At 47.6% G+C, this 71,745-nt stretch overlaps 2 protein-coding genes and 1 long non-coding RNA gene across 3 annotated transcripts; 2 read left to right on the top strand and 1 right to left on the bottom strand.

The window, feature by feature from the left end:
- Positions 1 to 25,468: 25,468 nt before the first annotated feature.
- LOC144173160 (uncharacterized) lies at positions 25,469 to 27,524 on the bottom strand. Its single transcript, XR_013323170.1, has 2 exons — positions 27,184 to 27,524; positions 25,469 to 26,935 (listed from the first exon to the last, which is right to left on the bottom strand). It is a non-coding gene; the product is annotated as an uncharacterized LOC144173160 (long non-coding RNA).
- A 9,390-nt stretch (positions 27,525 to 36,914) lies between these two features.
- Positions 36,915 to 41,266, top strand: LOC144173158 (uncharacterized). Its single transcript, XM_077701665.1, has 3 exons — positions 36,915 to 37,070; positions 38,257 to 38,465; positions 40,074 to 41,266. The coding sequence occupies exons 1-3, from the start codon at positions 37,056 to 37,058 to the stop codon at positions 40,411 to 40,413; spliced, it is 564 nt and encodes a 187-aa protein (XP_077557791.1). The 5' UTR covers positions 36,915 to 37,055; the 3' UTR covers positions 40,414 to 41,266.
- Positions 41,267 to 63,339: 22,073 nt separating this feature from the next.
- LOC144173159 (uncharacterized) lies at positions 63,340 to 69,350 on the top strand. Its single transcript, XM_077701666.1, has 2 exons — positions 63,340 to 63,799; positions 69,186 to 69,350. The coding sequence occupies exons 1-2, from the start codon at positions 63,413 to 63,415 to the stop codon at positions 69,315 to 69,317; spliced, it is 519 nt and encodes a 172-aa protein (XP_077557792.1). The 5' UTR covers positions 63,340 to 63,412; the 3' UTR covers positions 69,318 to 69,350.
- Positions 69,351 to 71,745: the final 2,395 nt, after the last annotated feature.

The raw sequence follows: 71,745 nt of genomic DNA, 5'->3' as shown, positions 1-71,745 counted from the left end.
GTCATAGCGCTGCACTCTTATTTTTATGGCGAGCCTTCCCTGACCAAAACACCTTTTCCCATGGCGTTTTACACCCATGAATACTATTTCTGAGACCCACTTTGGGTTGCCCATAGAAGCAGCCATTCCACTGAGAGAAGGACGAGTCATTTATGCGAGCCTTCCCCATCGAGATGTCAATAGACCTGCACTCATGCTATTGTCACTCCAATTGCCTTTGAACTCTCAACTGTGCATTGTGCTGTCAAAACTGCAAATGCTCAACGCAGGAACACACACGTACACTAGCGCAATCAGCGCAGTAAAGCACTGGGACAGGAAGATGCTTTGAGTCTTCCAGCATATTCATGGTCACTATTCAATATTTCCATCCGGGGATTGCAAAGACACAGCCTGAATGTTTCTAACCACTTTTCCGACCACATATTCCCCTCGCCATACCAGACTCTTTGCCAAATTACTGCCTTCAAGTCCTTCTGCTTTCTTAAGACTCAAAAATCTCTGCCCTCAAAGTTGCCGATGCATCTGCTCCCTTCTTTGCACTGTTTCCGAGAGGAAATTTCTCTCCAAAGGCGTCTAGTTGGAGTGGCCCTCACACTTTTTCAATCTGGACACATGTAATACCCTGTCCACTGAAATCCACATACATGAGTCACTAAGTCATAAATTTTCATAATGTCTTTGCACATTGATGGCAGGTATAGGTTCTAAAGAGTGGACTCCGGTGGTATGTTTTGGGGCAACACGTTACGTAAAATGGACTCGGCAAGCCTAAAAAGGCATTTTTAGGGCAACAAAAAGCCAATATAGGCACGAATATAAAAATAAGCCCTTATAGGCACAATCAACAGTTGATTAAATTTCAATTCCTGTAGTTTGTGCTTATTTGTTGAATAAACTTTACAGGGACTCCAGGAAAAAAATGGGCATTTTGCCTAAAGTTTTGATCTCTAGTTATATTTTGTATATCAGGGCATGAGCTGTGTCACAAATATTATCATGTGCCTGTGCATGACTGTTTTCTGTGCTGGAATTTGCTTTTTTTACTGATGTGCACATGGTTTTTGTATATACATGATTCTACTTTAGCAGTAATACTTTGTTGCACTTGTTCCTGTCATCCTCTTCTGTCGCTGTCAAAATTTTGCCTGCATATATGCGAATGTATCTTACCAGTAAATCCTAGTTGGAAATAGCACTTGTTCATGTCATCCTTCTTTGACTCTCATCCAAATTTTGCACTTTACACGTGTGAAGTCGCCCAAAAGTTCACATCGGTCAGTTACATGAGAGATCCAGAACACCACCCACTAAAAGTCCGCATGGCTTCACCTAATAATTAGGCTGTAAGCTTCAAGTGATACCAACACTAGCCATCCAGAGTTAACATCTATGGAGAAAAAGTGAGTAGTATAATGCACAAATGAAATTGGAAAAGATACGAGGCTGGTTGGGGGCAACTTTTTATTGCAATCGAATATCCTGAAAAAAAAAAGGAGTCAGTGTTGGGTGCAACAGGGCCTCGGAACACGTTGGCTGTAATGTTTGTTTGAGTGAAGTTTTTTCTGAGCCGACATCACAAGCACAGAGTTAGGTAACAGCACTGTATCTATATCAAAACTATCATGCATAGAGGTGTGGCTTCTATACTCAATAAAGTGCAAAGGAGAAACAAAAACTGCATGCAGTGCCCTTAGAGCAAGTAAATATCTTCATTCAGTGACTTTTAATTTGCTTCACCTAATGGGAATGCACTGTCCCCATATAACTGTTGAAGGTGGTGCAAAAAAAATTCAGCTATTATCAACACACCAACTGAAAGGAAAGTGCTGGCGATCCCTTTTACATTAGTGTGTTTGAGGTGTTTGCAGCATATTGTGGCAAATCTTAATTTTTGTTCCCAGTGCAAATTACGAAAGGCACAAATTGCGGCTCGTTGAATGTTATGTGGTGCTTTTGAATGGACTACGTATTAGGGGTGGGCGATTGATCGACCAAGTTTCCGATTAATGCTTTAGTTGAGATTAATTTTTTAATCGGTTGACGTCATGTGAGCAAACTGAAACAGGAGTGCCGCATTGAAATTGTGTGCATGTTGAAGACCATATTTGTGTTCAAATAACCCGCCTGACGTTACAACAGAAAACAATGCAAGTATGTTCAGAGATGACAGCGATTAAAACTGATAGGACGGAGAAGCATTTTATTATTATTATTGTATGGATATCATTAAAATATTATTTTTGGTCATTCTTCTTTTAAAACCAATGCTACCAATTAATTGATTAAGATTAAGGCTAGCCAGTTACTCGGATTAAAACTTTTAACCAAAACCCAGCCCTACTATGTATGCAACCTACACCTTGGCTTTATTCAAAAGGTCAGACAGTGCACATCATTACTACAATATTGTTGTGTGAGGAACAACACTACCACCACACAGGAATTAGAATACGCATGTATAAATTCCACAAACAGGCAGCCAGAATGCAAAGGAAGCTAAGTAAACCAGGGGAGGGCATCCACTTATTAAACAGCCATCGGTTCAGTTCTTGTGCAAGATGGATGAAGCCTGCCACTTCTGTGATATCAAAACAGCTTGTCCGAGTTGCTGCTGCTGCTTCCTTTTTAGATGCGACGCATCTCTTACTCTGAGGCATGTCCCTCCTGCGTCGTCGTTGTCGCGCCGTCCGTCCGCATCCCTCCTCCGTTCTTCTCTCCGACAGTTGTGCGCAACAATCTCACTCCATCTGATTATCATAAACAACGCCGCGCGCTTCGCTCCGCTCCCGTCGCGCGGCGACGCGCGGTGTGCGCAAGTACGCGCATGCGCGACTCTCCTCCGTTATCTCCTCTCCTTCCAGCGCTGTGAATATAAAGCGGGTATCGCGCTGCGGCGGTTCGCCCATCTTCCCGCGTATGAGAACACTCGCATGTGATGGAAATGCATCACACGCGTTCACAACACGTTTCACCCGATTTAGAGAATCAACCCAACGGAAACACCAATTGAACCCCCCGATGCGTCGCATCACACCAGGGTTCCCTCGCGGGTAGATGGGCGTAATTTTTTTTCGGCCATGCTATAGGCACTCGGTATGAAATGAAATCATATTTGCTACCACTAAACAAATGCGGTCTTGAGTAGGAACAAAATGCCTGAACTAAAAGCCCGCAACCCTACTAGTTGTATTTCTTATAGGAGTTTTTGTAGAGACCAGCCACACCAGCGGTGCGAGAATATGAAATTCTGCTTTTGAAGCTGTTTTATTGGAATAGCTTTTAATAGGAACAAATATTTTCAAGTTAAAGTGCTCTCCTAAAGCACCATTCTCTTCAAAATGCGTTTTTGGTTGAGTTGGTCTACGATATTGACAAAATAAATAAAAAAATATGAGCGCTACAAGAACAGCGCACGAAAAGAACGGACGACAAATACACCAGCTGCTTGCCTTTCTCGTCCGTTGTTCTTGCAGAGCTCATATTTTTTGAGCTCCTTCCTCCTGTTTGTTCAAACCTCATCTTAAGAGGTTTGAACATTCGTAAAGCAATTTCAATCTTTGCGAAAGGTGAGAACGGCCTCAGGCGTAAGCTTCGTCCAATGCCACACCATGCTCTAGAAAAGTACAAGTTCTGGTGCAATTCACAGCTACATCCTCTTTGGAAAGAACTTGATGGCTATGATATAATTCCCCCTTTTCAGAAATGAGTATGCGCACAAGTGGCGTAGATGAAATTCGCACCCGCCGCAGTGGCTCAATGGCTAAGGAGTTACGCTGCTCAGCACGAGGTCGCGGGTTCGATTCCCGAACGCGGCGGCCGCTTTTCTGATGGAGGCGAAAAGCAAAAACGTTCGTGGGTACGAGATTTCGGCCCACGTTAGAGATCCCCAGGTGGTCAAAACAATTCGGAGCCCCCCACTATGGCGCGCCTCATCGCCTGCGTTGCGTCGGCGCGTTAAACCCTACAATCGATCAATAAGATGAAATTCGCAAGGCACCTGTAAGGTCCACTTATGAGATTAGCGGCCAGGCGCCCGGGCTGCGCGTGAGAACCCGCCATTCTGTCTGGTGGCCCAGCACTGTAGATTCTACGCTGCAGTCGTCGCCAATTCGTCACGGCGCGAACGGGAGACGGATTGTCTGGCCCACCGCATACCACAGGGATAATCCCCCATTGAGAAAGCAGACGGCGTCGCCGGATTCCGGGAACCGTCTGCACGACCGTGCGGAGGTGGTGGGATTACCGGCGTCGAAGCGCGCGCCGCGCAAGACACTATTGTTAACGCGCCTCGGCCGGCACAGCATGCACTGTCGCCGTCTTTCACTATCACCCCGCGGGGTCGCACGCACCTGCTCGTCTGCGAGCGTGCCGTTGACCCAAAGATGGCAGCGCCTCATTGAATATTCCGTCGCGTGCTGAGTGACAGCTGTCTACGTTAATGTGGGCACTCTCTTACCCGTGTACGAAAGCTACAGGGGCGTTCCCGAGAGAGGGTGATCTCGAGGTTTTATAAGGCCGAACTTGGCCGTTGGAAATCGTTTTTGTCTGAGCGCCGATGGAAATTGTTGTTGGAAATCGTTGGCCGTTGGAAATCGTTCTTGTCTGAGCGCCGAAGGAGGGGGCCACCGAGTGTACATTTCGGTGTACGCCGACGACATCGCCCTGTGGGTGCTGGGGCCCAAGGGTCAGGGCCGAGCCATTGTGCAGCAATTGCAGGCGGCCATGAACGCAGTCCGTGCCAAGCTGGAGGGCGTCGGCCTACAGCTGTCGGCGACAAAGACCGACGCCATGCTGGTGCATCCGGACGCCGCCGCCCGTGGGTGGACCCGGCGCCTGACCATCGATGGCGAGGAGCTCCAGTGGAGGACCAGGGTGCGGTACCTGGGGCTCACCCTGGACCACCGACTGAACTTCCGGCAGGCGGCCAAGGAGCTCCGAGCCAGGGCGCAGCTGGGCACCACGGCAGTGCACAAGATGGTGGCCCGGGACAGCGGCTGCTCGCAGCGGACGGCCCTCCGGCTGTACAGTGCCTCGGCGGTGGGTCTCCTTATGTACGCGCTCCCACTGGTGACCCTGCGGAGACCCACCTGGCGGCAGCTGGAGGGAGACCACCGAAAGGGGGTCCGCGCTTGCCTCGGCCTGCCCCAGAGCTCGCCGTGCGAGAGGACGCTGGCCGAGGCGGGGGCGTGGACCCTAGAGATGACAGCTGACTTGCGGGCACTTGGCCAGATTGACCGGCTGAGACGCGCCGAGGGGGGCGGTCCGCTGCTGCGGCGGCTGAAGAGCCACCACCACTCGCGCATGGGGCGCATGCTGATGCTCTACGAGGAGGTGGTGGGCCCCGTGGACGCGGCACCTCGTGGCCCCGCTCCTGTTCTGGCAGCTGACGTGCGGCTGGACCTCCGGGGCTGCACAGCAAGCAGCGGACGCCCCACTGCGGGCAACTGCAGCTGGCCCGGGGTGTCGTCTGGGGCGACCTAGACGGCCACGCCCTAGTATACACAGGTGGCTCGGTGCGGCAGCAGCAGGGGTCGGCCGCAGCGGCCGCCGTGCTGGGAGAGGCCACCCGACAGGCGCGGCTGTCCTATGCCTCTTCTTCAGCCACGGCTGAGCTGGCTGGGCTGGACCTGCTGCTGGAGATGGAGCCCTTGCCCGAGCGCTGCGCCCTGCTGTGCGACTCCCGAGTGGCCCTGATGCGTCTTCAGGACGGAGACTCGCACTCCCTGTTGGTGCGTGGCATTCGGGAGAAGGCGGCACAGCTGGCGGACCGGGGCACTCAACTATGCCTGCAGTGGGTCCCCGCCCACATTGGTCTGGATGGCAACGAGCGGGCGGACGAGCTGGCCGCCTTGGCACACGCGCTGCCTCCGTCGGACATGGTGGCTCAGGCGGCAGCGGACGACGCCCGCCTGCTCATCCAGCGACACATCCGGACCAGGCATCCGGACCCGCGGCTGCGTGTCGGAGGGGGCCTGCCGCCTGTGTGGGCCTCACGCCTGCCTCGACGACTGCGCTCGGCCATCCTGGCCTCCGCGTGGGGGACGTGTGGACGACGGAGCGGAAGCACCGTCTGGGGCGGGCGACCAGCCCCGCCTGCACCCACTGCCGAGCGCCCGTGCAGTCCCTGCCGCACGTACTATACGAGTGCCCCAAGTTTGCGGCAGGGCGGGCAGAGCTGCTGGTCGTGCTTCACGGAGCGCGGCCACTGGAGGATCTGCTTTGGCCCCCGGGCAGTGCTAGGGAGCGAGACAAAGTGCTCGAGGCCCTGGGTACATACCTGCGGGCCTCGGGGCTGCACAGCGCATTCCACTACAACTCTGCCTAGCTGCCCAAATTGTGGTGGAGTGCTGCTGCTGAAGCAGCTTCTGTACTTGTGTGTGTGCGTGTGTGACCCCTTTTACATGTGTGGTTTGTCCTTTGTAGATTCATGTGTTGTCTATATCTGTAGTGTTTATCTGTAATGTTAATTTTCTCAATGTGCAACTCCTTTTTTTTTTCTCTTATTCCCCTTTTTTCCTTTTTTTTCTCTTTTGTGTTTTATATTTACCCTTATTCCCCTTTTTCCTTTTTTTCTCTTTTGTGTTTTATATTTACCCTTGTGCGTGTTACATACATTGTATAATGTCAACCTTCTCCCCTATCCTCCTATTCCTATGTATTCTTTTCTCCCTATCCTCCCCCTCCCCCCCCCTACACCAGCAGGCGTTCCGGTGTCCGCCCCCTAGGCGAGACAATTTACGCCTGTTGGTGGATCTTCCTTTTCCAAAGAACAATAAATACATACAGCGCCGAGCTGGGCAGTTCCCGGCGGGACAAGGAGTCTCGACCGTTGAAGCTAGGTTGGGATTTGTGAGCCCCCTAGGATAAAGGTTAGGATCGCGTCGGAAGTTTAGGGTGCAGCGCCGTACCGGGCAACTAGACGGATCCTGCGGCGAGACAGGGTCTCGGCCGTCATTTCTCGAGCGGTTTGTCTACGCTCCGAGAATACAAGAGTTAGACGAAGTTGAGGAGCTCGAGTGATTTGTGCGCACTCGGAGCTAGCGTCTAGCTGAAGTTCGAAGTTTTTCCTTTATTACTCATGTACCCAGTTTTCCTACTGTAAATAGCTGTATATAAACTCTTCATTTCACTTAATCAACCCCAACGCCTCGAGTTCGTCAATTAGACCGCCATCTCCAAGGACTTCAACACCATCGCCCTGCCAGCCTCCTGCCAAATCAACCGGAGCCCGGGCGATTGGGTTCCTGATCGACACCGGACTTCGGGGAAACGAACTACAGGACCATCTTTACTGCACCACATGAACTTTCTAACGGTTTGCCGAAGTGAAAGAAAAAATCCCTTTCCGTGGCCGGAATCGCACCTGAGTCACTCGCGTTATGAAGCCGGCGTCTATCCGATTTCTCCATTTCAACATGGTCGAAGTGGTTTGGAAAACTCAGACGGCAACCACAGAATCCTTCAGGAGAAAGCTTCGCGTTCAACCACATGAACTTTCTAACGGTTTGCTCTGCTTTTGGGCAGCTCCACCACCATAGAGTGTGTATTTAACGGAAGAATTTTATGACATACGATGCATGAATGGAGAAATGTTTTGTAAGATGCAGACGCCAAACACAATCCATGTACTGGCTATTTGGGTGCATTGGTTGGACACAACAGAAAAAAACTACGTAGCTGCAATGACAGATATGTAAGACGTGACCCACCCAGCACTCGCGTGTGTGGTAATTTGCTTGCTCATGCCCTCTCCTTCTCGCCAATGCAGACATTCAGTTCAAGTGCTAGGCATGAATGCTAGTACAGCAATCTTCACGGAAGAGAGTGATTTAAAATGAAGCACTCATAATCCCCAACCAAGTACTGAAAACATTTTTTTCGTTCGTCCGCAGTGTCCACAATGTCTTTGGCACCTCACTGCACCTAGCCTAGCTATGACTTCGTGCTGTGGAAAGCAAAGATTGGCTCGCTTCCGCACGTGCCTGTTCGTTTAGACCAATAAAAATTAAAGCACGCAGTTGCAAGCAAGCATCAGCAAAGACCAGGGCCGTAGCCATAAAATTTTTTCGCAAGGGGTTATGGGCTATCGGAAGGCAGGAGTTTTGCCCAAGGGAACACGAATTCTCGCTTAAAGGAGCCATGAAGAGAAAATGCAAGTTGGTTTTATTCGAAAGATTTCGTGTTTTATAGTGCCCCCAGCGCTTGTCCGGATACAAACGGTGCTTTATTCACTGAGAAATTAAACAATTTAGGTTAAAATTTTGATTTTCCCGCTCAATCGTGCGTTTTCGTGGTCCCAAGTGACATCACGGGAACCGACCGCTCTGCAGCCAAGAGTACCTTCATTCACGCATCCGCCGTACAGGGTAGAGACACGTAACGCTGGCGCCGCCATGTTCGGTTGCTCGCTCGCCGCCGAAGCAAGTCATTGTGTCAAAACCGCGCTAAAATTATCTCCGCAACGCGGTTTACTGAAGAAGTTTGAATCATATTGTCTGTTTCGCGTTGCTAGGTCTCGTGGAAAACGAAAAGAATAACGCGTTGAGCCCGTTGGCCCAATTGCGGCGGCACGGGACCGTTCAAAGGTTGTCTCCACCCTGTAGCGGTGTTGGTTTGTTCCCGCGTTTCTTTACGTTCCGTAACCTAGATGGCGCCACCATACCGTGGCAAGCGTTTGGTTTGTTTTTGCCCGCATTTAAACCTGGCTTGTTTTTGTTCTGGGAGAAAATATTCGTTCCCTGAAACAGTGCTCGCTCGACAAATGGGGTCACGTAAGACACCGTTGCTTGCGTCAATCGGCCAGTGTCGTCTGAGACAACCCCAAGCCCCATAGTGCTGTGCAGCTAAACCAAAGCATGCTGTGCGCAGTACGAACAGCAGAACGCATCAGTACTTCTATGTTTACATGTGCTTTCGTAACTTCCACTGTTTGTCCCATCATTCCTATTGCTTTGTAAAGAATGTGCCCTAAATTTAAGCGCAAATCGCTCGTTCGTCTAGTTTGTAAGCTCTACCTAATTTGCGTCTGCTTCTGCCAGCCTCCGCCAATCGCAGAGCTTAGCCCATGTGACATCACAGGTTCTGTTGCGGGAAATGAGCTGGTGGGTCGCATGACCATTCCCGTTTTTCCTAATTATGTAGCTTATTTGAGCGAAGTTTACGTTAAAAGTGGTGTCAGTATGATTCTAACGAGACAATCTTTTGAATGAACCAAACTTGTGTTTTCTCTTCATGGCTCCTTTAAGCGCTGCCCAGAAAACTTTCGGAGGAGGTTCGAACCCACAACCCCCCTCTCGCAACGTTACTGGCAGACTGTACCCAAGGTCTGATGAATCTAGCACACACGAATGCTCGAGTTCACCGCCCTGCCGCGACACTTTTTTTAGATGCGACTGCATATCATTCACTCGACTTGTCCCTCCATACGGCGTTGTTGTTGTCCGTCCACACCCCTCCCCCAATCTCCTTGCCGCTCGAGCTGCGCTCTCCGCCGCTCACCCCCTCTCCTCTCCGAGAGCGAACACTCTCGCGAGGGGCATTGGATTGGAATATTCGATTGAGTTGGCTTGGCTTGGCTTGGATTGGATTAAATTGGATTGAATTGGATTGTATTAAAGTAGATTGTGTTGGATTGTGTTGCGTCATAGCCGCACCACGTTGCGTCATAGCCGTGGTCGTTCCAGCACCGGCCAAAGAAATAAAGAATACAGGCGAGCCCGCTTATAACGAACACAACGGGAAACCGAAATCACTTCGTTATATCCGCTTTTCGCTATATCTGGACAGAAAATCTATGTATACCAATGGTAACGGGAAACGAAGATTTGTTCGTTATAGCCGCTTTTTCGTTAAAACCGGGTTCGCTATAAGTGGGCTACACTGTACATCATACGCGTTCCTCACACGTTTCACGCAATGAGAGAATCAACCCAACACGGCTCCTGCTGAAGAGGCGGACACTGAACATTTGCTGTGGACTTGCCCTTCATTGGAAGCGGCGAGAACAAGACCTCCGAGGCACAGGCCTCCACCCTGGCAGACCACCTGACCTTCATCGGTGGATTTGGGGACCCCATCATCGCTCCCTGCTTGAATTTAGTCGCGAAACGGGGGTTAATCTATACCTGTGACGCAGTATTTATGCCAACGGGCATACTATCGCAATAAAGAAAAAATGGGCCCATCTCCCCGCGAGGGGGACTCGAGTAAATGCGTCGCATAGGGGGTGGGTGTATTGCGTTAACGTTTACTGTTTGGGGGGTTGGTGCTATCACGTGTACACCACGCAGCTATCACGCCGCTAGCACGCCGCTGAGTCGCCAACGCACGCCGCTGACGACGTAGTTTGAATGAGTCAAGGATATAAGGCGCGTTCGTAGCCTTTGATTCTGTGTCGGTTTTGTGGCGCAGTGGGAAGAGCACCAAGTACCTCGCGTTCCGCCCACAGGTAGTGAATGCGTTGTATCAGCAGCTTCTTGACGTAGTTTGAACTTAGTCAAGGATATAAGGCATGTTCGTAGCCTTTCATTCTGTGTCGGCTTTGTGGCGCAGTGGGTAGAGCACCATGTACCTTGCGTTCCGCCCGCAGGGTCGTGGGATCGAAACCAGGCGCCGGTAACTGTTATTTCTTTTTATAGTGTATGGGGAGGCTGGCTGCTGCGGACGCCGACGCACGGGTGACATCGTGAGTTATACAAATCCTCGGCATTTAAAAAATTATATCGCAAAGTTCGTACAAATAACGGTGATATTAGAGAACAGGCGAGAGCTTGGAACATCCCCCTCGCGAGGGGCACGATCAAATGCAGAGCATTTCCGGGGGCGCACGACGTTAAGTAGTTTGCGTTACGTTAATGTTGTTGCACTTGTGGCAACTGCTGACGAGAGAGCGCTCGTCAGCAGTAATTTGAATGAGTCAAGGATATAAGGCGCGTTCGTAGCCTCCCATTCTGTGTCGGCTTTGTGGCGCAGTGGGTAGAGCACCATGTACATTGCGTTCCGCCCGCAGGGTCGAGGGATCGAAACCAGGCGCCGGATAGTATTTTTTTATATAGTGTAGGGGGAGGGGTGCGGACTACGACTACGGACGCCTACGGACGTCAACGCGGGTGACATCGTGAGTTACTGAAATGCTCTGCATTTAAAACAGCACGCGAGAGGCAGGAAGATGGTGAAACGTGAAACGTGCCGTGAACCCCCTGCCGCGGCTATGACGCAACGTGGAGCGGCTATGACGCAACACAATCCAACACAATCCACTTTAATCCAATACAAACCAATCCAAGCCAATCCAATCGAATCCAATCCAATGACAGACCGACGGGGAGCGATGCAGGCTACGACTACGGACGTCAACGCGGGTGACATCGTGAGTTACTGAAATGCTCTGCATTTAAAAAAAGACACCAAGTGAACCCCCAAGATGCGTCGTATCTCCACAGGGTTCCCCTCGCGGAAAGGTGGGGTAATTTTTAGATGCAGAGCATCTGATTCACTCGCCTTGTCCCTCCGGCGTCTTCGTCGTTGTCGTCGTCGTCGGCGTTGTCCACCCCTCCCCCATTCTCCTCGCCGCGCCAGCTGCGCTCTCCGCCGCTCACCCCCTCTCCTCTCCGATAGCGAACACTCTCTCGCGAGGGGCATTGGATTGGATTGCATTGGCTTGGCTTGGCTTGGATTGGATTAAAGTGGATTGTGTTGGATTGTGTTGCGTCATAGCCGCGGCACGTTGCGTCATAGCCGCGGAAGACGCGCTGGGGCCGGCGCATGTGCAGTACTCTCTCTTCCGCGGTTTCCTCTCCTTCGGGCGCGCTGCGCATAAACCGGTGTGCCGTTCTCCGGCGAAGCAACATCACGCTTGGCTCAAACACCTAGAGTCCACGCCGCTTTACAAGTACGCCAACGTCGTCATCGACTGGGACCGGCTTACGCAGCCCCCTCAACGTTATGCGCGCTATAAAACGCGGTCCCTTCGCCGCTCCGCCTATGCGTCGCATCTACACATCGGTTCCCGTGAGGGGAGGTGGGAGTTTTTGTTTTGTTTTGGTGCAGTACGATATCGGTCATCCAAACTTTTTATGGGCCTGGTACTGGTACTACATCGGAGTTATGGTGGAGTCAGTGACTGCCGAACAGGCAACATGAGCAACACGCTTACAGCAGATCCGCGACGCGTTCATCAACCAACAGCTCGACGCAACACTTGACAATCGTGTAAGCACTGTCCACAGCGGCTACGTTGACAGAAAATCGGGCATCAAACAAAACGCCAAAGCGAACCCACCGCTGCAGAAGGGCGCACTTGCGCAATATCGATAAAAAAACACCTTACCGCAGTGCATAACTTCTCGATGCTATGCGCAGTAACGTTAATGCGCAGTGCCTTCGTGATAAAAGTAAAAACAACAAAAAAGGCCCACGGCCCAGGAAGTGACGAAAATGTCTTTATCACGTGACTTTTGGCCGTGGCGTCATGACCTCGATCTGTTGATGGCCGGTAAGAGCGCCCCATAAAATTAGTGTCAGATTAGATTGGCAGCAAGTGACTTGTGCACAAGCTAAGCGTTGACCACGGTGCCGTTGACAGAGGGCATTGCGTTTTGTGACGTTTTCTCGCCGCAAAAAAAAGAAGCGCAGTGACGTTAGTGGGATTCTTCAATCAATAATATTAAAGTCACCGTGGCTAGCACAAAATTTTAGCGTAAGTCTCGTGCCCCGCACGGGGCACGAGATCTAGCCCCCTCGCGGTGCCTCCTGCCCCGCAGAAGTGACGTCAAACTAAACTAGTTACGTGACTTCCTGTGACGTCACTATTTTTTGTGCACAATTGAGGACGTTGTTTGACGGCGTGTGTGCGCCATGTGGGATTCCGGCCGTGGCTCCAACCGCAAGCCTGCGGAACGTTACGTCCTTGTCGCCTTGCGCAGCGGCTGCCTCGCGCGGCTTTTTAAATGCAGAGCATTTGTATAACTCACGATGTCACCCGTGCGTCGGCGTCCGCAGCAGCCAGCCTCCCCCTACACTATAAAAAGAAATATCAGTTACCGGCGCCTGGTTTCGATCCCACGACCCTGCGGGCGGAACGCAAGGTACATGGTGCTCTACCCACTGCGCCACAAAACCGACACAGAATGAAAGGCCACGAACGCGCCTTATATCCTTGACTCATTCAAACTACGTCAAGAAGCTGCTGATACAACGCATTCACTACCTGTGGGCGGAACGCGAGGTACTTGATGCTCTTCCCACTGCGCCACAAAACCGACACAGAATCAAAGGCTACGAACGCGCCTTATATCCTTGACTCATTCAAACTACGTCGTCAGCGGCGTGCTAGCGGCGTGATAGCTGCGTGGTGTACACGTGATAGCACCAACCCCCCAAACACTAAACGTTAACGCAATACACCCACCCCCTATGCGACGCATTTACTCGAGTCCCCCTCGCGGGGAGATGGGCCCATTTTTTCTTGTTGGGAGGACTGTTCGCAATTATTTACTGAGTATTTTTTGTGAACTTGCTGCTGCTAGTCTTGGTAAGCCTAACGCATCCTATTTTGGCAAGCTGCTTCGCCCCGCTTTTTTCCGTGCTCCTTTTGTTGCCGTTAAATATGTTGCTAGCTTCATATTGTCTTGCAGTTCGCGTGCCATCGGAGTTATGCTCCTGCATTTGTTGTCTACTTGTTCCGATCGCTACTTGCATGCCGAGCCTTGTATTTTGATTCTGGCGTAAAACGAGCGGATCAGTTTTTCAGCGCTTCGCGCCGTGGCTAAGCTGACTTTGATGACGTGATAACGCGAGCGACGTAGTGTCAGCGGCGTCAGTGTGTGCACGAATCAAGTATCGTCAGGTAGCGCAGGGCACCGTCGAACGCAATCCGTCCTCGCATGTAGCCTGTTCTGCAATTTTTCTCGCGGGGCAGGGCAAGAAACCTTTCTACCCCGCGGAAACGATCCGTGCACGCTGCATGCAGGGAGCGCACCTCCACTTTCGTTGGTGGCCTGGTGAATGGGAGAGCCCAGCGGCTGCCCGTCCATGGGCAGCATGAGGTACTTAAGCTATCGCTGAAACCAGCCGCTCACTGGCTGGCTTCCTGTGCAAGGAGGCTCAAACTCCAAATGTGCAAGTTCGGGAGAAGTCAAGCCGGTAAGATCGCCATTTGTGCCAAGCTTGACACTTGTGTTAAATAGTGCTTTCAAGTTTGGTGTGCTCAAGGTAAACAATTGACACGTGTTGTTCATCTATGTTTTTCGAATTTGTTGCTTCGAATAATACTATTTTGCTTTCATGATAGGCAAGACCTCAAATGAGCTGCGAATTCTAAGCAATCTGTAGGCAGCCATTATTGAATGCACAGGAAACAACGTTTTTTCTACCTTGGAATTTTCTATATAGGGTACGTGGAACTGCCAGCTAGCAAGTTTAATGAAAGCTTGTTATCTGCTCAATTATAGTAAAGAGGTAGCAAGGAATAGATAGGATAGCCCTCCCTCCTCACCGGCTGATCATCTGGCAGAGTCTCATAACTTTGTTCCCAATTACCGCTTGGATTTTATTTCCATACCCTTTGCCCCACTGCCTTCTGCCTTCTTCAACCCGGTTAGTCAACAAAACTTCATCCTGCATCTGTACCGATTATGTACGCTAGTTTTTTGTTTACTCTTGTGTTTGGCTTGGAAGTCAACATAACCAACAACAATACTTTCATGTCCACTCAGTTGGATGGTCAGTGATGGTGAGAGCTTCTCTCGAATGCTTACAGTGGATTCACGAATTCTGATTGACTGTGACATCAATGTACCCATCTGGAGCACCCTGTGGAATTCAACTCGACGTTAATACTTTTGTTCACAGCTGGTAATTGTCTGCTCTGTGTTTGGGGGAGGGGGGTGAACAGTAAAAGTTTCTAATCGCAAGGAGATATTTCATGTTCTATTGCTTTTGAACTCTGTGCTGTGTAAAAAACTGTTTCGGCTAATTGCTTAAGTAAATATGCAGTGTCCCATATTTTGTTTGCAACACGACGCAGACCCAGCAGAGCCCAACTGCTAGAAAGCACATTCTCGGGTGGTGGTCATTAGCTTGAAAAAAAAAAGGGGGCACTGAAACTATTTTTTAAGCTTACAAGCCTAAAAAACAGTTTATGGAGCACATATACGAGGGAATGGTTCTTGTACAGCTTGACATTACCCTCTCCCGAGAGCACAGAGAAAGAAGAATTCTTGCTCCGTGCCCGAGAGTACTTAAAGGGGCACTGACACAAAATTTTGAAGGCGAGATAACTTCGGAGATAGATTGGTGGGAACACATATACATCATCTACAAAATATCAGCGGTGAATACAGCCCAGAGCATATTTAAAATCAATTTTAAAGTGTGCGAAACGCAACCGAGCAGCCAGCAGAGGACCACGCGCAATCGACATCCCGAGGATATTGTGTAAATAAACAACATCCAAACACGTCACGAGTTTGTGTTTGCCGCTTCCGCACTCCCGGCGTTTTTCGCCGGCTCGCCCGGCTCGCCGCTCCAATCGGAGGGCCGGAGGGCGGAGCTTCTGCTCTCGAGAACGAACGACCCGATCGTTGGCGGCGGGGGCGCCGTGATTCCGTCAGCTCATCGGGCAGCTTGGCCGCGACCAAAGTTCTACAGCGATTCCAGGCACTCTGTTTCTATTACTGTTTATTACCATTGAATACGAAAACGCGCCGGAGGCACGAAAAGCCCACTGAGCTAGCCGCACGGTCGCTGTGCAGGCGGCGGCCACGGCCGCGAAGTGGCCCAGGCCGGCGCAGGTAGCTCGAGTGATAGCTTGTTATCGCTGCACGAAATCGTCCCCAGGTCCCGACCATGGTGGCTTACATGAGAAAGGAGTTAATGATGCGATGGCTGGTTGCATTAAAAATTGTCATCTGCACCGCTTACGAGAGCGGCACTCGAATATCCACCGCAGTGCTAAGCCGAACACATCTGTAGGCGGACCTGTAGCCAGACCGGCCGGCTGCTCCCAGCGCGCGTCTTGCCACCCACCGTCTCGAGCGTCGCGCGTCGTTCTTTAGCCGCGGTAGCATTTGCACTCGCAGCGCCTGCGTCACATCCACGGTCGCTTTTTAATTAAGCGCCTCACGAGATCAGTTCGTGGGGGCATTCGCAGAAACTGCCGTCGATGCGGATTAGACAGTGCTACGGCGGCTCTGCTCTGTGATATCCCTCCGACGGTCACGTGGTCAGCTTTGTTCACACAAAATCCACAAAATCCATCGTTTCGCAGCACTCGCTGAAACCGAAACTGCGACTGGCCGCATTGAAAATGCCTCTAATTAAACAACCGTCGCACGCTGAAGCAAATGAGATTTCTACAGGTTATAAGTAGGTCACTAGCTACTTATCGCAACAAAAAAAACAAGATGCAAAATTTTTGTGTCAGTGCCCCTTTAATACCTTGTGCGGGAACTGGAGCCAAGGACACCTATGTGGACGTGAATGTCTCTGTTGGTGTTTGTGAATATTGCAGTACAGCTGAAAGCTGTGTGTATCGGAAGGCTTCAACAATAAAATGACTCCAATGAACGTACTTCTGCTTTGGTGTCAATGGGCAGCATGTGAGCATTGATTAGTGCTTCGATGTTGACATTTATGTTACTCAAAAACAGGCTTGATCAGGCACTGTAGCAAGTCTTTATGAAAAAACACGGGAAAGAAACTGGACAAAAAAGCTGTGAACACATGGATGATGGACACTGTTAATCACAGCACCTTTCCTTGTATTTCAGTACTGTTATTGTCGCTGTATTTTTCCCTAAAATATAAACCAACTCTCCCAGCTTCATACTTTCAGACAGAAAGCAAACGTGGTGTTTGTCAATGACAAGTGATTCTACCAAACTTCCGTGGCTGTGAAAAAATTCAGTGAGTAGCTCTACTTTCTCTGCGCAGTCTGTGGTGCGAAGTTCCTTTTCCAAACAAAACAGAAGGGTTTCTTGGCACAATACACGGACAAAATGCCAAATAAGCAAGTGATGCCTTCTAGCACTACACTGCAGTTCTGCAGGAAAGCCAAACCACCAAGTGATCTTTTTGCTTCAATGCAAAGCATTGCAGAGAAGACAAGAAAGATTCCTTTTTTGTTGACACCAAAGCTCTGCTGGAAAGCCAAAACGTGTGGCTTCTGTCACTGCTGATTAGCTGTAAGACAGGCATGTGAATGTATTGCAGTAAGGCATTTGTTGTGTAGATGTCCTTCATACCTAGATAAATATGAACCAGGCTGGCTGTGTAACAGAAACGTCAAGTGAGGTTACACCAAAATGTTTTATGTAAAATGTTAGAGTACGGTTTGTTATAAATAGCAATTAATGTTTTAATATGATTTTGACAGTAAAGTGGCCTGTTGGAAATCGCTGGCTAAAACTAAACAAAAGCAATGTTTCATACATCTGCAATTGTGTGAAATAGTAAAAGAATGGTTTGGGCCCTAAATTCGGCTGGGAATGTGTTTGTAGAGCGCAACAATAATAAATGCATGGGAAAAAAAGGTGAGCCTAGTTAAACAAAAGCAATGTTTCATACAGCTGCAATCGTGTGATATAGCAAAAGAATGGTTTGGGCCCTAAATTCAGCAGGCATGTTCCAGCTGGGAATGTGTTTGTAGAGCACAACAATAATAAAGGCATGGGAAAAAAGGTCGAGCTTAGTTGAGTTACCCCCAAAGTATTGGTAGACAGTTAGAATGCTTACAAAAATTTATATTCACTTGCCCTGGTTTTAAGTTTATTAATACCGAGCTGAATGTACCCCACACAACACCATTGAAGAATGTTACGCCTGCATGGACACAGCAGCGTTTAATTAAGGTATAACACAGTTTTATTTGAACAGAGGTAAATAAGAGAATATTGCATAATCAATCCATTTATACGTAAATTAGAAAAAGCAGGGTTTTTAAAGTGAAGCTCGGACGCATGCTAAATGAAAGGGACGAATGGCGAGTTGATGTTGTTACTAATCACAAATTTCAACTCAACCACCTTGCTGGAAACAAACCGCTTCCATGGAGGGAGTGTGTGTAATCGCAAGATTTTTTAGAGAAAAGTTTGTGAATGCACTGTATGGCCAGTGAGTGTCTTCAATTAGGCCAGAAGGTATTTTGACACCCCAGCCGAGGACTCTGAGTCATCAGCACTCTTTTCCGCTGTTTTGATGATCAAGGGCTTTTTGTTCAGGAACCACCCTCTCTTCTCCCTTTGGCCACCATCTTTCTTAGTCACTGCATTCATGTGCTTGCTGAGGGAGCTAGCAAACATGACCACCTATAGACAGGGTTACCCCAGGATCGCACAATTGCTGGAGAAGCTAAACAATGTTTTCAAGATCCCCAACTGAGCTTGCACTTTTTTTTTGCGAAAAAAAAAACAAAGACATCTAGACAGGCCTTTGAGAGCTGTCTGAAATCATAAAAGTGAGCCCCCTTTGCCTGCTGCGCCCCGGGGACCCTTTCCCCCCCGGGTGCTATGCTCCAGCCTTGCCCGATCGCTGAAGGCTGGAGCGCCCCACGGAAATGACGTCACCTGTTTTTTGTTATTATTACTTGGATTTGGTCGTCCTTGTTGATCGCCAAAACTATAGTACTATAGTTCCACCGGGCCCTAGCGCATCACCCACTTCACGCACGTATGTTGACGTCGACGGAAATCGCCAACTGATCAGCTGAAACAAGGCGGACACACAAACACATTCTGGAACTTAGTGGTGCCCGCAGTCATGGAGGAAACTTCTTTCCTCCATGCCTGCAGTGCATCGAGCCACAATCTCGAGATTCCGCCACGATTCCGCGCCGCCGCTTCTCGTAAAACAAACGCCGAGCATGCCAACGAACTCCCAGCCACAACATCGGCTCACGCTGCTTTTCGTAAAAAGCAAAATTTTGTGACGTTCGCCCGGTCTGTTTTTTTTTATATTTTTGTTATGACGTCACGGTCTTTTGTGGCTCCACCCATTAAAAGCGGATTTTATTATTTTATTTATGACGTCACATGTCTTCGTGGCTCCGCCCATTGATTGCGCAGCAGGATCAAGTGCTTCCCTATAAAGAATATTTGCGGGCAAATGTTGACATCCTGCGAAATGTATTTCAAGTCACTACCGTCAAATCTGAACAAAATAAGATAGGATGATGAACGAAGACGCACTTAAACACAACTTTACTTGCCACTTTTTAACGTTTTTTTATGTTTTTTTAACATAACCTTTTTTTATGTTAACCTTGATGTTATGACCGACTGCAGCTTCATGAACCCAAAGTGGGAGCAAAGCAAATTTCCGGGCTGCCTTGATACTGAGGGTACCGTCGAACGTCACTTGTAGGTTAAACGGCAAGGCACTCTGGCCACAAGCATATCGGGCCAGCAGGAGCGGAACCCTGATTGGTCGATTCTAAACACGCTGATTGGTTGGTTTACAAGCGGATGTGACGTCATTTTTTGATGGGAGAAAGACGCGCTGCTTTGACCTCCGACGTTTGCGGCATGTTTATTTTTCTTCGGCATGGCGGGTTCGTCGAGTGCTGCTCCCACCGATGAAGATCGTCGGCGCTGCTCTGACTGCGACAAGGTGTTTTCGCACCGAAAAGACATGCTTAAACACGAGAGAAAGGTGCACCACAAAGAGGGGACAAGCTCAAAAAGTCACATGAAGTGTGACAAGTGCGGTCACCGCGTTGCAACTTTTGATAACCTCGTCCACCATAGAGCGATGCACGATTTGGACGCTGAGATTGTGCAACTGGTCTTCGGCAGCGCTGAAGATAAGAAAACTTGGAGTAGTTTGCTTTTATTTCGCCTGCGTTAATCCGCTTCATCTAGTATTGTGCCCAGTGATTTAAGGCCTTTGCACACTCTTTAAAAGGTGGAAAGGAAATGATCAATTGTAACTAAACATACAAGGTTTAAATTACCTTGAATAGCTGTGAGCAGCGTTTATAAGTAAGAAACTGTAAATATGAGGGAAGAGATGTTCGTATTTAATTGAATGGATATTTGTGTTAGATAGAAACGATGACTTCATTGTTTTATTTGCGACTGTGTTACAAAATTTGGTTAGGCTTCAACGTAGGCCTATCAAGTATCAAGTCCACGCTCAGCGACGTTGCAATTAATGCAGGGCGGTATCTTTTCTGCTGTTAGCTAAACTGAATCAAATTAAATGTAAATGTGAGCCGACGTATATTCGTCACCGTGTAAAATCAACCTCCGCTTGCTTCATGTCGTGACTGTTCCAAATTACTAGGCCTAACGTATTAGCATTGTAACGTTCGCAAGTGGCAGTTGCGCGCATTCACCATATTACAACAATATTGCGACGCGGAGTCGTGGTTCTGGCGAGTTGGTACATCACTGCAAGGGTTTAAAAGCGCCGCAAAGGCGGCGGACCGAAACGGAAGACGCATAGCGCACGGTGTGTCTTTGTGTTTCGGTCCGCCGTCTTGGCGGCGCTAAAAAAAAAATCTTGGTATCAAGGCAACGCGACATAATAGAGAGTTTTAGCATAGCGTTATCGTGTTTGCGGCAGTCGACTGCGCATGCGCGAGAGTTAACGTGAACGGTAACTTACCGGCACAGGCTTTACCGTCGCCAGCGAGCTTCCTGAGCAGACGAAGTGTACCGTCGCGTATTGAATACAGCAAATGCAGTGCGCTCGGCGCTTTATGCTTGGTACAGCCTATGAAAGTAATCTTACTTGATGGTGTTTATCACGTCTTCGGGTCTTCCCATGGTGAGGCTGCAGTAGTAGTAGTAGTAGAAAACTTTATTATAAAGTCAGGCTATCTAGCTCTCAGAGGGTGGTGCCCTTAGTCCAGGGCCCCATTTGCTGCTGCGATCCGTCTTGCCCGGTCGATCAGTCGGCGCTGGTCGTCCAAGGCTGAGCTGGAAAGAGCGGCTTCCCATCCGGAGGGTGAGGGGCTGCAGTGTTATGCTGCATCTGGCGGTGTGCCAGAACACTTTTCTCTTAGCAGAGCCTGCCTGCTTCAGAGAGCGCGTCTCCCAGGTGGCGGATAGGGAGGCTCCTACCAAGGAGGTGGGCTAGTATTAGCAGATTTCAATCAGCACAACATACTACATTTAAAAAACTCAGCCTGCACATTCCTGTTTGGTAAAAGATGGCAGTATCATTAGGAATAAATGTGTTGTTGTAATTATGGTATGCACTACAGTTGCATTCAAATTGCATGTCATCCCGCGCTGGTAATCTTTGGACTGAAAACTGGACTGGGTGGTTCATCTAGGTTGGCCCAAGCATGCATGTTGCAACTCAAGCCCATGCCTCTGCTTGGTAGGAGTGGTGCTTGCACCCGCGGACCAACAGGTGACGGGACAATGAAAGCTAGTGCCCTGTATTCTGCCACAGAAATCGGTGTTCTATATCATGCTTATGTGCGCGCATGCCGTCAACTTAGCCTGTTTCGGAGCTGAAAATGTTGCTCTGGACTGCCTGTATGTTTTCTTGCACCCCTCATCCAGTGCCCGTTTCCCCGGGATGGTGCATACCCAACCCTGCCTGAGCCCGTTAAGCTCCAGAGGACTTCCACCCTGGGCCACGGCCCACAATGGCCCACCCGGTGCTGCAGCCCCGTCCACTCACGCTTCGGTAGCAAGCTGCCATGGGTTCTTTTTGGATAGCCGAGGCGGGGGGGGGGGGGGATTCGGTGCTTCTACAATTGATCACGGCTAAACTAGCAGTGCTAGAAGAGGCCAACTGTGGGGACAGATACTCCTGTACAACAGAAAATGCCTGCTTTTGCTTACGCTGTCTAATCTTAAAAAAAAAGCAACACCTGGGCCATGAAGCACAGCATAGTGGAGGGCTACGGACTAATTTAGACAACCTGGGGCTATTTAATGTGCACCGTAATCCTGACACAACGGCACCATCGTATTTTGCCTATTTATTCCCCGCAATTACAGCCTGGCTGTCCTCAGTTACATGCTGCAACCCTCCTTAGCTTGTCATGCTGCCAAAGCATGCTACAAAAGAACTCGTGGCCTGCTCAGTTTGACGTTTGGGTTTCACTACCGTTGACGGATGTGAAGGCTCGCTTACAGCCTCTGTACATTTTTTTTTTCGCTTGCTAGGAGTAGACAACATTCACAAGCACTAAAAAAATTTCAGTGCCTTGGAATGTCGCCACTTTTGCCTGCAGTTGGATGTGCACTACCCCCGCCCCCTCCCCAAACATGTGCTAGGCTTTTTTGCGAGCTGAGAACAAACTCGTTTATTACCTGTCAGTATGGTCACTCATGCTGTATGTGTTTCATTTTTCTGTATTCAGCAAGTTCCTGTTGTCATGAAGATGCTCCATCCCCATTGCCTGCTGCGCCTGTTACTGGGCAAGTCACTGGTGCTCCAAGAACTTTCATTTTGAGCTGTGAATGCAACACTGAGGCAGCTGAAGACATGTTGAGAAATGTGTCGCCTGGGCTGCAGTTGGTGTTTCCCTTATTGCTAGAGATGTGCTCTAATAGGAGTGTTGCCACACTACCTTGGCAATGGGGCCTACTCTGTATTTATACGAATTCAAATAAACATGTTTTAGTTATCTGGAAAGTTGTCGCATGGAAATGCGAAGAAGGCATCGGCTCACTACTAAGTTCTTTTTTAACCATATATGCAAACATTTAGTGCGACTCTCTGCCATAAATAAGTTTTTTTTATGCCCCTGCTACACTAGGTTTTGAAATGCCATTCGGCTCAAATAACATTCGAGCCAAATAAGCACCAAAAGAGACATTTGAAATTTCAAATGCCATTTCTAGCACTCGCACGCAGTGTCTTCGATCGGAAATAAAAGATAAAATAATTCCGTACGTAAAACAAACAAAATATTTGCTTGTGGAACTTTGTTCACTGCTGATTTACTTAAAATATGAAACGAACATATTTAATACTCTCAAAACCAGTGGGTCAGACGAAAAAAAATTCACCCCACCTCCCCGAAGGGAATCGTGGGGAAATGCGAATGCACATGTCGAACACGTATTTCGGGGTCTTCGGCTCGGCGTTGGCGTTTCGCAGCGGCTTCCCGAGCACGGAGTTCGGCGTCGGCAGCTCGCTTCAAGCGCTTGCGTTCGGCATCACGCGCTCTTCGCTTCGCAGCCTTGTCTTCCGCTTCTTCTTCTCCTCCGGTTGAAGATGACGTTGAAGCCACTACAGTGACGTCACCTCCAGCGAGAGGTGTAATGCTCGAACTGGATTGTATTACACTTCTTGCTCGAGGTACCGTTGCCGGCAGACATTTCGTTTATATATACTTGCGACCGAGCGAACGGGAGAGTGGGGCGAGCGTCGAGAGGAGAAGCACCGAAGCACCGCGCCTACCCTCGCCTACACTCTCCCACACACGCGGGAGCTCCGGCGAGCTCCCGCGATGCGAGCGCCCTCACACGCCCGAGCGCGCTCCCCCTCTCCACTCACTCGCCGCTGATCCGCCCGCACCACCTGCTCCGGTTGCTAGGGGAGAGGAGGAGCGCGCGCGCTCCCAGCTGTTGTTATGGGAGAGGGGGTGAGAGCGGAGAGATAACACCTGCGGGCGCGTGGACGCCGCACGGCGCCTGACATGGCTCGACTAAGAAATGCATTCGCATTTAAAAAAAACTACGCAAGGCAGCCGCCACATTAGAGTAAAAACTGGTGCCTCTTCTAATTTTACATCGTTTTACTGCCTTAGACTGCTCCTAAATTTGATCGTTGTATTATTGTACGAAAACGGAACGGGGCGACAACAGTGCCACTACAGCACGGCGAGCAATTGGAAATCTTTCAAATACCATCGAAATTGTAGCGTAGCACGGCGGATGCTGAATGACATTCGAAGCACCCCATTTGGTTCAAATAACATTCGGACCCTAATGTAGCCGGGGTATTAAACCATGTAGCAAACATTTAGTGGCACTCTGCCATTACTAATTTTGTAAGGTGGACTTCTCCAAAGTTTCATACAAAGTGGGACTTTTAGCTCCTATTTCCGACTCTATAAACGTACTTCAGTGCAAACGCTAGGGGGTACGGCAAGTTTGATAACATGCATTTCGAGAACACAGCGACGTCGCAGGCGAAGCACGTGGTCGGTCAACATGTTTTTACAACAGAATGGTGCCTTCTATACACATACTTCCACGCAAAACTGACTAAATTTGTGTACAATTTATAAATTTTTAAGGCCACGTTAGAAATATAGTTATACGTAGCCACTAGAGTACAAAACCATACACGTAGGCCTATACGAGCTCGTCCATTGTTACCTCGGCGTTCAGTATGTAGACGTCCCGCATACGCTTCAGGGTGGCCGTTAGCTTCCTGTTCAGCAAGCGACGAGTGGAACTCGCGCTTGCCGACTGGAAGCAACGAGGCAACACCGTGAAGACGTACACGGCAGGGGCCACCTCGCGCTGCAGCTGGGTCACCAGGGCCGGCAACACAAATAGGGCGACATTTGATGTCCATCCCGCCTTGACACACAAACAAAATAGTGCGAGTGTTTCTTCTGTACACATCTTGATGCTGTCACATATCCGCTGCGGATCTGCGCCGGTCCGGTCTAGATCGTTCGCCCCCCCCCCCCCCCCCCCCAACATAGAGAACGGCGAAATCTGCCGGCCGGCAACGCAAGCGCGACACGGCTTCGGACAGCCGGGGTGCGTTGTGGCCACGGAAGCTAAATGTACATGTCTCCACAAACGGCAACAAGCGCAGCCGCAACCTGCACATGAATTTGAGTTGGCTGTCGCCAACTAAAACTCCGCGTAATGACATCACTCGAACCTGGCTGCTTGGCGTTGCACAGAGGATGAACCACAGAACAGAGAACCGTCCTCTGAACTCACGCCTCACGCTGCCAAATGACTGCCCTGGCGAGAAAAAAAAATTTAACGTCACACCCGGTTAATGTGTGTGTGTGTGACGTCATTTTAACGGACCAATCAGGGTTCCGCTCCTGCTGGCCCGATATGCTTGTCTCTGGCCCCCTTTGTTTGCCTTGAAAAAAAAAAGAAAAGCCGGTGAAACCCTCATTTCAAAAAAAAAAAAAAAAACGAGGTTTTGCCAAGATTCGAACCATTGACTTTCAAAACAAAACGCCAGCACACAAGCGTGCAACCACTCGACGACGCCAGGAGGCGACGCGGGTGCCAAGAATTTGGTACCCTAACAGAGGCTGCCAACGAATATTGACGAGTGATTTGCTTTGGTCGTGTTTGAGAAATTTCAGCCCTGGTAACGCTTGTTTCTTACGCACCCATTGTAGAAACTTTCGTATCATCATCGCAGTTGCACCGATGACATCATCACCATCGGTGCCGATGATCACGCGGGTGGCTAGTGTTGTGTCGTGGGCGACGGCGAGCGGCCTCGGCAGCGACGGGAGCGAAGGCCGGCCGCCGGGCCCACCCACAAGCCCAAGAAGAAAGAGTGCGGACTGCTCGTACCAAGACCAGAACCCAAAGAGAGCGTTTATTGTTCAACAAGACGGCACCGAGACGCATACGCACGTGACCCGTCACGTGCGTCCACAGCAACGACATCTAGTTACAATTCATACAACCAAGCGCACACAGTGAGCGGGCGCTCCACTAGAGGGCGCCACTACACCACATCATCTCCCCGTGCAAAAGAAGTTCGCACACTCTGCGAAATACATACAGCATCTTAAATGCACACTCCACATCATTCTCCCGTGCTTTGAAGAATGTCTGCATCTTCCTTTCACTTGACTCACACAACAGGCTATCAGTCGCTCACGACAGTTCTATAAGTCCCAAAAAAAAAAAAACCCGTCCAAAAAAACATTTTCGCTCACGACAGTTCTATAAAGTCCCAAAAAAAAAAACCCGTCCAAAACACTTTCAATGATGATATACGATTCAACACAGACATGCCACGTCCAACATGACGCAAAGCATGAACCGTACGTATACCCCCTACCGCACATATTCGCGAAGCCACTGCGGCTGCTTAGTCTTACGGCGCGGACGCGTAGACGTTGAACTTGCATTATTTGACGATCCAGACGCCCCCTCATTTTACCTTGTTTTGTCTACATGGTTATTTGGATCTATTTGTTCACTATTTTCTTCCTGACATTCTAATGGTTCCCGAGGGACAACGGATTCAGACCTTGCACTGGTAGAAACCTCCGACAGATCAGGGTCTGTCTGAACCCTGGGGCTTGTCCCTTCTGACAACTGTAGACTAGGGGACTGACTGTCACAAATGTCCAAGTTAGACAAAGAGTACAAAAACTCTTTATGCCTCGACGAGAGTTCAACATTTTCAAAGGAATACGGTGCCGAGCCAATCTCAATTCCTTTCGGAACGACTGTGAGTTTCGAAGCGTTCCAGATCTTTCCATCACTGAGCTTAAAGGTGAAAGGTGCAACCTGAGCTTGCACTGTCAACGGCTTACTATACTTCAGAAATCCTTGCTTACGGAATTTTACCTTCACGACATCTCCCACCTTTATGCGGGTCGGCTGCGCACCTTTCCTTCTGTCAAAGTACTGTTTAGCTTTATGCTGCTTCGTGAAGACCTGATTCCGAACATGAGGCAGGAAATTGTCCGATTCTGCTGCCCTTTTACGTATCCATGTCGTTCAACAAGCGTATTTGTGGACGCAGCGAAGAGCCGGTCCAGCTGCTCCAAAAGTTGGTCGAATTTCGAAATGGCCGGAGCCGAGGATGCGGTCACACTACAGTCGGTCGCGGAGTCGGTCACGATAGGGCTGGTTACATGAGCGTCGGTCACGTTACTGGCGGCGTCCCTCCTTGCTTCGTCCTGCTCCGCCTCAGCAAAATACCTTCGTTGCCCCTCCCTACCCAAAACACTGACGAGCGCCGACGCGCGTCGTCCGTCATTCCAGTCGCTGCCGCCAGCCGCCTCGAGATGGGCCTGAAACAATTTTTTCCAGTTATGCCACGGAATCGGAGGCGGCCCCGGCAATTCGAGGAAAACGGGCAGGTTATCGAAGAGGCCCATGCTGCCAAGCAGGAAGGAGAGAGATGCAGGAGCAGAAGCAGAAGAACGAAGTAGGGCGAGGCCTAAACGACGGTTCGACAAGCGTCAGCACAAAGAACGCTAGGCCTCGCGACGCCAGACGCGCCGGACAGTCACACTCGAGCGAGGTCAAACGCACTCACGTTTTCATTCTGCCGGACCCGTCGACGATGTCGTCGCAGCAGAAGAAAAGCATCCCATCCTCGTCGCCAAAAAGATGTTGTGTCGTGGGCGACGGCGAGCGGCCTCGGCAGCGACGGGAGCGAAGGCCGGCCGCCGGGCCCACCCACAAGCCCAAGAAGAAAGAGTGCGGCCTGCTTGTACCAAGACCAGAACCCAAAGAGAGCGTTTATTGTTCAACAAGACGGCACCGAGACGCATACGCACGTGACCCGTCACGTGCGTCCACAGCAACGACATCTAGTTACAATTCATACAACCAAGCGCACACAGTGAGCGGGCGCTCCACTAGAGGGCGCCACTACACCACAGCTAGCTCCAGGTGCTTCTTCCTTCTCATAATCGCCATTAAAGGGACACTGAAGTGAATTTGTCAAGCTCCCGTTTTTGCTTGCACTGCATAGACTGGCTCGAATTAGCACACTTTTCATCGTTTATCCGGTTGACAAATCGGTAATTATTTTACAAAGCGCGAAAGAAGAAAAACTACCATGCGCGGTTTGCGGCGGCCGCACGAACTAAGCTGTGACGTTGAGAGGAGGGGGCACCGTGATTGGACGATGCCGAAGGTTAGCAATCAAACAAGTTTCGGTTTCGGTTTCGGTTCTGTAAAACAACATGTTCGACATCCGATGGCGTCGTTGGATGGGCATTCTCAATATCCCAGTGATCGTAGTACCGCGCTTCTGCCATGTTGTCGGCTGTAAAATGCATAAGATAAGCCTCCCAGGACGGCTTGGAATTGTAGCATTCACTAGCCGAGGCCTACGCGTGCATGAAACGCCTTCCGCGTCCCCGCAGACGCACAAATGCATGCGCTTTTCACCCATATTTGGAGCTTGCCTCACTCATGCCTGTATCGTAAAAAGCGTGTTCGCACCAGGCCAAGGGTCTGTTGATTCTGGCCTGTGCCCACTGCCCACAAGCAGTTGGTGCTTATGGCAACAGCATGCCAACGAGAACTCGCTAGCGTGCCAGTGCCAGGCTGCGCGAGTTCTGCGGACTAGTTCGTGGAGCAGTGAACGTTGCGGCCCAAAAAAAGGCGAACTCAGTATAGAAAACATCAGCGAAAAACGAAAAAGTTACCTTATAAAAAAAAAAAGCTTGTGCCCGCGGGGATTCAAACTTGTGACGGGCAAAACACTTGCGATGATATACCTAGCGCACTAAACCACACGGCCACAGACGAGAACGCTGCGGGAGGTGGAAATATAAGGTATATAATGTATAACCAGTTTACACTTTCATTTAGTTTTAGTATTTCAAGCAGCTTAGGTGACTATTTGTTGTATTGCGCTCGTGCAGTAAGCGTCCCCCGAGTTTCCACAATAGTTCACGTCGAGCAATTGCATTTCGTAGACGGAAAAGCGTTCGCAGATGCGTAGTCGTGCTGCTGACCGCTGTGCTCGTTCGCCCAGCGCAAAAAAGTGCTTCCCGCACCCTAGTTTACGCTGTATGGTAAAAATATCAGTTGATTTTATTTCCTTAGTACCTATATTGACTTCGCTGACTCTTCTACCCCTTCAAGAGGCCTTATATTTTCCTACTGGCGTACCAGTCAGCGAAGCGTCGCTTGTGCAGCGCTTGTGTGAAGCGACCTTGACTTGGAGCTAGATACAGAGTACAAACTAACGAAGTAAAGAAAGGCACATTCTTCCATTCACAAACGTGTTGTGGCTTAGTTTCAACTGATCGAGCGTATTGCCATGACCCGTCAGCGGGCGGCGGACTAAACGTTGGGCCGACTGACTCGGTCGCGGAAGATCGGCGAGCCGTGCAGTAGCGCAGCCAATTGCCAGCTCCTCTCCTGCTGACGTCACACGAAAACGCCAAAGAAAATGGGTGAGAGTGCAGAGAGGAGGACAGCATTTTCGAATTGATTTTTCTACTAAATACATTCGCGTAAACGCGCTCAGAGTGGTCGAAACAGGGCCTAGGGACTCCGGACTACAATTTGCGCTCGTAATCCCGCATTGTTTACAAATCACTTCAGTGTCCCTTTAAAGCTAGCGATCTCCACGGTCGCCCCTCTCTGCATGGAGGTCATTGTCCCTCGGGCTTAGGTTCCCACACCCATCTTGGATCCGAGGGCAGTTATCCTATTACTACAAGTGATGCAACCACAGCCTCCTTATTTGAGTCAAGAAAAGCTATCGCAAAACCTCGGTCTCCCCTACGCAAGCCACGGTAGCAACGAACGGAATGGCATGCGCCGCTATAGCATTCTGGCGTTGATAAGGCTTGGTCGCCACGCACTAATCTTGCAGCCAAGCCCCATCATGCTAATACTACAAGCGACGTAGCCAGAGGCCCCTTATTTAACTCAAAAAAAGCTATCGCAAATACCCGATCTCCCCGATGAAAACCAAACAAGCCACAAATGAATGAGCGCTTTCGAACAGAAATAGCTTGAAATTTGTCTCAAGGCAGCCGATAACCGCAAGTTAAAAAGAAATTGATTCTCTTCTGCTGAAAGGAATGAACCCAAAGCACAAGAAGGACGTGAAACCCGACCGCTGCTGCCAGCTTTCCGCTGCTTTCTCGCGCTGCGTCGACGCCGGTATCTGGCGAGCGTAGACGTTAGGTTTGCTCGCGCGTCAGCTCGCGTCGCCACGCGAGAAAACGCCGAAAGTACGCTGCATGTGGTTGGGCCTTTAACTTCTACTAAATGTGCGTCAGCTCCCTAGCGCCGCAGCCGCAGCCTCAGGCACGGAGCGAAACCATCGGCCGCCGCCCAAAACGAGCGAAAAAAAAAAAAAAAAACACGTCGCATGAAGTCACGCATGAAGAGAAAGTGACTTCACGCTATGACGTCGCCGTTTGAAGGGGGTGTGGTCGGCCTTGGCCCATACGGGATATGGTTTGGGAATACGCGTCCGAGATAGACAGTCGAAGAGCCCCAGCGACGTCGCGATGCGTCTACAGGACCATGGGACTGGAAGTGGACCCTGGGCAGCGAATGCCTCTGCAGTCTGCGTAAAAGCAAGTTGGCCTATATTGATAAATTATGGGGCCATGAATGCAAGTCGTAAAAGGCGCTAAAAAAATTTATCGCAGATGCTAGAACGGTAGCACAAAAGGAATTGTGTGTCAAACGGAAGGGTTTGAGGGAGAAAATTTAAACCGGGCAATGACCGCATCCTAACATCATTATGTGCACTCACTTCATAAGTAAAAATTCGGAGTTGTGTCGTAAGCTCATCGGCGCTCTACAATTATTGATTTCCGTGTCGGGATTCGCGTGTAGCCAAAGCGAACACATGCTACTTAGTAATGGCAGGTTCAGTTTCGTAGGACGGCAATATTATAAGGGCGAAGCACCGAAGCGCTAAATTTCATTTATTTCACTTCCCCATTGTCCCCATCAACAAACACTTCGAGGAACACTTCGTCTTCTTCGGGACTGACCATCATCATCGTTGGCTCCCGGATCGGTGTTCGGAGACGGCTGTGCTGTAGAATAAACGTCCTACTTTACCAAGTGCCCGTGCAATTCAAAAACCCGCATCTGGTGCTTCAGAGGGATCAATCGTGCTTGCGGCATTTGACCAGGCAATCTTTAAAACGTGGCTTGGTCGACACCCTGCGGCTCGCTATGTCTGGAAAAAAGCCCGCGCAGCCACCAAAACATCGCTGATGAACAGCCGCAGGGGCAAAATGGAAATGAAAATCGGGGAAACTTTTTTTAATGTCGGGATGGGCCAACATGCGCAGCCAACCCCTGCTCACTGTACCCCGCTTCTAGAACTTGTATAGTCTAGAATTTTACCGGGTCGGCCATTTTCTAACGATCGAGGCACCACCTGTCGGGCATTTCTTGCAAGACATCGGGGCGAGCAGACAACGTCGCAGTCCCACGCTGTTGCTCCTTGCCGCGCGTGAATATCAGACGTCCAGGCGGCATCGAAAATCGGTTAAGTGTCATTTATTTGGTACGTCAGCAGCGCCAAGTTCAACAGGGCTTTAAAGAGAACGTTCAAAGCGTTCCACAGCTGTCAGATTTGCCCATAAATTCTTCCCTCAACCCGCTAACGCGGCGGGCCACCCCACAAGCGCTTTGTCCTGAAGCGCTTTGTCATGCCTGTGAGGCTACGTTTAACTGTGCAAGCAGGACACCCGACTTTTCATCCCCAATTGATGTTTATTTTCTTAATTGGGCGCAGGTTGCCGTGATGCCTTTACTTGGCAATGTGCAGGAGCTACTCGTCCGGACGTGATTACGCCATTGTTGGCTGCACCAACAATCAGCGTTAGGGCAAAGGGCTCGTGCAACAAACGTGTGAAGTGCACCACGACAAAAGAAGTGTCTGCCTGTGCGGAATCTATTCGCTGCACAAATTTCCTGCGCCCCTTGAGGACCGCCGCGAATTGGTCGCCATGCTGTATCGGAAAGACTTCGAACCAAGAAAATTTGCCAGAATACGTGTGGTCCTACGCTCCTTCCAGAAGCACTGTTTCTTTCACCCTCATGTTCAATCCCTATCGCACGTTCTTTTCTCTGGAGGTATGTTCTGTTCATCTCATCGACGGGAAGCCGACAAAAATCATCCGGACACCTATGCTGCAGCTCGAGTATGCGAAAAAGTTGAGCCGAAAGCGAAATAAAAGCGTCACGGTGGCGGAGAACGCCCGGTCGTGTCAAGAAATAGCTGTTCGCGGTTCCCACCCGCCACTGAAACGCTAAAGTTCTTCTAAGCAAGCAAACAGCCGTGAAATCTTGGTGTATCAAATAAGTTGCCCCTGTTTGGCAGCAGGAAATAGTGTTATGAGGCGGCAAATATTTTACTTTTATGAGCACGCATGTCTACGAAAGGAGTATTTCATTTCCTTGTTTAAGAACCAACTCAGTAGGAAGTATGGGAGCGCGTATTAAATGTTAGCACGTTCGCGCACCGACAGCAGCAAGCCATGCTTGTAAATTTGCACTATCGCGCGCATGATCGAAGGCATTCGCTGATTGCGCCAACTTACTTACTTCTTAGCGAATACGTAGGAGGCATATCAGCCGTTCCTAAGCTGTTTCATGGGAACGCAGGCTTGTTGACGGATGTTGAGTGCTGCAATGTGTCGAACCAACCACGCTTTCAAAATGGCGTGCCAACAATTAACGAGTACAATTATATCTATCGGGCACTGAATATGACTTTAAATAATGACCATTTAAACAAAAAAGTCTTATTCAGTGCCATGATTTCCGATGGTTGCATCCGATCCACCTTCCTTCACCGAGACAATATTTTTATACCGTACACGCCCTATCGGCATCACTTTGAATTTTAACCCAATCATTGACTAGCCATGTCTATATCATGATGATAAGGAGGACGCATTTCTGTATTTATTCCACGCGATTCCCCTCATCGAGACCGTTAACTTGTTATTCAACAACCTATTGGCGTCACTCTAAATTTTCACTCAATCTATGACTCACCACAGCTATCTCATACCTACAACCAGAAAGCATTTTTATATTTGTCCCACGTGATTCCCCTCAATGAGACATTTAATTTGATAACCCACACGCCCTAGCAGGATCATTTGGAATTTTAATCAAATCTGACTACAACCATGACCCTCATGACTGTAAGCAGGACGCATTATATATATGCCCCACGTGATTCCCCTAATTGAAACCTTGAATTTGATACCCCATTTGCATTAGCGTCCTTATCTTGAGTTTTAACCCAATCTGTAACTCACCATGACTATCTCATGATTAGAACCACGAAGCCTTTTTTTATTTGTCCCACGTGATTCCCCTCATCAAGATCGCAAATTTGATACCCTACACGCCCGAGCAGGATCACTTCAAATCTTAACCCAATATAAGACTCGCCATGACTGTCTCATTACTATAAACAAAAAGCATTTTTGTATTTGTCCTACGTGGTTCACATCATCGAGACCATTAATTTGATACCCAAGACATTCTAGTGGCATCAATTTGAATGTTACCCAAACAGTTACGAACCATGACTATCTCATGATATAGCCATACCGCATTTTCGTCGCATGTGATTTCCCTCATCGCAACCTTCAATTTGATGCCCCGCACACCCTAGTGGCATCATTTTGAATTTTAACCCAATTTATGACCTATTATGACTATGTCATATGATAATAATCAAGAAGCATTTCTGAATTTGTCCGACGTGATTTCCCTCATTGCGACCTTTAACTTCATACGCCACACGCCCTAGAGCTATGAATTTGAATTTTAACCCAATCTATGACTAGCCATGACTAGGTTATAATATAACCATAACGCATTTTTGTCCCATGTAATTCCCCTCATCTAGAGCTTGAATATGATCCCCACACGCCCTCGTGGCATCATTTTGAATTTTAACCCAATCTACGACTTATTATGACTGTCTGATGACTATACACACAAGTATTTTTTTTTAAATTTACCTCGCCTGATTCCATTAATCGGGACCTTTAACTTAATATCTTACACGCCTTAGCGACACCTGTTTGAATTTTTACGCAATCTATCTCATAATGCGGTCATTATTCTATCTAAAAGGGCTTCGCCCAGTCAGTTTAGTTGACAACTCATTTGAAACAGCGGAGGGGACAGCCGCCGACCCTTCCACCCGGTGCTCACCTCTTCCTTTTTGACCCAAGCAAATCAAACCGTTAACAGAACCAGGCGAACAACCAGCAAGAAAGCGCCGTCGTGTGCTTTCTCACCACCCTCTCCCACCTTCTTAGAGGATCCATCAAGAGGAAAAGGTGCGATAACCCTTTTTTATCACCTTACCAGTCGATTATTATTCACACGCCCAGCCGCTAAATCAGACACCCCCCTCCCCCCCTCCCTCTTCACCAACCGATCATGCGCATCGCGAATGCTGCCGTACCCGCAGCTAACCTGAATTGCGAGCCCAAAGCGGCACATGAACCTAACCGCCAACCATATCTGCCTCCTAGGCTACTCATATGTACTCAGAACTCAAAATGTACTCAAACTCAAAATGTATTCAGTACTCAAAATGTACCCAAACTCAAAATGTTCTCAGAACTCAAAATGTACTCAAACTCAAAATTTACAGTACTCAAAATGTCCTCAAACTCAAAATGTACTCAAAACTCAAAATGTACTCAAGCTCAAAAAGTACTCAGTACTCAAAATGTACTCAGTACTCGAAAGGTACTCAAACTCAAAATGCACTCAAAACTCAAAATGTACTCCAACTCAAAATGTACTGAAACTCAAAATGGACTCAAAACTAAAAATGTACTGTAAACTCAAAATGAACTCAGCACTCAAAATATACTCAAACTAAAAGTGTACTAACAACTCAAAATGTAGTCAAACTCAAAATGTACTCAGTACTCAAAATGTACTCAAAACTCAAAATGTACTCCAACTCAAAATGTACTCACACTCAAAATGAACTCGGCACTCAAAACGTACTCAAACTAAAAATGTACTCAAAACTCAAAATGTACTCAAACTCAAAATGTACTCAAAACTCAAAATGGACTCAGAACTCACTCGGTCTCAGGCGTACTCAAACTCAGTCGGGCTCAAGCTCACTCATGCTCAAACTCACCACGCTACACTAGCCTCGCGCTCACTCAAACTCAAACTCACGTGTGAGTTTGAGTCCAAATGGGTCTGAGTGAGTGGACTCATGAGTGAGTCCGCCGACCTCTGCTCAACGGTGTAGGCGTCGGACAGTATTCCGGTATAGCGTGGACATCGCGACCTCGTAAGCGCGTATTCAGCGCAAATTTGCCGTTCACGACCGCGTTCGGCACTTAGCGGGAGCTAATTGTTCGAACAGAGACCTTATGAGCTGCCTGTAGTGGACTTCGCCTTGTGTCCTGTCTGCCAACATTTCGAAATCTCCGTGGTTCCCCGAAAAAAAAACGTTTTGAGATAAAGGGGGTAAATTACCTAGGGCCTATTGGAGGCAAATGCACTGCGAGAAAAAAAAAAAGTTTCGACTTAACCAATATTTAGAGATATCCCAGTTCGAATTAACAAGGGATTACATACCACTCACAACACAGAAAATGCCAAAAGTGTGAAAGCAGGTATCGACGCTCCACTTTACACCTTGTGATATCATGAATCACGAATACATGGCAAAAAGGGATTAGTGTAGCTCATAGAAGACCCACCACCAGAGTGTGGTTGTGTGTTTGGGGGGGGGGGGGATTTTTTTACGAATAGGAAGGCGAGCACGGTTTCATCACCAGCCTATCTACGCCCACTGCAGGGCAAAGGCCTCTCCCATTAATCTCCAATAACCCCGGTCCTGTGCTAACTGCGACCAATTTATCCCTGCAAACTTCTTCATCTCATCTGCCCATCTAACTTTCTCCCGCCCCCTGCAACGCTTGCCTTCTCTAGGGATCCACTCTGTTACGGTTTATCGTGCGTTTAAGATCTGTTACTCTTGATGTATGAGAATGGTCCTTATAAAGGAAAAGGGCACAGCGGCTTTGTACCGATTCCATTATCTTGATTAGGCAAGTAAGATTTGGATCTCATTAAAGCACGCGTAATTTAGTTCCGAGCAGATTGGTGTATATAAAGTATAAAAACAGCGCAGCTAGGGACAGGAGGCAAAGGGAGAAAGGCACAGGACGTGACTAGCGCTGGATACAGGACCGCCATATAGTCGGGCGCCCTTCTTCCTTAGCGCTGTCTCCATCTGCGCTGTTTTTACTAGCCCACATTCAAGCATTGACAATTATAAAGTATATGTTCCAGGTTCGACTGAGGCATTGAAAAGTTACCACGTAAGCAGTTGAAGAAAGGAGTCTTCAAGGACGGGGCCGTTTATGATGTACTCACTGGCTTCAACTGCGGCTTGAAACTATACAGTCTCGCTTAGTTCGGTTACGTGTGCCAAATGTTACACCGCTAAGGAGCCCCCCATATATGTGCGTCGGAGTTTGCACGCACGATCCGGCACGAACGAAGGCGGGAAAAGGTGCTAGTTATGTACCAAATACTTGTGTTTACATGTTCTATACCACGCCTTCTGCGAGATCTTCGGGCTCAGCTCTTGTCAAGACAGAGCTTGAAACTTACTCGTCGCGGTGGCTCCGCGGCTTAACACGCTGTGCTGATGATAATGGTGAGCGCAAGCTAGGTCCCGGCTGCCGTTTTGCTGGTGTAGGCGAAAAATGAAAACACCCGTGTATCGAGATTTAGGCGCACCTTAAAGATACCCAGCTGGTCCAAATTGACCCGAAGCCCTCGACTGCCGCGCGTCTCATGGCCCAGGTGTGGCTTCGGCACGGTTAACCTTCAAATTTTCAATGTCTGAAACTTGATTTCTGGATTGATTTTACGCTGACGCTCGACAAATTGCTGCTCCGGTACCGTCGCCTTGACCCCCAGCGTCGCTTGCAGCTTGCAGTTATCATCTGGGTCAATGCCATCTCTCATATGGTTCCTTGCGGCCCCACAATCACTAATAGGCTGTTTGTTTGTGTTTGCTTGATCAGCAAATTATCTCTGTGTACCGAAAACATTCAAAAAAAAAAAAAAAAAACAAAGAAACAGGAATAATTTCGACCCGGGACAAAAAAGAAACACTGCCTATGCTCATATCTTTAAACAGCCGCCGCCTTTCCCGGCATATATACGGCAGACCGATAGATACGTGCAGAGGCGCTGCTTTCGGGGTCACTGCCAAAACGCGGTAATCGGAGCACGCGCTGCTGTCTGGCGATTTCCTAACCTCGTACAGCCGCGATTGGAGGGAGGAGTTGAAAGAGCGGGGAACGCAAATGTCCCTTTAAAAGTCAGCGCAGAAGGGAGACGCAGTACTGGCAACCTCACCAGCAGACTCCGAAGGGCCAAGCGATGCACACCTTCCCGGTAAGCGCGTTCCGCGGGGGAATTGTTTTATGTTTCTCTGGTGGGCGAGTCAGTTCTGCGAGTACGAAGTCTATAAAAAACGGGCAATATTAATGGGACAAATTAGGACGCCGCAGTTTTTGTAAACAAGCCCGCGGTTTGTACGATTTCTTGTAAGTAAATTCCCGCGTTGCAGAGGAGTTGCGGTTTCAACTAAGACGCCAACGGGATCTGCAACTTTCAATGAGTTGAATTATTTTAAATACAAAACTGCGTTAAAAGAAAAAAGAACACTTTGGAGTATATACGTTTTGTATTGAACTAGTGAGTGAGTGAGTGAGTGAGTGAGTGAGTGAGTGAGTGAGTGAGTGAGTGAGTGAGTGAGTGAGTGAGTGAGTGAGTGAGTGAGTGAGTGAGTGAGTGAGTGAGTGAACAGGCGTACCTAGCTTTGCCGGCAGTTTCTCGGCCCTAGCTGCACAAACCAATCTGCGGCCAATCGCCGCGGATCACATAGGTTTGTGCCCTTAAAAAACTAATAATTGGTTTCTAAATTTCATTCGCAAGAATTTTCACTTTCAAATGTCACGGTAAGTGCTACCCAACTTGATGAGAAACTACAAAAAAAAAAACGCTTTACTACAATAATTTGTTTTTTAATATTTCTACCGAAAAGCCTTAAAACATCATGCGGATAAGTAGACACAGCGGGATAGGACAAACAAAAAAAGAACATAAAGGACAACAAAGCAAAAAAAAGTTTTCTAACCTTAAAAGCAGTGTGTTCCAAAAATGAAACTGCGCTGGCGTATGAATATCATGAATTCAAGCATTTCCAGAAGAACCTTACACGTGAACTTTGGTCAACTTTTCTTGCTCATCTAGGCAGTTCAAGGCGCCGTCTTGCACGACGAAGTCTCTCTCACATGTGCGAGCTTTTTGCTCGCTCAAAGGCCTAAAGATTGCAGCTTTTCGTTTGGCCGAAGAATGCGAATAAGTGACTGCAACAGATTTCCGAGTTTGTGCCCAGAGCACGCTAGCCAGCACGCTCGTGCTGGATGTTCGGCTCGTGCCCCGTAAATGTAGCTGGCTGGTGCTTTGTCTCAACTGTGGCGCCCATTTACCTGCAGTTGCAAACTCGCCATTGTGGAACAAAACAAGCGGCAACGTGCGCAGATTGGTGGCGAAATATGCTTTCGTCTCTCGACAGGCCATCCTCTTCGCCGTGTCCCTGCTCGCCCCGTGCTGCGGCCAACTGTTCGACGGGCTCCGGCTGCGGAACCCTCTGTCGAACCTGTTCGGCCAGCGCGGTGGCGATCCGGACAGCGACGTCAGCGACGGCAGGACGGAGCCGAAGGACGACCCGCTGCCGGACATGATTCCCCGGACCGACAGCGGACATGGCCTCCTGTACCGAAGGTGCCGTAGCTCGGCCATTGTTGCCCAGCATATTACACGACCACCTCGACTACACTCGGATACAAGTTAAAAGTTGCCACTGTGCTTCATCACTCCGCACGGCGCAGGTAGCGCGTTACTGGGAATATTTTGAGCACGGCACGAGCCGTTTACATGATTTTCTTTACTTAGTATACTTATAAACTACTGCAGCGACGTCAAACAAACTACGCGAGGAAAGGCAGACGATATCACGCATTCATAGCAATCTCCTTTGAAAACGCGCTCCCGTTGACATCCGGGTGTGTTGCTTAGCCGGATGGATATCATACGTGAGCTATTGCCGGTCTTAACTTGCTCCCGAGCATAGTGGGTCTCTGAAATGTAGAGATTGTGCGGCAGCTTTTGTGAGAAGGCGGGTTACCGGCTTAAAACCTGCGTTTAGGGAATTTCCTCTGCGGCTTCATAAAATTGGATTGCGGCTTTGTAAGCGCCGCTATTCTTACTCAGAGTGCAAATAAAATGCCCCCAATTGTAGCATTTCTGTTTCGTTGTTTGGCGCTGCACGTTATTCATTTGCTCAATAACTGTCGATCTAAAAAAAGCGTTAGTACTCGTGTATACTGCTCACACGATTCTTGCTAGACTGGATGATTTCACGGCAAAAAAATGAGTGTAGTAGTTCATGCCAAACTGTGTGTCGCACAGACTTACGCAGTGTATGTTTTATTGCGTTGTAATCATTCGAGGAAGTCACCATGTGCGGTGTCATTTTATCAAGTGTTGTAATTTAGTAACAGCAATCATCCATCACAGGAGTCAATAATCCTGCGCAGATCTACATGCGGACCAGAAAAAAGACATTACTTAAAAGGGTTTATCAAGCAAAGGTTGGTACAACGGCACTTGCGGAATTCAAGCGGCTCCAGTGCTGTTTTGTCTGAGCACCGCATATGTGTCGAAAGGCCTGACGCCTAAATGTACAGAAAAATGGCGAAGATTTCCTATTGTTCATTCCGTGTAAAGCTGATGAGCATGAAGTTGTACCAAATACAAGAATGCGGAGAAAAAAACGAATTATTCTTCCGTCACACGTCAAATCCTGCTACTTTACGTTCCTATAAAAGCCGAGGACTTGTGGCAGAACACTTACGATTGCCGTTCCGGAACCGATTTTAGTACAGAGTCCTTCAAGGACTCTGGTACAGCTGACGTCTGATTTTTCGGACATGACGGAGGCAATTTAAATGCACTGTCATATTATCACACTGTTCCAGGAAAAAACTTCCCAATCGTTTGTGAGAGCTTAACGAGAGTTTGCTTGTGGTCTAGTTTATGCTTGTTAACTTTGAAAACGCTGCGCTGACTGAGTCTACAAGCACGGACATCTGGAGGAACGCACGGCGCACACACGCGAAAGCGAATTTTTGAACAATACGAAAAGTAGGTCAGTGACCGCACTAACAAATGCGTTTTATTTCTTCAACTTCATGCTAAAAAATTTCATACACCAGAATTTAAACATGAGTTGGGTCTTGTTGCGGCCATTTAATTTCTAGAAAATCGCCAGATTAAAAAAAATCCGTGCCTGCATCACTTGTGTAACTGCCACACGTCGTGTCCCAGCAGCAGGCCCAGCGTGGTGATCCAGCCGGCGTTCGTGGACCCGGGCTACTTCTACTTTCCGAGACCGGGGCCGTACACTCTGGGCGGAGTACCTCCCAGGCCTCCTCCTGCAGCTTCTGGACACGTGCCGCTCGTGCAGCCCCCGGTCGCCCCAGCGCCGGCTGCAGACTCGTCCCGACTGCTGTATGGAGACGCTCACGAAGAGGACAGGCTCCAGCCGAGCGCCCATCACTTCGCCCGAAGGCCGGGAGGTAACACCAGAAGCATCGACACTCCGTCGGGCGAAGACAGAATCATCGAGGCGTTGAAACTTTTTAAGCAGCTGAGGACAATGGCCATGTAACGGAAGCGTGTGTTGTGGGATGAGCGCGCTTTGCTTACATCCTGTCAGAGTAGCACCGTACTGCAATTAATTATCATCGCCGCCACTACTACCACAAGCTAAATCGATGTCGCCGAAGAAATAGCCATTGCCCTGGCCACCACTTCCCGCCCTAAACCAGTCACTATCCTCACTGATTCGCAGACAGCCTGCCGAAACTACCAGATTGGCCGAATTTCTTCATCAGCCCTACTCATCCTCAAAACTGCTCAACGACCCTTGACATCCACATCGTCTGGGCTATTGGACACACCGGCATCCCCGGCAATGAAGCGGCTCACGCCGCGGCTCGCGATCTGATACACCGAGCCATTGCCGACGGTGGTCAATGTTTACCTGCTCAAGATCAACCCCACCCACTGAGTGGCTACACGGAGATTCTCGCCCATTACGTGCAAACTCGCCCTCGCCTCCCACCACCACACTGGCGCCTCTCCAAAGAGGAAGCTACGACTTGGCGGCGGCTCCAGACGAATACCTATCAACATCCCACCCGCCTCCACCTCATCTTCCCCACCACTTCCCCCTGAGCGCACTGTCCCCAGCCGGGCACCCTCCGCCATATAGTATGGGGGCTGCCAACGTACTCAGGACTTGACCACACTTCCCGACCCCACCTACGAGCAGCGGAGGGCTTCCCTGTCCAGCCCAGACCCGGATACCCAGCTCAAACTGGAGACCCGAGCAAGGACAGCCAGTCGAAGTCAAGGCATCCAGGACTAGGGATGCCTTCCACGGGGCGAGGCCCATTCATCAGCCTCTGATCTATAAATAAAAAATTGGCCGCGTATCGGCTACTTTCGTTGCAAATGTCGTCAAAAGACGATAGTCTTTATCGGCTTTTGCGAAGTAAATGCCTCCCTTCGCTTTCCCGCTCACCTCTCATGTTGTTCCTCTTGCGTCGCGCTACTCCCAAGGTAAAGACGCCAAAGGTTTGCTTAAATCATTTTAAATTTCCCGCGTTCCACTTCTCCAAACCGGGTGTCTCGATGCGAACGCTGCCGTACGGCGAAGACGCGCGTTAATCGAGGCGCCCTACTTCAACGTTTATAGAACCGCGTTTCCCTACTCCACGTGCGTTGCAAGCAGAGCGTGGAGGGTGTAGCCCGAAAGAACCCATTCCCGTTTGACCCCTTCCCGTTTGAACCCATTCCCGAAACGCCCTTCCCGCTTGACCCGTCCCGTGTGCGCCCGTTCCCGACACGACCTTCCCGTTTGGGCGCTTCCTGTTTCAGCCCGTTCCCAAAACGCCCTTCCCGTTACAACCCGCTCCCAAAGCGCCCTTCTCATTTGAACCCGCATTGTTGCAACCCATTTGAATCTCTGAAAATATGCGTTACCGTCTTCGAAACTGTTCCCCAACATGTGCTTAGAAGCAATGGGTCATGCACTAAAAACTTGTATGCACCAAATTTTTCGGAATCGACCGATATTTCTGGCCGATAAAAGTTTCCGAATGCCTTAGGCCGATACTGCCCTCTTGACACAAAATTTGTAGCGGCGAAAGTGTACTATACAGATACCCAATATCTTGAGTAATGCACGCATTGGATTTTTCTGCAGTTGGTGTTCGTAAGTGCGGCTGAAATTTATATATCAGCCGCTCTTATGCTCATTGTTTGGAGCGCAGCTTTGTCTTCGGGTTCGAGAGATCTATAGATCAACGATCTCCGTAGGAGAGACTTTAAAAAAGGCAAAAACATGTGCAGAAATCAGAGAACTGGCTACTAATGACTTTCCTACGTGAGTAATGGGCAGATATTTTTATTTATTTGCCGATACTTACCGATTTATTTTACTCCTGCATGAGCCCGATACCTGGTCAGGCTCATGCAGGAGTGAACATAAAAACACATCAGTATTGGTTGGCGTAGTTTAAAAACGCCCCACACAAATAAGTAAAAGACATAAATATGTAATAGACGCAAAGGGGTCCGAACAAGGATATGCATTCGTAATGTATTCCAATTTTAAAATACGATGATTCAACCAGAACACATATTTACATTACGTGGAGAAAGTTCTTCTAACGATACCGAGTTCACTGTTCGTTCAGTTAACTTATTCCAGTAAGAAATTGCACGAGGAAACAAAGAAAACTTTCGAATAGTAATTCAGCTGATTGGCTGCCGAATAGTCTTACTATGATGTCTTCTCGCTGAACGTCTGAAAGGCCCTTGGAGGTAGTATTCCCGCGACAATTTTAAGTTTCTGTAGTAAAGAAAATTTAGGCTAGAGACGACCCTGCGCTGCTTGAGTTTCTGAAGGTTTGCCCTATTACGCAAATCGAGTACGCTAGAGTGACGGGAATAAACAGAATCAATAAAACGCAAAGCTAAGTTTATAATTTTCGCCGCTTCTCTTGACTGCGATTTTTTATAGCCAGATGTGGCATATGTATCCAGATAAATAGGGTTACTTTATTTTTATACATCTTTTTATTTTTTATAGTTTTCATCTGTTTCTTTTCGACATTGATGTACACTTGCGCTATTATAACGATTAAAGGTGTTAGTCCGCCAAATACGGTTTCTTTCAAAGTAAGGGTGTTTTTGCGATTTTTTATTTGTGCTTCCGCGGCGCTTTTCTGGGCTTTTTGATTTTCTCATTTTTTTGGTTTGTTAATTTAAAAGATTTCTTTGTTTATTAATTATTTGTTTATTAATAAACGATTTGTTTATTAATTTGTTAATTGTTAATTTGTTTGTGGGGTAAATTTAAAGGGGTGGTAAATTTGTAGGGTGGTAAGGTGGGGTAAATTTAAAGGGGTGGTATTGCCTGGTTGGCCGGGAAGAAAGACAGGTCAGATATATTGATGGGTCAATGCGAAATTTGCGGTTCCCAATGTCGGCAAGGAATTTTAATCGGTTGATTCTTCTTCGGGATTCTAGCGTTAGAATTCCGTTGTTCTGCATTAGAGTGGTAGGGGAATCGTGTCTTTGATAACGGTTATAAATAAACCGAACAGCTTGTCGTTGAATTTGTTCGAGCTCGCCAATACCTTTTTTGTATGCTGGTCCCAGACAACTGAAGCGTACTCAAGGCGCGATCGGATTAATGTATTGTAGGCCAACAATTTAATGTTAGGCGGGGAGTGTTTAAGTTTATGTTATAAGAGTCCCAGTTTTCTTCTAGACGAAGCGCAAATATTGTCAACATGAGCCGACCAGGACAGGTTTCCAGTAATCGTTACACCGAGGTATTTAAAGCTATTTGTTAAACTCACAGGGGTGTTATTCATTGTATAGTGGTATTCAAGAGGGTTCTTTTTGTTGGTTATACGCATGAACACTGTTTTATCTGGGTTTAGTGTCATGCCCCACAGGTTTTACCATGTGAGCACGCCATTGAGACTTTCGTTTAGAGAGACCTGATCGTTAACATTTTTAATGTTTTTAAAAAGCAAGCAGTTATCTGCAAATAGACGAATATTCACATCCTGGTTTATACAAGTTGTTATATCGTTAATATAAATGAGAAAGAGCAGCGGCCCGAGCACGCTGCCTTGGGGGACGCCGGAAATAACGGGGAGGGTATCAGAGTGAAAGCCATTTCAATCAACAAATTGTTCGCGAAGTTCAAGGTATGATATGATCCATTTCACAAGTGAGCAAGGAAAACCGAGTTTGTTTAGTTTAAATATTAGTCCAGAGTGAGAGATTTTATCGAAAGCTTTACTTAAGTCAAGGAATATTACGTCAATTTGGCCCGATACATCAATCACAGAAGAGAAGGAATGAATAGTGGAAATTAATTGAGTGGTGCAGGACAAGCCCCTCCGGAACCCGTGCTGGAAGGGGGAAAGGATGTTGCCCTTATCTAGGAAACCAACTATGTAGTTAGCAATTATGTGCTCCATGAGCTTACAATCAGAGCTTATCAGGGATATGGGCCGGTAATTTGGAAGCAATGTGTTATCCCCTTTTTTGAACACCGGTACAACACGAGCGACACGCCAGTCTGAAGGAACAATGCCAGTTGAAAAAGATAAACGAAAAATGGCAACCAGAAAGCGAGCTAATGATTCGGCGTAGCGGCGCAGAAAAGCATTGGGTATGTTATCTGGCCCGCACGAGCATTTTGGATCTAAGTTGAGGAGCATCGAAAAAACGCCTTCAAATGTTATAAATTCTGCGCTGATATCTGCCATGTTAAAACTGGATATGTCATAAGGAGGGGACCTTGAAAAAACAGAATGGAAGTATACATTGAATTCATTTGCGATGTCCAGATTGTCACGAACGACCCTTTCGCCTATTTTAATGCGGTTAACAGTTTTTTGTTTTTTAGAGCTGAGGTGGCGCCAGAATTTAGATGGATTTGTTTTTAAAAACTGGGAAAAGTATTAGAGAAGTAAAATTTTTTGCTAGCGCGAATTTTTTGAGATAGCAAGAGCTTTAGGTTGTGAAGGTTTTTATTAGTTCCTCGTTTTTTTATTCGCTTAATTTTCCGTACCAGATGAATAATATCACGAGTAATCCAAGGATTAGCCTTCTGAACTTTTTTCTTTTTGTTGGGAACAAACCTTTCAAGGCAGAAATGGCAACTGGACTTAAACTTCTCCCACATATAATTGGCGTCATTTCCACAAAAACCATCAAAAGCCAGATCAAGGTAATCGAGTACCGATTCGTCGTTTGCCCGCGAAAAGTCTTTGACTAATTTTTCTTTTTCTTTAATCGGGGAGCACTGACTGTTTAGACGACGCGTAAAAAGCACAAGTTTGTGGTCTGATAGACCGTCCTCGATCTAAAATGGAGGATGTGTTTCGAATTTCACGGGTAGGGGAATTGACTGCTTGGGCGAGATTACATGCTAGCATCATATCAAAGACAGTATGATCAGTACGACAGGGGGATGATAATTTTGACCAATTAATGCTAGAAAAATTAAAATCACCGGCAATTAGGAAGTGATTTTTGGAGAACTTAATAGCATTATCATAAAGGTTAGGGAAGAAATCAGGGTTTGAAGAGGGAGCTCGATACACAGCGAAAATAATTAGCTTATTACCAAAACAATCTATCTGGATATAGAGGCTTTCGTGATTTTCAATTTGGTCAAGTACTACAACCGGTATATCCTTCTTTAAAATAACGGCGACACCCCCGCCATGCGACGGTCGGTCTCTTCGATACACCTTGTAGCAACTCGACACAATATATATTCGTCGGAAATGTCACTATGAAGCTATGTTTCTGTTACGATAGTAACATGGGGGTCGTGGGTTAGTAAAATACTCTCAAGCTCGGTAATTTTGTTAATGATGCTTCTTTCATTTATATTCAGAAGACGCAAACAGCGTTGTGAGGGGAGAGGGCATTGTCATGGATGGCAGCCTTGAATAATGATGAATGGCAGCCTACCATTGTCCCTGAAGAAGAAAGTGTATGACAGCTGCATCTTACCGGTACTCACCTACGGGGCAGAAACTTGGAGGCTCACTAGGAGGGTTCAACTTAAATTGAGGACGACTCAGTGGGCAATGCAGCGAAAGATGATAGGTGTAATATTGTTACGTGGCGGAATACGATGAGGCGAACCATGATTGATGAAGCGATGATTTAATGGGGGTCAGCCATCTTGGCGCGAGCACGGCTACGTCGCACGATGTGCTTCATCTTCTTCGAAGGTGGGCAAACATGGCGGCATGTGTAATTGTGCACTTCGTCTCTTCCTCGTGACATTTCCTCCCGGTCAAGGACGACCGTCCCGGTCGAGGCCGCGGTGACGTGAAAAATGCGATGAAGACAAGCCATGCGATTCAGAGAACACTGAGGTACTTGTCGCCACGCTGCACGGTGATTTCATGGATGATGCCTGGCCCAGCTGTAGAGATGTCCTGAAGGCAGCGACGAAGCGTCGTGTGTACTCGGAACCACATCGGAAGAGAGGGCTGGGGACACGGCGTCATCGGCTCGTCTCGTCTGGTCTCAACTTCGTCACTTCCTGGTCTCAACTTCGTCTGGCTTCAACTTCAACTTCGTCTGGTCTCAACTTCGTCACTTCGTCACTTCCTCGTGACAATATTAAAGGACAAGAACAGAGCGGAGTGGGTCACGGAACAAACGCGTGTTAAGGACATATTAGTAGAAATTAAGAAGAAGAAATGGACGTGGACAGGGCATGTAATGCGAAGGTAAGATAACCGTTGGTCATTGAGGGTAACAGTGGATCCCTAGAGAAGGCAAGCGTTGCAAGGCGCGGCAGAAAGTTAGATGGGCAGATGAGATCAAGAAGCTTGCGGGGATAAATTGGTCGCAGTTGGCACAGGACCGGGGTAATTGGAGAATAATGAGAGAGGACTTTGCCCTGCAGTGGTCGTAGATAGGCTGGTGATGATGATGATGCAAAACACTCTGTATGTTTATTGAAAGTGTACAGAAAAAGTTTATACCTATCTTCAATCATCGCTTTGCTAGCCATAGCAATTTTGGGTTATTCTCTGCACCGATGCTAGAGTGCTTAAACTCCATACGTATTAAGGCTGATCTTCTTTTCCTGTTCAAAATAATTCTCGGCACAGTGTCTTGTGGTGAAATGCTGCAACATTCTCCACTCCATGTGCCGCAAAAATCCACCAGAAGACGCGACACATTTTTTAATCCCAGCTGTCTGCGTGGCTCTTGCTCCGCGTTTCGCCTCCAGTGTACGTACAATCAGTACTCCGAATATTTAGACATATTTAATAATTCCTCAACACAGTTCCGCAAATATGTCTGTGAGTTTGTCATGTAAGTGACCTTTTCTATCATCTGTTCACGCGTGCTCACTTGAGCATCAAGTGATGACAACACAATTCTTTCTTTGTTTATATATTCCCCTTATTCAATGTATGGTTTTCTCTACATGTATATTTCATCTATGCTCCCTTTCTTACATATAAGCTATCTTAATTCACTTCGTTTCCTTACAACTAAACTTTGTTGACATTTATGTATATTCTTGAAATTACCTGTGTATGACGACCACTGGCGCGGTGTCACGTGCCTTACTGCAAGGCACTGTACTTGTTTTTGTGTGTATGCGTGCGTTTGTGTTTTCCGTGGGTGCATGTATATTCTGGTGTACGACAGTGTGTAATTTTTGTGTGCGTGTGTGTCAACAACGCTGTCTTTTAATTGCATTACTTGTGAGGTGTGGGCATCTTACATTTCCTGTTTTTTTTTCTTCGTGCGCCAGCACAAAGGCGCTCGTGCTGTTCCTGGGCACGTTAATAAACGAATAAACAAGGCCAGTTGGACGTTATTTATTTTGACCTCAGTAAGGCGTTTGATGTGGTGAAGCATCAGTTATTAATCAACAAGCTTACTACGTCCGGTGTAGACGCAAGCCTTGTTGCCTTGTTGTCCAACTATCTCTTTGACCGGTCCTTTTACGTCGATGTAAACTACAAAAAGTCTAGTGTTTACACTGCAACAAGTGGTGTACCTCAGGGTTCCGTGCTGGGTCCATTACTGTTTTCTATCTTTATCAATGGTGTCAACAGTGTTAAAAAACTCTTCATTTCTTCTCTATGCTGATGATGTCAAACTATTTAGGCACATTAGCGGTGTTTAGGACTGCTGTGCCTTGCAGAGGGATGTGTCGGAATTATCGGTCTGGTGCAGCAAAAACGGTCTAATTTTAAACCCCGGTAAAACAAAAGTTATCACGTACTGCCGGAAAACCCATCGTCTACTGTTTTTCCTACAGTATAGAGGGAGCTCCTTTGCAAAGGGTTGAGGAGATTAGGGACCTCGGGGTTCTTTTCGACAGTACCCTCTCTTTTTCTCCTCATATTAGGCTCATCACCCGGCGAGCGCTCCGAAGTCTTGGAAATGTGTGTCGGATTACAAAGGAATTCTCTTCTCCAGATCCATTTCTAATGCTATACAATGGAATATGTATCCCTCAGTTAGAATATGCTTGTGTTGCCTGGAACGGCATCTCCAAATCTAGTAGTGAATTAATAGAGCGTGTGCAGAAGAAGTTTTTATCCATATTTAAGCACCGTCATCACAATCACAGTTTTCATCCCGATTTTGACTTACCCATAGTCCCTTCCATCCCTTCCTTGAACTGCAGACGTATGCGTGCAGACCTTACATTTCTTCACAAAATTGTTCATGGTGACCTTTCTTGCGCAGACCTACTTAACTGTTTAGAGTTTAGTGTACCACAAAGGCCCACCAGGTCGCATCGCCCGTTCTTGACCGCTGCGCGCAACTCCAATCATTCTCCTGTGCGCAGAATACAGAATTGTTACAACCGCTTCTTTGAGCGCCTTGACATCTTTCAGAAATCCTTTACAATTTACCGTACAGCGCTGTTGAATACAGTATGTTAAACACCTATGATATGTCTGTCGTTCTTTTTTTTTTTTTGGAATTTGGTTTCTCTGCGGTTGTGTCTATCCAACTGATGGTTGCCTATTTTTGAAACTGTTCACTGTCATTTGTTCGTCTTATCATTTGTCTCTACACTCTTGCCGTTGTTTTTGTTGTATTACTGTCAAACTTTGTTGCTCTGCCTGTCGTGTGGCCTTTACGACAGGCAGAGCAACATAGGCATCTTCTTTTTTTATTTTTTACCTGTACCCAGGCTCCGCCTGTGCTTTATTTCTGTCATTTTCACTACTTCAATTTGTGTGTGTCTTGTCGCTTGTTTGTTTCTTGCTATATGTTTCTTGTATTTTGTTTTTATGTAACTACCCGTGCGCCAGCACTCAGGCCTCTGGCTGTTCCTGGGCACGTAAATAAACATGATTGATTGATTGATTGATTGATTGTTATTATTATTATTATTATTATTATTATTATTATTATTATTATTATCATTATTATTATTATTATTATTATTATTATTATCAGTTCCTGTATTTTGTTTCATACATTCATGTTTAATTGAAGCTTTGTGTTTTCTCCTATATCTGCGAATATGTTTTTATGTCTGCTTGCTTCACCCAACTGTTGTGACCATTGTTCCATATACTTTTGCCATTGATCCACCATTAGAGTTTCTTAATCTTCTAATTGTGGCTGGAATACCTTTTTATTATCCTTAGGATTTTACTGCTCTTTTTTTTTCTTTGCTCGTTCTTCTCGTTGACTGTTTATATTGTGAGTTGCTCCTGTATATTAGTGCCGCATTTTGTCTTCCTCAGTGCGCCAGAACCAAGGCCTCGGCTGTTCCTGGGCACTCTAATAAACATTGATTGATTGATTGATTGATTATTATTAACAACGTAAAAAATGCGTTGTTACCCGATCAGCATGGTTTTATAACTGGGCGGTCAACGACAACTAACCTCACCTGCTTTATGACGCATGCATCCAAAGCAGTCACAGACCGAGGCCAGATTGACGCAGTCTACTGTGATCTAAGCAAGGCTTTTGATCTTGTTACTCATCCACTGTTGCTCAAAAAACTGTTGCTCTGTGGCGTCAATGCTCCACTAGTTGCCTTACTAGGCAGCTATCTTCTTAACAGACGTTGTTATGTCAGTGTAAATGGCCAAAGATCTGTCGACTACATTCCTACCAGCGGCGTACCTCAGGGGTCCGTGTTGGGCCCTCTTCTGTTCTCTCTCTTCATTAATGACGTATCTACCTCTATTAAGAGCTCGTTTTTTCTTTTGTATGCTGACGATATTAAGGTTTACAAAATAATTAATTGCCCAGAGGACTGCCTCACCCTTCAACATGACATCTCATCTTTCGCGCTCTGGTGTGCTGAGCAGGGATTAATTCTTAACTCTAATAAAACCAAAGTTATCACCTACAGCCGGAAAACACATCCCTTCCAATTCTCTTACACGCTTAATAATGCTCGTCTGTCAAAAGTTTCCGAGGTTAGAGACCTTGGAGTGCTGTTCGACAGCTCGCTCAGTTTCACTCCCCATATACGACAGGTGGTCGGGCGGGCCCTCCGCTCTCTGGGTGCGGTGTGCAGGTTTACAAGAGATTTCACTTCTCCTGTTCCCTTTTTAAAGCTTTACTCATCAGTATGCCTCCCCCAATTAGAATACTCATCTGTCGTTTGGAATGGAACCTGCCAGTCCAACCACCAGTATCTTGAACGAGTGCAGAAAAAATTCCTGTCAATATATAAACACCGGCTAGGACGCGGTTCTGTTTTGTCCTGTAGTCAACATCAGCTTCCTAAGCTTATTCCGTTGAGTTCTAGGCGTGATCGAGCTGATCTTCTTTTTCTGCACAAGCTACTACACGGAGTCATTCCCTGCCCAGAACTTCTGTCCCAGCTTATGCTCCGAATTCCCCAGAAGTGCACGCGATCGCGCTATCCATTCCATACTGGTGCAACTAGTAGTCGTCACTCGCCTATCCACCGACTGCAAAGCCTGTACAACTTTCTTGGTGACAAATTGGATGTTTTCAATGGTTCCCTCGCCCAGTTTCGTGCAGGGCTGAGTAGTGCTGTTTGTAGCTAACGGTATATGCCTTACTCCTTTCACACAATCTTGCTATGCCACCTTCCTTTGTTTGCTCGTGACTGCATTTTATTCTACTTCTCGTTTGTATAGCTTTTATCCATACCTCACTATCTTCTAATTGGCTGTATGTTCACTTAACCAGTACATTATTTGTGGCTAACTCTTCTATCCATAGAGTATGATATCATTGTTATTAGCGTTCTTTGCGCTTCTATTAGTGTAGTTCTTTGTAGTTCTATTAATAGTTTTTTGTGCTTCTTTTAGTGATACGTGTTGTATGTACCATGTCATTTTGTTTGTTTTTATGTTTGTTAGTGTACCAGCACTAAGACATCACCGTCGTTCCGGGGCACTGAAAACAAATTGATTGATTGATTATTATTATTATTATTATTATTGATTATTGATTATTATTATTATTATTGATTATTGATTGATTATTATTATTATTATTATTATTATTCTTTTTCTGCCGTTTTTATCATTAAAAGTTGCCATATTCACTTCATGCGTCCATTTGAAACTGAAAATGTACGCTTCCAGAATCTTGTAAAAACTTTCTTCTTTTCACTCACCCTTCCGTATAGTTACGCTTATTGTAAGATGTCTTCTTGCAATTGACCAGACATTACAGTTTCTAGTGATTGTGTAATGTTGCCTAAAATTACACTATGGCATTTTTACTCTTCTGTGAAGTTGTAGTTTCTTCTTATTTTTTGCTCACTCACTGTTCTTTTACCAGCTGTTGATGCATTTCATTGCTGTCTTACACCTTTTCTGTGCGCCACCACGACTTGATTGTGTAAAGTCGGTTGGATTGCACTATTTTATTTCTAATCTTCTTTGCCGTTTTTTGTAGGTCTTTCTTTTTTTTCTTTTTTCTTTTTGCTCACTGAGTGTTTATTAGCAAATTGTTGATGTACTACAGTGCTGCATTTTCCCCTCTGAGTGCTCCAGCACGAAGGCCTCCGCTGTTCCTGGGCACTATAATAAACATTGATTGATTGATTGATTGATTATTATTATTATGATTATTATTCTATTCGTCTTCTAGACTCCAACGGCGATGAGGTTGTCAAGGTGGCCGACTGCTTTGCTCGTCAATTTTCTTCTTTTTTGGGGATTAGCGGTGGTAGTGACAACAGCAGCGCCCCTTGTCACCAGGGCGAGAACTCCGGTTGTTTACAACTGGACGAGAACATCATTCGCACCAGCATCAAGCGGCTCAAGCCCTCGCTTTCTTGTGGGCCAGATGGTATTCCTGCTGCAATCCTAAAAACATATGCAAATATATTCGTTCCTGTGTTCACTTCAATATTTAATAACTGTCTCCGGTCTGGAACGTTTCCTCGCTCATGGAAAATCTCTCGCGTATTCCCTGTTTTCAAGTCAGGCCTAAAAACTGATGCTATAAACTATAGGCCTGTCTCGCTGCTTTGTTCTGCCTCTAAAATTTTCGAGTTATCTCTTCATACGGTCTTGTCTTTCTCATTTAAACATGTCCTCATTCCTAATCAACATGGATTTATGCGTGGTCGTTCAACTTCCACGAACCTTGTATGCTTCATGGAGAAGGCTGTCCCAGCAATCGTTGGTAGAAGCCAACTGGATGTGGTCTACTGTGACATGAGCAAAGCCTTTGATGTTGTCAACCACTCGTTATTGCTTGCAAAGCTCACTCTGTTAGATGTACACGCTTCTTTGGTGGGTCTTATACGTTGTTATCTCAAGGAGCGATATTGCTATGTAAGTGTTAACGGTCAAACATCATTTAGGTACAAAGCAACCAGTGGTGTACCCCAAGGCTCCGTTCTGGGTCCCCTTCTTTTTTCCATTTTCATTAACGATGTTGCTTCTGCCATTCAAAATTCTTCTTTTTTGTTGTATGCTGATGATATAAAAATCTTTAGAGAAGTGCGTAGTGTTCAGGACTGTAATTCTCTTCAGGTTGATATTGTGTCATTCCATCGTTGGTGCACCAAAAACGACCTTATTTTGAACCCTTCAAAAACTAAAGTTGTCTCCTATAGTAGAAAAACTCAACAACTGCAATACCCTTATGAAATTGCAGGCACCACACTGCCGAGGGTGACCGAAATTCGGGACTTGGGAGTACTGTTTGATTCGCCTCTGACTTTCTCTTCCCATATTGCACAAATTACCCGTCGGTCTCTTCGTTGTCTGGGTGCTGTTTGCAGGTATTCTAGAGAGTTTAAAGGTCCGCTTCCTTTCTTAAAGTTGTATTCGGCTCTCTGCTTACCTCTTCTTGAATACGGGTCTGTTGTCTGGAATGGAACTTGCAAGTCCAATAGTGACCGTATCGAAAGGGTTCAAAATAAGTTCCTTTCTATCTTTAAGCACCGCTTCCGTCATGTGCAAGACGACGCAAACGGCATCATGTCTCTTCTGAAAAGCATTCCTTCCCTTCGGTGTCGACGATTGCGAGCTGATATTATCTTTCTCTATAAACTTCTTCATGGTAATATTTTGTGTGACGATTTGGTTACACTTATCAATGTCAATTTGCCAAGTAAACTTTTCAGAAAATTTCCAGCTTTCAGACCAGTTGCTCTAAATAGCCGACGCTCGTCCATCTGCCGAATACAATGTGCATATAATGAATATTCCGTTCGGCTTGATATATTCCAGAGCTCCTTTACTTTGTTCTCTAATGAGTTGAAAACTGTTGTAGCTTAAGTCCTTTATGTCATTCCAAATTTATGTACCCTATGTATTATGTGCAAACTGTTCTTGCTTGCTTTTCACTTTTTCTTGTTTTGTGTTGCTTGAATATTTGTACGTTTTTAGTGTCAGTGTTGGTAATGCTGAAGCTTTCCCCCCCCCCCTTTTTTTTTTGGAACTTCCTAATATGTTGTTAGAAAACCTTGGCTATATACGTATACTCTATGTCATTTTGATTAAATATTTGCTTGTATAGTTCCTATTTTTCACATCTACTGAACGTTTCGCTGGCCGAGTGGCATGGCTTGCAACACTAAGCCTGCCTTTTCTTTTTTGACTTTCTGTTCTTTTTTTTTTCCTTTTTTGCTTTCTAAGATTTCTGTAACTATTTTTACTTTATTGTTTATGTCATACATAGTTTGTGTATGTTGTCTTGTCTTAATTGTAGTGTTTTTTTTTGTATGGTGTACCAGTACCAAGACCCTAGGGTTGTTCCTGGGCACCGAAAATAAAGGTTGATTGATTGATTGATTGATTGATTGATTATTATTATTATTATTAAGATGGCGCCCAGTAAGGATGCGTGTGTTCTGTGCTCGTGCGTTTTCTACGGGAAACAGAAATTTCTTCGTTGCGGTGAGTGCAACAGGCGTGCTCACGCAAAGTGCATAACGTTGCCGGACGAGGACCTACAGTCTATTAAGTCAGGCGCGCGTCGTTTTGTGTGCAATGCCTGCAAGTCTGCCTCGTCGCCGTGTGTGCTGGCTAGCCCTAACGACGACTACGGCGGCGTTGCTTCGGCAGCGACCCTTTCGTCGAGCCCTCCCCGCACAGCCCCCGCCACCCAACCTGTTGACCTTGCGGCCGAGCTGCTGTCCCTGCGCGCCCTTCTCGTGGACGCCCTGGAAGGAATTTCCTTCCTCTCCGATCAGGTTGCCAAGTTGGGAGAGGACAATGAGCGGCTGCGCCGGGACAACGCGACAAAGGCTGAAGCTCACGCCGATGTCGTGAAGACCCTGCGGCAGGAGGTGCGTGCACTGCGCACAGAAGTCTGTCGAAATGTTCACTTTCAAGATTTGACTCGGTTGAGGGGCGACCCTCCTTCCCCCTCTCGGCTAGCCGAGTTCCCGCCGCTTCCAACCGCGTCGTCCGCGGAAACGCTGTCGCAGAGCGCTTCGCCTGCCGCATCGCCTCTCTCGGCCGATCCCAGCTCGAAGGTGGTTTCTTCGAAATCCCATCGCCTGGACCATCCGCCCCTGCACCTACCACTGCAGCAACGCACTCCCAAGAACTCCGTACCGCGTCCCCTGGCTGTTGGTGTATCTGAGGGATCTGGTCTTGTGGCTGTCAGCCGTCGCAAGCCCCCAAAAGCTGTGTTTGTAACAAAACTGGTTCCGTCTACAACTTCAGCTCAAGTTTTCGAGCACCTGTCCGGTGTGGGGGCCGCCCCGATTGTGTGCAAACGTTTAAAGACGAGGCATGACTCTTACGCCTCTTTCTACGTCGCTGTGGACGACGCGTGTTTTGAGCGGCTCAAAGACCCTGCGCTGTGGCCTCGGCACTGTCTTTTCAAGCCCTTCCGTGGTGAATTGCATGAAAAAATGATTCATGCAGAGCAGCAACGACTTGATGATGATGGCAGGTAATAGTAGCTTTGATTGCTTTTATCAGAACGTCCGTGGACTTCGCACAAAGTCAGCTGAATTTTTCTCAAGTGTCGTTTCTTCTTGCTGGCCTATAATTATTCTGACAGAAACTTGGTTGTGCCCGGACATAAGTTCCAATACCTTGTTCCCTCCGCATTACCAAGTTTTCCGGCATGACCGTGACCCGTTGCACGATAAACAACGGGGCGGTGGTGTGCTTATTGCCCTACATGACTCCATCAAGTGTAAACGCCGCCTTGACCTTAAATTAGAGAGTGAGTGTATTTGGTTAGAGGTGTTTTGTGATCGGGGTGAACGGCTCTTAGTGTGTACATACTACATTTCCCCCGAGACACATGCCAGTGAGTTCAGAAATATCCTTAACACAATCGAAACTACAGTAATATCTCACAGTGATCACCATTTCCTTGTCACTGGGGACTTTAACGCACCGGGGATTTCTTGGGAGACTCAGCGGGTCAGTCAGGCGTCTCATCCAATATCTCCGAAGTGTGACTTTCTATTTGATTTTATTTCCTTTACTTCCTTGCAGCAGTGCAACCTCATTAGGAATTCATGTTGGAACGTCTTAGATTTGTGTCTGACTAGCTTGGAAGCTGTCGACGTCTCGCGCAGTAATACTAACCTTGTAAAACCGGACAAGTTTCATCCGTCATTACATATTTCATTGCATAACGTATCTCTCCTTCATTACAGTCCCCCTGTTTGCACACCAGGAAGCAGTAATTACGACTTTGCTCGTGGTGACTACATTGGTCTATTTCAGTTTCTTAGTAACACTGATTGGTCACCAATAGCTAACCTCAACGACGTTGATGAACAGACCGATTTTTTTACTGAAGTTGTTCACGATGGCTTGTGGAGCTTTGTTCCCCGAAAATTTGAAAAGAAAGGCAATTTTGCGCGTTGGTTTTCTGCTGAACTTAAATGAGCTTTGGGGAGGAAAAATCGAGCGCACAAGCAAGCTAAGAAAACGGGGCAGGAAAGGTGGCAGAATGAGTTTCGTCAACTCAGATCTCTTTGTAAATGTCTGGTTAGGCGCGATAGGTCGAATTACATTGCCGCGGTTGAGGCTGATGCAACACGCAATGCAAAAGCTTTCTGGGGCCACGTCCGTTCTCAAGCATGTAAAAATTCACCTGGGAACATTAACCTCATCGATGAACGAGGAGTTGCCAATGCCTTTGCGCGACAATTCCGTTCCACTTATGGCAACAACATTGCAGCTTGCCCCCCTCCACAATCTCTAGGTTACTGTAAAAACTCAGAAGTGTTGGTTTCGGAAAGTATCGTTTTGAAAGCTCTGAAACAATTGAAATCGTCATTTTCATGCGGCCCTGACGGCATTCCTTCTGCCGTACTGAAAGCGTTTGGTGATATCCTAGTTCCAGTATTGACGTGTATATTTCAAACTTCTCTCAAGTCTGGCAAGTTCCCCGCTCGTTGGAAGAATGCAAGGGTTGTTCCTGTATTTAAGACAGGTTCAAAATTGGACCCCACGAACTACCGACCGATATCTATTCTATGTGCTGCTTCTAAATTGTTTGAGTCAATACTGCATAAACTACTCACATTCAGTATAAATACCACATTAATACCTGAACAGCATGGTTTTTTCGCGGGCCGATCGACCACTACCAATCTCGTCAACTTCATGCTGCATGCTTCGGAAGCTGTGCAAGGGAGAGGTCAACTTGATGTAGTCTACTTTGATTTAAGCAAGGCTTTTGATGTCGTCTGCCACGAGCTCTTAGCCAAAAAACTATCTGAGCTTGATATACAACCATCCCTGATATCTCTTATATGCAATTATCTATGTGATAGGTCATGTTTCGTGCATGTAAATGGACAGTCTTCTCTTTCCTATGAGGTCACCAGTGGTGTCCCTCAGGGCTCAGTTCTCGGGCCACTTCTCTTCTCAATCTTTATAAATGATGTCGCGACAATATTTAATGATTGTAATTTTCTTTTATATGCCGATGATGTAAAAATATTTAAATCTGTTTCCAACTCTGCTACCTGTTCCGCTCTCCAGAGAGCAATCTCGTCCTTCTCGCATTGGTGCTCATGCGACAAACTCCTCATTAATACATCTAAAACTAAGGTAATGACATGCACAAGAAAGACTGACAACATCTTGTTTCCCTATAACATCAACGGTGAATTACTCCCACGTGTGGTAGAGGTTAATGACCTAGGCGTCACTTTCGACAGTAAACTGAGCTTCTCTCCACATATTCAGGTAATTACTCGTAGAGCTCTTCGATCGCTTGGCGTTGTCTGTCGCGTGTCCAAGGAGTTCGAGGAGCCGATTTCTCTTCTCAAGCTCTACACAACTATATGTCGTCCTCAACTTGAATATGCATCTGTTGTCTGGAACAGCACGAGCAAAACAAACCGTAAGCTTGTAGAAAGGGTCCAAAATAAGTTCATATCTATCTTCAACCATCGCTTTGGCGATAGTAGTAATTATAACCCTGGATCGCCCTCTTCATTGACGCTATCATGCTTAACTTCCAGGCGGAACAAGGCTGATATTCTCTTCCTCTTTAAAATTATGCACGGCATAGTGTCTTGTGGTGAGCTGCTACAACATGTTCGTCTTTATGTGCCGCAAAAGTGGACCAGGAAACATGATACCTTTTGCAACCCCAATTGTCTGCGTGTCTTGTGCCCTGTGTTCCGACTGCAATGCACGTACAATCGGTACTCGGATTACCTTGATATATTTAATGATTGCCCTACTCTGTTTCGCAAACATGTCTGTGAGTTTGTATTGGCGTAACTGCCAACTTTTCTTATTCTGCATTTGTCTTTTATCCTTGAGTTCATGCACTTAAATGACTTTCATTCCGTAACTTCAACATAAGCTATCCTTTCGTTTTTTTTTGTATTTGGATTTTATTTTGTATTTGAGAGATGTGTACATTATGTTTCGTGTGTTTCTGTTTCCGTGCGCCAGCACAAAGGCCCCCCCGGCTGTTCCTGGGCACGCAAATAAATGATTAATTAATTGATTGATTGATTGATTGATTGATTGATTGATTGATTGATTGATTGATTGATTGATTGATTGATTGATTGATTGATTCTCCCAGAAAGGGCTATACAGTCTACTGCGCTTCAGCTGGAGTTGCTATAGATCAAATTGAACAGATAGACAAGGAAGGAAAAGAGCGAGAAAGAAAGATAAGTCGTGACGCAACTATAAAGACCCGATTACCGAGCAATTATAGTATTCGTAGACATTATAGGGGCTTGACGCGGAAAGGTAAGCGTGAAAAAATGAACAAATTTACATACATTGGACTCGTACAGAGTTACAGATGCATCAAATGGTCGGCCCTATAAAATTAAACAGTTTCCCCAAGAGCAACCGACGATCATCCAAGAAGCGACGCATGCAATGTACAAAAAAGAATCAGTCCCCTTCCCCTCCGTGATAAAAAAAAATCCCAGGCCATCTCCACTAACGTGAAACGTGGGGAGGGGCGAAGCATGCAGTGTATAAGTGTATTCTTGGCGCCTTGGCGCTTTTGCCAACGGAGATGAAACCGTTGGGGGGTAGATGTGTACAGCTTTGCTGTAAAAGTCTCTTGTCTTTAAAGCACGAAGCTCTCTAGTGCGAGGCGTAAACGAGTGTCCGGGTGTTTTAGTACCATGATTACATGAGACGACGATTACAGGAGACAGGAGACGCCAACAGCCCCGGCCCCTAAGGGGCTTCGCCCCGAAAATGAACGGCGTAGCTGGGTAGCTGGGCTCCGTGGAAGGAGTGCACGAAAGATCCGTGAGACGAACGCGTTGAAATCTCTCCCCAGAGAAACGGGTGTGTCAGCGGTGAACGCGTGAAGCCTGCCTGCGCGCCACCCCCCGCCACCTAAATGCACGCATAAAAATGACGGGGGGAGATGGGCGCGTGGCGAGCAGTGCACGACTGGGGAAAGAAGAGGAGTATTCAATGGGGCTGCAGCCACACTTCCTCCGTAGATGGTCATGCTTCACTGCGCAACACACAACGCGGGAAAGCCAGCTTGCGAAAACAACGCTTACACTGATCTCTTTATTAACGGCGGCTTCACCTGTATGCACAAATGCAATGCTGGGATGATATTTCTTCAGGGGGCAATATAGGACATCGTGTATCAAAATATGGAGGCCCCAATGCCTTTATTTTGTATGAATTTTTCCACACGCTGAGCCCAAGTTCCCGAGTTTTCGTTACACACGCGGAGTTTTCGATGCACACAGTCCCGAGAACTTGTGGGGGGGATTAGACTAGACATATCAGCTTCACTGCAAAACATGACAGACAATTTCGCTGTGCCAACTGTAACGTTCAGTTGTCAGACAGGGCGACGATCAATGTTTGGCTGGAAAGGGTGGAGCGGAGATATGGCCCAGCGCGATGTCGATAGCAGATAGTCCGATCCTTTACACGTGCAAAACAGCGTGAATCCCTGCTTATAGAGAATTGTCCAGCACTATTCTACGGATCTATGCCGTCCTGGTTCTAGGCCCATCGATGCGCCTTGAGCTCTACGGGCATTCAACCGGTATTCGCGGTTTGATGTACAAGAAATTTAAGGTTGCTTGGCATGTCATAAGGCTCAGCGCGGCAAATATCTTTAATGTTAAAGGCCCCCGTGCAACACTTTCGCTAAACGCTTTCACTCTTTCTTGCGTGTCTGGAAGCACTGCGAAAGCTATAGCTATCGCCAACACGGAGCGGCACTGCGTGATTGGCTCGTCGCAGCAGACGCCTTCCATTTCTGCTTTGTTTTTGTAGCTTTATTTTTAACGCTGTGTCTAAAGGTACGTCGGACGTACCCGCAAAATTTCTTAAAGATACGTCGGACGTACCCGCAATATTTCTTAAAGATACGTCGGACGTACTCGCAATATCTCTTAAAGATACGTCGGACGTACCCGCAAAATTTCTTAAAGATACGTCGGACGTACCCGCAAGATTTCTTAAAGATACGTCGGACGTACAGGGCCCAGAGTGGCTCGAAAGCGGCGTTGCTCGAAACTAGCGTGGTTATCTCGAACCAGCAACGGCAAAACCATCACGCGTTTGCTAAGCCAAGAATCTAACGATGCCTAACCTGACGCAGAATGTATTTTTTTCCTCGTGTTCTCGTGTTCTCTAGTGTCCTCGTGTTCCCCCCTCATATGTTTCTGCTGCCCTAACGAGATGGACGCGAAATCACGCGTCGCGCGAGCGTCGGCGTCGTTCGGCGTCAACGCGCGGGCCCGCAGGAGACCGGCGAAGTCGCGCGCCAGTCGCTGCGTCGGCGGGCGTTGGTGGACACGTATGCCATCCTGTTGAAGTCGTTTATGAGCAGTTATTGTCGCTTCTTGAACTGCAATTATCAAGACTTTAGCTTTAGCAAAAAAAAAAAAAAAAAAATCACTTGGCGTCTTTATTTATTGCTATGTTGGCGGGCAAATATTGAAATGCTGCGAAATGTATCTCGAGCCATACGGTCAAATCAGAACAAAATAAGATCGAATGATAAACGAAGACGCACCTAGCACAACTGCTTTAGTTGCTACTTGATTTAACCTTCATGTTGCGTACCGACTGCACGTTCATGAATTCAAATTGTAAGCAAAACAAATTTCAGCGCTGCCTTGTACGGAGGTTACCGTCGAACGTCATTTGTAGGTTGAAAGGCAGGGTACTCTGGCACCCTGTCTGTGCCCTGTAAAAAAAAAACTGATCAAACCCTCACCACAAAACAAAAAAAAACAAAAAAGAAAAAAAAAACCGCTTTTGCTAGAATTCGAACTACGGACTTCCAAAACACAAGCCCGGCTCTCAACCGCTCGACCACGCGAGGAGACGAGGAGGCCTGAAGAATTCGGTGTACCAACTGAGTCTGCCCAGTTAAAGGAGGCGATGGTCGGGTGTGCGTTCTTTTGGTCGTATTTCAGAGGTTTGAGCAGTGGTAACGCTTGCTTCTTGCGCACCGATCTTGGAGCCGAGGACAATAATGCTAGTGCTACAAGCGATGTAACTACAGCTCCCTTATTTGAGTAAAAAAAAACTATCGCACATCCCCGGTCTCCCCTGCGCAAGCCACGGGAGCTACGAATGGAATGGAATGCGCCGGAATTCTGGCGTTGATAACGCTTGCTCGTCATGCACCGATCTTGCTGACAAGCCACATTATTCTAATAATGGATGCGATGTAACCAGAGCTCCCTCATTTAACTCACACAAAGCTATCGCAGATCCCCGATCTCCCCGATGAAAGCTGAACAAGCCACAAATGGATGAGCGCTTGCGAGCAGAAATAGCTTGCAATTTGTCTCAAGGCAACCGATTACCGTAAGTTAAAAAGAAATTGATTGTTTTCTGCTGAAAGGAACGACCCCAAACCAGGCGAAGAGGGACGCTGCCGCTCGCTTTCCGATGCTCTCTTGCGCTGCGTCGACGCCGATATCTGCGCGCGTAGACATCGGCGTCGCTCGAGTTTCAGCTCGCGTCGCCATGCATTTCTGGCGACGCGACGTCGAAGCGAGAAAACGCTGAACGTACGCTGCATGTTTGGGCCGAGTGAAACCGAATACACCGACGTACGTACTTAAAAAAGTTTCGCGGATACGTCCGAAGTATCTTTAAAAGATCTTGCGGGTACGTCCGACGTATCTTTAAGAAATCTTGCGGGTACGTCCGACGTATCTTTAAGAAATGCTGCGGGTACGTCCGACGTATCTTTAAGAAATGCTGCGGGTACGTCCGACGTACCTTTAGACACAGCGTATTTTTAAAGTTGCTATTGAATGCGTTCATTGTTGCATCTGAAAGAAAACCAACCAAAAGGCGAAACGTGGCATTAATGACGTAATTCAAGCCGCCGAAGAACGCCAAGACCGAGAAAGAAAGAAAAAATTTTTGAGCGAGTTTTCAAGTTATCTGATGGACATGTGCAGTAATTTTTGGCTGAGGTACTTTGCGACCTCTAAGCTAAGCACTGAATTTGTTGGGTGACTACGTTCAGCAAGCATTTAAGATTTTGACAAAAGTTGAAAAAAAGTGTTGCAGGGTCCCTTTAAGCCTAGATTTAAGCTTATCAAGGGTGAACCCTATTAACGGAGAGAAGAAGGAAAATACACAAAGGGAAAATGATGCTGATTGCAATGAAAGGGCACTTTCGACAAAAGCACACTAATGCTTCCGCATTTACCACACCTGATGAGATCTGCGTCCGTAGGTGTCCTCCTTATTTTGGCATTGTCGATGATGACCCCGATTCACTCCGTGGCATTTCGCCTGTGGCAACGCTCACTGCGCAGACATCGCGTCCAACGCTTTGCTTTTAGTGCACAACCTGCCGGCGTGGCATAGTCGGCAAGTCATCGGCTTCGCATCCGAGAAGGCCCAGATTCGACGCTAGCTCGACACCTGCAGACTCGGTGTGGTCTGTTCGGTAATTGACGCTGGCGATGTCCGCTTGTTGAACTTTGCCACTATAGGGCCCCGCCATGTCTCGGGACAGACCCACAAATGTTGTATGCGCTGCGTCTAGTAGAAGGTAGCGGGTAAAGCGTTTATGTGAGCCGAAAAAGAAATAAAAGCATGAAATGTCGACGATGTCTCCTCATTCCAGAAGGTCGCAGGCCAGCGCCGCTGCTTGGGCGCGATTGATCGGGTGCCACTGGTCTTCAGCTGGAAGATGGCCAGACTGCTCTTCCACGGTTCTGGGGCCAGAAACTTACGGGAAACGACGGAACAAGAAAGGGTCAGAACGACCTATGTCGGCCGTCTGCGGGCTTTAAAGCTATCATTTTTAAACCATTCAAGTTTCTCTTTTCTCTGGTTTTTTGTTGGTAGCATTTTGCTGATTGCATTCGGTGATTTTGCTCTTTGCCCTTTCCCTGTCCTTTCACAAACATTGCACACAATCTTTATTACTTCGCCCTTTTTGGATAATCTTCAGAAGCTCCAACTTTCGTGCCTTTTCGAGGCTGCCCTAGAATGACTCGTTTCCTTGACAGCACACTCGACGGGTACACATTCCGTAATTCTGCTAGACCTGTAAGCACCATCACCGTCATCCTTATCATCGGCAGCAGCCAATGGGTACGGGCGAGATGTCGAGACAGGAAGAGGAAGAAGCCCATGGCCGCGGCGGGCTGACCGGCGGAGGCGGCCTGGGCGGCAGCCATGATTCTGGAGGATGCCTCCGACCTGGACTGCTTCGTGGAGATCGAGCTGCAGGCGTGCCGCGACGAAGACGAGGACGACGAGGCCAGCCGCCTGCACTCGCCCGCGGCGCGGAGGCGGCAGCAGCAGCAGCAGCGGGAGGGCCGCTGGCTGTCCAAGGTGCGGCTGGCGCTGCGCAGCCTGCTGGCCTCGCTGGGCTCCCTGTGGCGCCGCCTCGCGCCCTCCGCGGCCGCCGCGGCGAGCAGGAGGTGCAGGCTGTGCCCGCGCTGCTCGGCACTCGCCGAGCACGCCCAGGTGGACGTCATGGCCTGGAGCTCGCACCTGGAGCGCGCCGGCTCGCAGGGGGTCGTGCGCATGGACCTGTTCGCCAGCCCCAGCAGCGACCTGGTACGGAAGTTGGAGGGATACCTTTATACACAAAGGTCGCTCCTGTAATGGGTTAACCTGAGACCATACACTGTAGTGCTTGGGCGACTATGGCTGTCCGACCTGTAAGCTCTTTCTTGAGACCCAGATCTGGCGAACCGAGCCCTGCTTCATACTGGTTAAGGGAGGTTATAAAAAGGAAGGGGTCCGGTGTGCAGGCCCACATATGATGTTGTGCTGTGGCCCGTCCCCCGTAGTGCTGGCATAGAATGGCTGTACAAGGGAAAGATGGAGTTGTAAGTGGGCGCCAAACGTGTTCCTCTTCCACCGGTATACGGATGCGCGGGCGGTGCGTGTGTGTGCGGAGGGTAAAAGGGGCCCATTTGCTGCAGAAGGAGCGGAAATGTTCCGTGAGGCATGCGTACGTTGTCACGGGCTGGTCTAGCCCATGGGCAGTAGTGTAAGGCAATACCGGCCTGTGAGACGAGATGTCGGACTGTGGAATGTGTCACTTCACTTTTTCCAATCCCCAGCTTCAGTGTGTGCCTTTTTACTTACAATTTAATCGACCTGATGTGAGATCTGGCCTCCGCAAAAATTTAGAGCGGCTGTTTTCGAATGAGAGAGTTCAAACCGCGACGGGTTGGCCTGTGTGTGAGTGCAAGTGCTATCGCCGCTTCTTCAGCAACGTGAAGGTGACGGGTTCGCATTGCGAGCGCCGTGAGTAGGAGGGGGAGGGGATGAGGGAAAAGAACCAAAGAAGAAGATTCTACGAGACGATATTCCTCTGCACCATGCCCGGCTCTGCTGTTACCGCGTGGGCTTGTCGCGCCCTTCTCTCATCGATATTGTGCGTGCATGTTATGAGAAGGAAGCGAAGTGGAACAGCGTGTCCTGAACAGGCCAATACGAAGCCGAGGGTATACGAGCGCTGACTCGCAACAGGCGTTTCTTTGTGCAGGAGGCAAAAATGCAGCAATTCGACGGCCGTGCCTATAACAGCGAAGACAGGTCAAAGAAATGCAGGTCTAGTTCAGTGATTAAAGGATATGATGGCACGTAATGGGAATACTCCCGCGCTCCCGGCGCTAACCAGCTCGCTCCTGCCACTTACGTACAATTGAGTAGGAATGTCCATGCGGCATGTTCACCGTACCCCAACCCTGCGGGAATTTCAGGAATCGCGTACGTTGTGTACAGTCTGGGAAACGGTTCTTTCTAGGACCATGTGGGCTTTTCACTGTGGTGATGACGTGTCGGCGTGCGCACGTCCGTGCGGGAATGTTTTAGTCTTGAATCAAGTGGGCGTAAATAATATTTTATAGTAAAAAGAAGCATGATTTTCTTTGCACGCCGCGCTCTGTAACGTTATATCATGTTTGGCAATACATTATATTCGCTATACTTATTTGATCAGTGCCGCTGCACGCGAGCTCGCATGTTTGTATATGCGCGATGCAAGCTCTGCTATGGGGTAAAATGTACTATTTCTGTTCATTGTTGTAGGATGTAGGGTATGCTTTTCTCCATGTAACAAAATTATCCGCTCGCCCGTGCATACATTCATGTCACAATACATCGTCTTCGCAGCCATATGTCCTCGCTAAAAGGAGTGGAATGTAGGAGTGGAATGCAGCGTAACCTCACAGTGCTTCTCCGCAAAGTGGAAGACGCAAACAAATTAGCAGTGGCTTAGCTCGGCTATGGCAGGATATACCTAGCGTGGGCTAAGGTTCAGCTGCTTATTCTTAGCTTTCCAGGTTGTGTGCTTACGGCTGCTTCAATGGCACACACACACACGGTGTAGGCATTGTGTGACAAATGTATGTTTATCAAGCGGCTCAGGCGCAGCGTCACCAATCGCCCCACCGCTAAGCTGGTTCCACAGGCACACGCCGGTGTTGCTGCGACGCACGAGCCATCGGTTCCACACCCGGCCACCCCTCGCATGATCATCAAGTGTACCGGGCCGCCACGTGCGGAACAGAGGTCGGCGAAGACGCTGGGCGCGTGGGGTGTGTGAGAGACGCCGGGCAGTGAGCAACGTTCTGTGCGCCGTGTGACGTCACTGCTCCTCGCGCATGCGCAGCACGACTCTCCAGGAGACACGCGAGGCTGCTCAACCTCGGCCAGTGTAGCTCACGCTACAAAAATAGTGGCATTGAATCCCCGTCTGGATTAGAGAGAAGACTGTAGGGTATATAAAATAACAAAGTTGCTTCTCTTCTCGAGAGTCGGGGTTGTGATGCTTCTTGCTAGTGACAGTGAAGCGCCACGAATGCACTCGGAACTCGCCACCCTATTGCGGTTTTTAGCGATTTCCCGTAACAAAAAAAAAAGGGGGGGCTCAACTTGCACTAGTGGTGCAAGCTTGGAGAAACCGCAGAGCCGGCGGCCCCTCTCGTTTCGTCGGAGACCCGGCTATTGCACTTTACGTGAATTATGGATTTCTGAACTTGCCGCTGCGAGTTCTCCATGACTGGCAGGTTCGGATCGTTTTGCCCGTAGCCTTTCACACCTCTCCCGAAGTGGGCCGGGTTAGCACGCGCTAAAACCCGCAGCAACCGGGTTCGCGACCTCGGCGTCTGTGCTAACCCCTTCAGGCGTGAACGCACGGGAGCGGGCGAGCAGAACAGCACCCGAGGGATCGCGCCACGAACGCTGGGCAGAGCGTTCTCCGAGGTCCAGCTGGCCGACGCCGGGCGCTCCTCACGAGGCGCGGTGTTAATGCGCAGCATTCTTTGCCGAGCACCCCCACAGCCAGGACCGTGTAACGCCCTGCACTTCCACATAAATGCAGATATCGTGGAAGTTGCACCCGTAATCGCTTTAATGGCGTAAATGGAGATAACAGGTCGCGCGAAATTCTGAAAGACTAATAAAAATAAAAAGTATAAAAAATTACGGAAAATGGCAAAATGTATAACGCATGGCAGTTCCACAATAATGCAGATTTTGCGGAAGTTCCACCTATAATCGTTATATTAGTGTAAATGAGATAATTGGTAGAAAGAAAATTTGAAACACTAAAAAATAAGAATATAAAAAAATTACGGAAAATGGCGAACCGTGTAACACCTTGCTTTCCACAACAATGCATATTTCGTGAAAGTTTTACTTCTAATTGTTATAATAGCGTAAATGGCGATAATTGGTCGGACAGGATTTAGAAAAACCAAAAGATTTGACTGGAAAAAACTCACACTCAAGACAAGCGGCATAATAATTCTACGCATCAGTGGATAATTCTCTGAATTTCTGCAGATTTTTTTTTTTTGCATATCTTTTTCTGGAAACGCTCGATGGCGGAACTAAAATCTTAAATAGCTCTTCTGTTAAAATAAATCATCTCCGACTTCTTCTTTGGCTGTTTTTTGCTCCGTGATGCTCCGCCCCCTACCGGTCAGGAAACGGATGCGGTAGAGCCGCATTTACATCAAGAATTCGGTAGAATTCCGAAGCACATAAGTTGTTTTGTCGCGGAGCAGGGTCGAGGCCGCTTTGTTATGTATGCCAGGACCGTTTTAATGCCATTCGGGAAGAGCGAGCGATGTGAAACATTATCCAGAGTGACATGCACTACACGGTCCAAGGTATTCTACATTGATACCACTGTTGGGAAAAGAGGCTAAACCGAAAGGTCTACGACGTGCAAGGCAATCCAGGCGGGAATTATCGTGATCACGAGGATGGGAATTGAATGGAAAAGACAACGATGAGAAACGCTAGAGGCCTTCGCGACTACTCTTTACGCCTATAACATAAATACAGCGCTTCTACCGTACCGATGGCGCAGTCTTGTCGACAACCACAGCGATATTTCCTTTCCAGCTGCTTCGGCGTGATAACGGCGCAATATGAACGTTTTTGAGCCCCTCTAAACACGGGGTTCATTTTGTAACCCCTTTCACCTAGAGCCAAAACTTAAAATAATCCCTGCTCTTCAAACCGATCATGATTGCGTAATGCTATGTTCAGACTACCGATGTAACAGCCATATCGTGAGCTATAGACGCAAAAAAAAAAGGCGTTTTACGCAGTTCGGTTGCCTGAGACGTCAATTGACGTCAATATTTAAAGATATTACGACAGCTGCGACAGCAGTCTGAACCTGGCGTAACATAGGCATGCTCTGTACGTAAGTGAATACGGCCATGAACCATATCTCGAAGTGTGTGATTTCTAAAGCATTTCGCGCGAAAGGAAATGACTCGACGTTCAAGTAGCAAATTAACAGGAGAACGCGTAGTACGGAAACCAATTCCATGAACCATGCAGAGCGTGTCGCACTGCTTCTTCTAAAAATGAGAGCGCCATGAACGCAGCCTCGCAAGGGGGGCACTAAAGGGGCCACGAAGGCAAAATGCCACTCTGTTTAATTCGAAAGAACTGGGCTCATCGCTGAGATCCATTTCAACCACGAAACACGTTTCTTTCACAGCGGAGCTGTTTAAGCTTGAGTGTGGTCCGCTGGCGTCAGAAAAAAAAAAAGAAAGCTGCGCCTCCTGTAAATAGGGTATTATAACAGTGAAGTCGTGTTTTGTTCCTGCTCGAGCGTGAGCACAATGGGCATATATGTGTGCTCGGCCCTTACTATACCGTTTTAAATGCTACAGTCTTTCTTGGGCTACTAAAAGACAAAAGAAATTGGCACAGCTTGCTCTAATGGTGCAAGGGGTCGACGTAGCTCGTTCCCCTCGGGGATCTGCTGTAAGCGTGGAGTCCGGCTCAACTTGGCCTCACCCCTCAACACTTAGCCTGGCCTAGCAAGAACATCGCACAGCCTAACAAAACTCAGCAAAGCCAGGCAAACCTCGGCAAAAGTTAGCAAAAGCGGAAGAAGCTAGATCGACCTCCAGCTCCGCTGTTTCTCCAGCCTTGCACTCTAGAGCAGGCGGCGCCATTTTGTTAGCTAAAAAAAACCGCGAGATATGTATTCAAAGACTTCCAAATTTCGCGCTATAGTGACGTGTTACGGGGAGGGCGTTTTGTGGGCCAGCCCAAAAAAACATAATTATCAGTGCGTCAGTTGTGCGTTAGCAGCACCCTGGTGATGCGATCAAATAGAACTCCCATCGTCCGTCGTGTCTCTCGGAGATCTTTGAGGTCGGCGGCCGCCAGCTGCACAAACGAAACTCTTCCGGCTGCCACAGAAAAGTTGCCGCAAAGTGGCGGGGAAGTCTTCGCACGTTTTTTTTCTTTAATATCTCCATTATTTGTTGCAAGTTTGCGATAAAATTGGTGTCATTGTTAGCGATACAAAGAAGTCTTTCTAATGAACCGAGCAGTTATTTTGCCTTTATGCGTATACCCTTTAAGAACTTGTGTTCACCAACTTGCGCAGCAGTGTGTTTTGCTGACGTTGCACTACCTTGTGTGTTTAGCGCGACCTCGTGTGTTCCTGCAGGAGCCGGCGCAGCAACTCGTACGCATCGACGGCTCGAGGAGCAAGACTCTACGCTCTCAGCACGATCTCGAAGCCGTCTGCCTGCCAAAGACTTGCTGCTCGAAATTGTCTCGGACCTCCACGAACTCGTAGCGGCCTCAAATACAGCGTCAAAATTTGCAGTTCAGGAAAAAAAATTGTTAACTTATGAGGAAATTTCCACTCTGAGCCCACAATAAACATGGGCGCGATATGTTATGCTGGCTGTATTTGATTATGTATGTTAAGTGAGCAACGATTAATGAGGAAGGTTTGTAAGAATATAAAACAAGTGTGTCGTAAGGTGTGAGGAACAAATCAAGAATTGTGCAGCAAATACAGATTGGCATGATATAGGCTGCAAGAGATCAATGCATATCACTTGTTTCGTCCTAAATGTGCAATTGCAAACTTCATTCTCGCAGCTGTAGAGGTGCTTACTGCAGGCAGTGATACATTTAAAGGGACTCTGCAGCCCTTCCCGCAAACGCTTTCACGCTTTCCTTGGGAAAGAAGCCATCGTTATTGCCAGCTCAAAGCGGCACTGCGCGTGATTTGCTCTTCGCATCAGATGCGCCTTGTGTATCTGCTTTGCTTTTGTGGTGATTTTGGTTAAAGGGACCCTGAAACACCTTTGATAGACGCTTTCACTCCTTCCATCACGACTGGAAGCACTGCGAAAGCTATAGTTATCGCCAGCACGGAGCAGCGCTGCGTGATTTTCTCGTCGCAGCAGATATACCTTCCCTTTCTGCTTTGTTTTTATGGCTTTATTTTTAAAGTTACTTTTCGACGCGTTCATTGCTGCAACGGAAGGAAAACCGGCCAACAGCCGCTACATGGTCTTAACGACGGAATTTGAGCACGGAAAAACCTTTTGAGCGAGTTCCCAAGTTATCTCATGAGCTAGGAGCAGTAATTTTTGGCTGAGGTACTTTGCGACCCCCTAATCTAAGTACTGGGTGTGCTGGGTGACTACGTTCTGCAAGCATTTAAGATTTTGAAAAAGTTGAAAAAAGTGTTGGGTCACTTTAAAGTGGCTACAAGTGCGTTTATTGCTGCTACTGAAACGTAATTCAAGCGCTACGAGAACGCCAGTACCTGAAACAGAGAGAAATCTTTTAAAAAAATTTCCAAGTTATCTGATGGGCATACATCAGTAATTTTTGGCTGAGGTGACCCCGTATTCTAAGTACTGGATGTGTCTGTTGACTACAGTCTGAAAGTATTTATAGGATATAGGTCGCAAGAAGTGTTGCAGGGTCCGTTTAAGCTAAACCCAAATATGCCTGGTAAGTGCATACATACACGCATACAGATATTCCATACAAATGCATGACACAGTAAGCAGGTCACTTGTACAACAATGAGAGGGAGAAGCGACCCGCCGCGGAGGGTCAGTGGCTAAGGCGTTGTGCTACTGAGCACGCGAGGTCGCGGGTTCGATTCCCGGCCACGGCGGCCGCTTTTCTGACGGAGGCGAAAAGCAAAAACGCCCATGTGTTCGAGATTTCGGTGCACGTTAAAGATCCCCAGGTGGTCAAACTTAATCCGGAGCCCTCCACTACGGCGCGCCTCATCGCCTGCGTTGCGTTGACGCATTCAAACCTACAATCTATCGAGAGTGAGAAGCGTCTCGTATTTGACTCTTCTTAACGCGGTATATCCATCACGAAACTGAAATTTCTGGGCTCAGCGGCTCAATCCAAGAGTGAGTCTGATAGTTTCTAATTATGCTTTGAAAACGTATTAGTTCTATTTTTAATAAACATGAGAAAAACCAAGAACCCTTGCATCGGCCCCCTAAAGAAATAGGTCCAAGCTGTAGTCGAATCCCCTGACATACATTTACTCTGGTCCCCAAGCCATCGTATACGCTGCACTTTTCGCAACTCTTTTCCCATCATTCCAAGACATTTACAGAACTCGTCAAAACTAATTTTATAAATCCGCGCTGAGCAGCCCGGCCCCGAAGATTCAACAAACGCTAGTGAACCGGGCTCCAGCGTCAGCACGAACTCGTGGCTTCCTAACTGAGAAGACTTACCACAGCAAATCTTCCTGACTCTTTCTATTCGAATAAACGCGCATTTCTCTCTTCCTATATCTCTCACATCAGTTTGTCGAATCTGAATGGCTAAGTATCAGGAAATTATGAGCCGAAGGGTCTGGCACAGACAGCTCTCGTGCAGTAAAGCGTTTAGGTCGCCATATTTTCGGCCCCGCGCTGACTGAGCGCAGTAACTGAATTGTGAATGCCCCGAAAAGCAGGGAAACTTTCACGCATTCACAGCTGCATTGGTGCTTCTATAAGGGGACACCCTAAAGATTCAAAACGCGCTCAGCAAAAGCCCGTGCCGTAGCACCAGAGAACTTTCCGCAGTTTAGAGAACCTTCTGCATGGCTTCCTTAGAACTGTAGGAGGGTTTGTAACTGGGCCAGTTGGTTCATTGCATGAAGTTGAACAGCGCAGGGACGGGACTAAGTGCAGAGACGACAAACACGGGCGCTGACTAACAACTGTTTATTTTTGGAAGAAAAG

The sequence above is a fragment of the Haemaphysalis longicornis genome, unplaced genomic scaffold (genome assembly GCF_048455015.1).
Source record: "Haemaphysalis longicornis isolate Haplotype H1 unplaced genomic scaffold, Haemaphysalis longicornis Haplotype H1 scaffold_3, whole genome shotgun sequence".
Classification (NCBI taxonomy): Eukaryota; Metazoa; Arthropoda; class Arachnida; order Ixodida; family Ixodidae; genus Haemaphysalis; species Haemaphysalis longicornis.
This window is presented reverse-complemented; position numbering and strand designations above follow the sequence as displayed.

Excerpts from the sequence above, each read along its gene's own strand:
- LOC144173159 (XM_077701666.1), top strand. The coding sequence starts at position 63,413 with ATGATTCTGGAGGATGCCTCCGACCTGGACTGCTTCGTGGAGATCGAG. Across the intron at positions 63,800-69,185 it reads CCAGCCCCAGCAGCGACCTG|GAGCCGGCGCAGCAACTCGT; the intron begins GTACGGAAGTTG and ends GTGTTCCTGCAG.
- LOC144173158 (XM_077701665.1), top strand. Across the intron at positions 38,466-40,073 it reads CATGGCCTCCTGTACCGAAG|CAGGCCCAGCGTGGTGATCC; the intron begins GTGCCGTAGCTC and ends GTGTCCCAGCAG.